The sequence below is a fragment of the Balaenoptera ricei genome, chromosome 17, assembly GCF_028023285.1.
Source record: "Balaenoptera ricei isolate mBalRic1 chromosome 17, mBalRic1.hap2, whole genome shotgun sequence".
Lineage (NCBI taxonomy): Eukaryota > Metazoa > Chordata > Mammalia > Artiodactyla > Balaenopteridae > Balaenoptera > Balaenoptera ricei.
The window spans coordinates 54256977-54318324 of NC_082655.1; the positions used below are offsets into that span (position 1 = coordinate 54256977).

Sequence of the window (61348 nt, forward strand, 5' to 3'; positions counted from 1 at the left end):
TGGAGAGAATGTGGAGACAGGGAAAACTTCGTGGACAGTTTCTGGGTATGTAAATTGGCACAGCTACAATAAAAAACAATATGGAGCTTCCTCAAAAAATTTAAAATAGAACTACCATATAATCCAGCCATTCCAATTCTGGGTATTTTTCCAAAGAAAACAAAAACAGTAATTCAAAAAGATATATGTACCCCAATGTTCATAGCAGGACTATTTACAACAGCCAAGATATAGAAGTAACCTAAGTATCCATCAATAGATGAATGGATAAAGAAGATGTGGCGCATACACACACACACACACAATGGAATATCACTCAGCCATAAAAAAAAGAATGAAATTTTGCCATTTGTGACAACATGGATGGACCTAGAGGGTATTATAGTACGTGAAATAAGTCAGACAGAGAAAGACAAACACCATATGATTTCACTTATATGTAGAATCTAAAAAATAAAACAAATGAACAAACATAACAAAACAGAAACAGAGTTGTAGAGAAAAAACAAGTGGTTGCCAGAGGGAAGTGGGGGGGGATGAGTAAAATAGGTGAGGGAGAATTAAGACATACAAATAAATGAGCCATGAGCATGATATGTACAGCATGAAGAATATAGTCAATAATAATGTAGTATCTTTGTATGGTGACAGATGGTAATTAGACTTATTGTGGTGATCATTTCTGTAATGTATAGAAATATGAAATCACTAAGTTGTGCACCAAGAAATAAATAGTGTTGTAGGTCAACTATACTTCAGTAAACAAACAAACTTATAGAAAAAGAGACCAGATGTGTGGTTACCAGAGACAAGGTGGGGGAAGGGGGAATTGGATGAATGTGATGAAAAGGTACGCACTTCCAGTTATAAAATAAACAAGTACTAGGGATGTCATGTACAACTCGATTAATATAATTAACACTGCTGTACATTACATGAGCATTCTTAAGGGAGTAAATCCTGAGTTCTCATCACGGAAAAAAACTTTTTTTTTTCATTTTCTTTTATTTTGTATACATTGAATACATGAGATGATGGATGTTCATTAAACTTATTGTGGTAATCATTTCATAATGTAAGTAAGATCACTTTGCTGTACCTCAAACTTATACAGCACTATAATGTCATATATCTGGATAAACTGGAAGAAAAAAAGGTATGATAACTAAATGTAACACTTTATCCTGAATAGGATCCTTTTACTATAAAAGACATTATAGGGATCATTGACAGTTTGAATGGTGACTGTGAAGTAGAAAGAATCAGTGTTCATGTCCTGATTTTTGATGGCTGTATTGTTATGTGGGAGAATATCCTTATTTGTAGGAAATACACACTAACGTATGTGGGGTAAAAGGTCCTCTTGTTAGTAACTTACTCTCAAATGGTTCAGAAAAAACCATTTGTGATTTGTCTGTAAGTTTGAAACTCTTCTAAAATAAAAAAAAATAAACCTTTCCTGGTTGTCAAGGCCCTTCATTAGCTCATCTTACCAGCCTCATCTTCAACAGCATCTCCACACCCCCACTCCTCCATCCATATTGGACCTCTCCCACTCCTACAAGCATAGCATGTCCATTTCTGGGTCTCTGGCTTGCTCGTGTCATGCTCTATTCCTATAAGGCTTTATAGCTCCACTTTTGCCTGTTAAAATTCTTGAGTGTAAGAAATATCATAACACATATTCTTGAATGCATACATAACAGAAATATCATAAAACTTAAATTTTTAAATCAAATTCAATCTGGCTCCAAATTTTCACTCTATAATTTGATGTAAAAATTTCTTCTCAGTCTCAAGTATACGGGAAGCGGGTGGCTTACCCCGCACACAGAAAAGAAAAACTTTCTCTAGTTTTCAGTTCATCACAATGGCTGCTGTAATGCTTAATATCAAAATCCACATTTCACTTGAAGGTGGAAAGCTCCATCCATTCTGTGACATTTGCTAGTGTAGGGATCTTATGTTACTACTCCCCAGGCCATGGTGGCATGTGCCACAGGGTCTTAAGTCTCAATCACTTGCAGAAAAACCCTCACCACCTTCTCCCCAACCACTTCCTTGGTCTCCAGAAGCTCATCTTTTCCCCAAGCATTAGGTTATTTCTTCTTTCCATTCCCTAAGGAAGACTCAGGTGGGAATGTCTTTATACCTGGAAACTTCCATTTTCAGCCTAGAAACATAAAAATCATCGATAACCATTAGAGGCAAGGAAACTCAAACTCATTTTGTAAAGGTTTAGCTACCTTAGAATACTGGGAGGAAAAGTGGTTTCATCCTTTTAAGCCTCCTATTGCTTTGAGTATAAAACACGAATACTTCGACCAATTATACCACCACGCTGCTCATCCTCTAAGATGAGTTGGTAAAGTTTTTTAAAGTTTTATTAAGTTGGTAAAGGGCCAGATAGTAAATATTTTAGGCTTTGTAGGCTATGTGGTCTCTGTCTCAACTACTCAACTCTGCTGTTGTAGCATGAAAGCAGCCATAAATAGTATGTAAATGTGTGGCTGTGTTCCAATGAAACTGTGCTTACTGACACTTAAATGTGAATTTAATAAAATGTTCATGTGTCGCAACACATTGTCCCTATTTTGATTTTTTTCCTCCATTTTAAAATGTAAAACCATTCGTAGCTCACAGGCTGTACAAAAATAAGCAGTGGGCTGAATCTGGCCTGTAGGCTGTAGTTTGCTGATTTCTTCTCTAAGACAATCAGATGAGAACTTTTAAGACGAATGTTTCCAGAATTCCGAATTATTTCCTTCCATAAATAGCTCATTTTTGTGCATTTATCATAGTCCTTACCACTTTCTGTCAAAAAGGATCATTTCATATGCATACGTCTATCTCAAATGACTGTCCTCTTTACAAGAAAGTACTTCCTTTGAGGTCTCACAGAGCCTAGGTGTTCAAACTATTTCAGTTGAATGAAACTGAGTAGTGGGGCAAATAAGGTTGATGAATGAAACAAGTCTATCATGGAGCATCATCAACATAATGCTGGCTTTGTTCTGGGAGAGGGTTGAGTTTTGTTGCAGATGATTTGTAATTATTTTTGTGGGCTCTCATTTTCTTCTCCCTAATTATATTTGTTAACTTGCTGAATTGCTTCCAAGACCGTTCTTTGAGGACTGAACCTGTATAAAGGACTCTGCATTGCTGAGTCTCAACAGGAAAGCTAAGGTTTCCAAAAAAACGTTTCTTTATTTATGATTTTATTCATCTTTAAGGTTTTTAGAAAAACTGGAAGTATGAGATTGGTATGAATTTTTAAAGATTAGAAATCTTGAAGCTATTTGGTTCATAGAAAATTAGAAAACTGTCTTTTAGAAAATTGCGTGCTTCTTTCTTTTCTCTTAGTAATACCTTATGCTTTCATGTTTTGTATTTCACTAACTCTGCACAATAATCCTGTGAAGTAGGCTGAACAGGAGTAGAGTTAAGACTCTTCAAGGTACAAGTCGTTTAAAAAAAATAACCCAACAGGGACTTCCCTGGCAGTCCAGTGGTTAGGACTTCGCCTTCCAATGAAGGGGGTATAGGTTTGATCTCTGGTCGGGGAGTTAAGATCCTACAGGCCTCGCAGCCAAAAAACCAAAACATAAAACAGAAGCAATATTGTAATAAATTCAATAAAGACTTTAAAAATGGTCCACACCAAAAAAAAAAAAAATTAAAAAAAGTAAATAACCCACCCAATAATTAAAAAAAAAGCAATGTTTTCGTTCAGATAATTGAGAAGACAAGGGATGGATCTTTCTTCCATCTATGGCTGAATCCAAGGACTCCAATGATATCACCAAGGTCCTGTGTTCTGTTGTTCAGCTCTGTGTTCTTTTGCATTGCTCTTATTCTTTCCCACTGCAGGCAGGCTTCCCTCAAGTTGCTGGAGGAGACGGCAACTAGCAGCCTCAATTTCACATCATCCCAGCAAAAGGATACTAAAAGCAAGAAGTGTCCCCACTAGCTCTGGCTGGAAAATCTTTAGAAGAGGACTGTAATTATTCATTCAACCAGGATCACTTAATGGGAGAAGAGTGGTTTCCCAGAAAGGGATGCTGAGCAGATAATGAATGTTCTCTGAAGTGCGTATTTACTGAGCGGCCATCTACATATGGGAAAGGGAGGCACAGAGAAATGAAGTAACTTTTCCACAGTCACGCTGTTGGTAGGTAACAGAAGTAAACAGAAATCATGCCTTCTCACTCATACCTCATACAATGCCTCTGCTCTTGCCTGTAAAATCATGTTATTTCCGTGGTGTAAGTATCTCTATCTCACCATTTCGAAATGAAAGCTAGGCCCGTTAAGTTTTCATAAAGACTATAATGTCATTCCATTGCATCTATTTCTTTGTCTTCTGCATCTACATCAATAACTTCACATTCAAGGAACCATAATTATACTCACCTTATTAGCTTCAGTACTCCTGGATAACTCTGGCCTTGTGAAAGAATCTAATGGTTTTCTGTCGCTTTGATGTTACTTTGGTCTTGCTGCCACACATTATGGGCATTTTATAATGCATTTTTTATTTATTTATTTATTTATTTTTGCTTTGTTGGGTCTTCGTTTCTGTGCGAGGGCTTTCTCTAGTTGCGGCGAGCGGGGGCCACTCTTCATCGCGGTGCGCGGGCCTCTCACTATCACGGCCTCTGTTGTTGCGGAGCACAGGCTCCAGACGCGCAGGCTCAGTAGTTGTGGCTCACGGGCCCAGTTGCTCCGCGGCATGTGGGATCTTCCCAGACCAGGGCTCGAACCCGTGTCCCCTGCATTAGCAGGCAGACTCTCAACCACTGCGCCACCAGGGAAGCCCTATAATGCATTTTAAGGTGCTTTTAAAAGTCACTCTTTAGAAAAAATACAGAGTTTTAATAAAATTACATTGACAAGTAATTATTCCTCATTCCTTAACATATTCCCTAATTCTTTGTGATAGACATAAACAATAAAATGATTTACTGTAAACGTGGTTCATATTTCTATAAGCAGGCAAGTGGCTGATTTGGCGGGAAGAGGACTTGACCGAGGGCCAGCCCACGTGGATTCTAGTTTGGCTTTGTCAATTACTAGTTGTGTGGATACCGAAAATGGCTTAGACTCTGAGCCTCAGCATTCTCACTTGCAAAAGGGGAATGGTACTTTGGCCTTATTTTGATACTTAGAGCAGAACTCATGTACCGTTACAAAAATGATATAAAAATGCCAGTACTTCTACATTTGTTTAAAAGCTGGCTTTCCCTAAGACCGTAATAAAATAAGGAGGGAACAAGTGAAAACTGTTACCTTAGTGGAAAGATCCTCTTGGAAGAAGTGATTCGATTTTCTAGAAAACTCAACCCAGAACACCTTAACTGGGAAATATACACACACAGACATAAAACTGGAAGGCAAAAATGTTTCTTCTAAGATTTTCTAAGTTCCCTGATTCTTGTTTTACAACTTACTGATATTTTCTTGTGCCTCTGCTGTGCTGTCAGAAATTCTCATTTTGAAGCAAGGAAACTTCAATGAGAAAAGCATTTCAACTTTTGGCTCACTACAAATTTTCCCTTGGGAGATTATAGTTCTAGATCTGTTCCAGACATTAGGTTCTTTGTTCCTCCAACCAAACCTGGGACGCCACTCAGAGGTGCGCAGCGCCACCTCCTGGGAGCGCGGACACAGCCAGCCAGCAGTAAGCGGCTGAGGGCCGACTACCTGTGTTACGGTCTGTGTGGCTCTGGTGACTCAGACACTTCGGGTGGTTTCTGTACACATACCCCCGCGAGGAACTCGAGACTTTGCCGCGTCTTCGACGCCTCAGTTGAGTAGAGGTTCTTAACCCAGTGAACGGCAAGGGAAGTTAACAGGGAGGGTCCTGTGTTTAGGGAAGGGTGCTCCGCGGCTGACATGGTTCTATGGACAGGACTACGTTAGGTGGGTGGGAACCAGACCGTGGGCGGAACGACGCTCGGTGGGCGGAACGACGCACGGTGGGCGGGGCTTATCTCCGTCAGGACCAAGCTCACGGGGCAGCACTCCGCCCTGTGGGCGGAGTTTCGCTCGGTGGGCGGAACTACGGCCTGAGAGAGGACCCTTGACTGGCTCCTTCAACCCGGAACTTCCTGGATCCTGCGCGTGCAGATGGCGTTACCTGGAGCTTAAACCCCTGCAAGAGGGTATCGGAGGACTGGTGAGAGGTTAATAGAAAAATTTTCCGGCGCGCTGGCGTGAAGTTTCCGAGGGTTGAGACAGGATTGGCCGTCCGCGGGCTGCTGCCGTCTGGCGGCTCCGTTCCGTCGTCGCTCGCTGCCTTAGGCAGTCCTACTCGGCCGCAGGCCTGCTGGCTCAGGCCTGAAACCCCCATGCCTGCTGGGCCTTCAGCCCACGGCAGGGTACCAGTTTTGGGTTGTTCTGTTGTCACCAGTTTCCACGTGGTTGTTAGAGAAAATCCCTATCCCCCTAACCCCCCCCCCCCAACTAGGCTATCAGCTTCTCCACGAACCTTCCTTAAGTCCCCAACTCTATTGGATCTTTCCCTTTTGTGACTCCACTCGTATGCTGTCAATTACAGCACCTATCTTTGTTTCTTGTGTTTGTGTATGTTTCATATGTATGTATATAGGTTCTGTACCACACTTGGTACATAGTAATTGATTAATGAATACTAGAGGAATGGTTGGATTTTGGTTACTTATTGGAAGGATTTTAGATTATTTAATTTGGGGGTGGTTTATGTGTATTTTCTGCTTTTATAATAGTCATGTATTTTCTACTGTGTTCATTGTTTTTTTTTTTTTTTTTTTTTTTTAGAAGGAGTTCTGTTGGGGTTCGGAAACATTGCTGTCTCTGTTGTTCCTGAGGCTAGACATTGAAGGAGGAGAGATACAATGTGAGCAAAGGGAAGAAAGGAAGAATGTGCAAGGTGTCTTCAGAGAGTAATTAGTAGACTAGAGTGGGTATAGAGAAATAGCAGGAGATACCTTTGACAGATTTATGCTAGAGTCAGGTTTCCAGCAATATGTCAGGACAAAGAATATTGCTCCTTGTGGGTTGGAGGAGCCACTGAAGGATTTTAACATTGGGACGGTTCATTTTATACCACTATGCAGAATAGACTTGAATGCATGTGGCTTAAGCCAGGGGTTGACAGTCTTTCTGTAAAGGGCCAAATAGTAAATATTTTAGGCTTTGCGAGCCACAGTTGTCGCAGGAAAGCAGCCACAGACAAAACATACATAATCGAATGGACATAGCTGCGTTCTAATAAAACGTCATTTACAAAGACAGGTGCCTGACCTGATTGGGTCCATGGGTATAGTTTGTCCCAACCCAGAGTCTAACCAAATAGTCCTAGGGACTAAAGCAGTAACCCAGTCCTGAAGTAGGCAGTACTAAATCATGTTTTTGTACTGCATTTTTATTTATATACGAGAGGCCACATCACATAATGAGAGCTCAGGATCTAGTCTGCTTGGCTTTGAATCTTGGCATTCTCTGACTACTAATAGTGCGACAATGGGCAGATTAACTTCTCTTTGCATCAGTTTATTTTTTTAATCTATAAAATGATAAAATAGTACCTCCTACAAAGTGTTGTAATGAGTAAATTAGTTAAAACACATAAAATGTTAGCATAGTGCTGTACATGTAGTAAAAGCTTAATAAATCTTAACTATTAATATTTTTTAAATTGTTCCTCATGTGCATTGTTAAAGACAGGTTTGAGAGATGTTTCTCAAGTAGAATTTATAGGCTTAGTGTGTTTAGCTATAAAACAAAGATAATACCTACAGTTTTTAGACAAGAGCCATTCACATAGAGGTGATGTGGAAGTCATGAAAGTAATTTAACGTGGGGGTTAGGAAGTGTAAGATTAAGTACTGGTTTTGAGGAGGTGCACACAGGAGTGAAAATGGGGCAAGTAAAAAGGAATGAAAGAAGGAAGGAGAAGGGAGTCAGTCCTAGAGTATGAAAGGAACCAGAATGGAATAGCAGTATGTAAACTAGCAGAAGGATGGATGGTGATGGTTAGCATTGTCAGATGCTGCAGAGAGCTGAAAAAAAACAATTGCTGTGTTGAGAATATTAATTAATGAATCTAACTGGCAGAAATTAATGCGGAGCCTCTTATGGGCCAGGTGCTGGAGATGCAGAAAAGAATTAGCTACACACTCTGCACTGAAACAGAAAAATCTAGTAGGACCAAAAGGACATAGAGATAATTTTAATACAAGCAGCAATTTTAAAAATAATCAGGAGTAAGGTGGAATTTCTTAGATTTAATTGGTACCTTTACTTCCAAAACTTAAATTGATGTAGTTTATAAACGTGGGCAACTTAATTGAGCTCCTTTTCTTTCTTTCCTAGACAATGGCCAAGAACAAACTAAGAGGACGGAAGTCCAGGAATGTATTCCACATAGCCAGCCAAAAAAGCTTTAAGGTTAAAAATAAAGCAAAACCAGTTACCACTAATCTGAAGAAGGTTAGTATCACTTAAGCACTCTGACTTTATTGTTTACAAGCAAAGCTACTGAAAAACTGAATGCTAATATTTAAAACAGGTTCTTAGCCTTTCCTACAAAAGCAAGATGATTTTAAACATTTGTTTTAAAAAAGAAAAAAAGATGAAGAGAAATAACCTCCCTTTCTTGAATCCAAATGTGCAAAAAGAAGAAAGCATTTTAACTGCAAATGTATGAGGCTCCAAGTAACAGTTTTAATAGCTTTCTCAGAGCATAGAAATCATAAAAAACCATGGTATGGAAAAGTTATCTCTAAACTAATATATATTCAAGAAGCTTTCAACAGAGCCAAGACATGGAATGTCAGTCAACACCCATTCTTTTTCTCCTCGGTAATTCTTATTTCTCTGAAGATATCTAGAACTCAGATAAAAGCCTAAAAATAGAAGATAAAATATTTTGTTTCTTAAAATACAAAATTTGAAAAGAAAGGAGTTGCTCTATCTTTATTTCAAAATATTTGGGGAATGGGAAATTTCTTCAAGATTAAGTAGGCTCCTTAAGAAGATTATTCAAGAAAATGTTTTCAAGCTTAAGTAGTAGGTGGAGTCACCTCTAGAGGACTTAGTAATTATCATAATGGTCCATAGAAATGTAACATTTTATCTTTCAGTCTTCATGAACTAGCTGAGTTAAACTTTTTGGTGGAGCAATTTCATGACTTTGGAAATGCTAAAAAGGAAATAAAGCTGGGTGATATGACTGGGGTTTGGGGGTGACAGTTTTAGATAGAATTGTCTTCAGGGTTGACATTGAAGCCAAGACCTGACTGATAGGAGCCAGTGATGCAAACTGCTGGGAAGTGTTGGGAGCAGCATGTTCTAGGCAGAAAGAATAGTGAGTGCAAAGACCCCCAGCTGGGTGAAGGCTTGGTGTATTTGAGGAAAATTATTTTGTTTGGATAGGAAGTCCTAGAAGCTTTATGGATGCTAATGGAAAAGATCTGTGGGTAGGCAGCCTGGTTGGAGAAAGTATCGAACACTTTTATGAGAAAGCAGCCTAACTTAGGGGGAGGTCGTACGATTGCCAGGCACTGTATAAATGGTAAATTGAAGTTGGTGGCCATGAACTTAAAGTGAAGCCAGTCAGCCAGTTATGCTTTTCTACAGCTTCAGTTTGGGGCTCAGAAAAGGCTGATACTTGAGTTTAGCTAGGTCGCCAGGCAAGTCTGATTGAGGGAGAGAAGAGAAGGAGAGTTAAGAGGGTGTGAAGGAGTGACTGATTAGTGGTCATGGAATCTGTGCAGGCTAAAGGAAAAAGTGGGGATATGAAAATGTGAACAATAGTGAACTTGGTAGGAAAAGATTTCAGTGAGATTTAAGAATTATTAATAAAATAAGTGAATAGAAGGATAGGAGGTGGTGCGGTAACAGGTAATGATGCAGCCTAAGGTGATGCATGGGAGTGATGGCAAGGTAGGTCATGGAAAAGACCCCTGGAGATGAGGACCTGAAGAGATTAAGAAGCCATAGGATAGGTTTTTGTTGTAGCGACTAAGCAGCGACGCCAGGCGTGAGAGGGGTCAGTGAGCCATGGTTTGAGATCTTTCACAAAGGAGCAAGTAATCATGGTGTTGGTAGGTGACAGTAATGAGGAGAGGGGTGTCAGAATGTCCTGATGCATAAAATGCAAAAGAGCCAAAAGTTTTGAAGGAGAAAGAGTTGGGGAGCAGCTGTGAAGAACAAGAGTACCACCCCCACCTTTAAGATTCAAGCGAGGAAAGCTACAGGGGCCGCTGTCCTCAGGAGACTGCCAGGCACTTCCATCAAGGAAGGATTCAGAGACGTACTGTTAGAAGGACCCTGGAAGCATGCCATCCAGGTTCCTCATTTTACAGATGAGAGACGATAGCACCGTAGCTTAGAAAGATCGTGGTCACATATTTTGGCCTGCTTATACCAGGAAAGTCAAGGTATGAGGTATATCCACACAATTCTTATTTTTAAGAAAACAGAACCTTTTGTCTAAAATGTCCCAATAAGACTGTAAGAATTTTAGTGTAAATTGTCTCCACAAATTGGTAGGATTGATAAGAGTTTATAGATTTGGGGGGTAACAAGATTAAATTAAGGTTGCCTGTATTTTTATCCTTAATGGTTGTGAGATCATGGATTAAGGCTCTCTTTTTTTTTAAAGATAAACATCATGAACGATGAAAAAGTTAACAGAGTGAATAAAGCTTTTGTAAATATACAAAAGGAACTTGCACACTTCTTAAAAGGCCTTTCCCTTGAACCTCTGCAGAAACAGCTGGTGAGTGGAAATCACTTCCTTTTGTTCTGGCTAATAAACTGAAGGCTAATAAATTAAACTCCAAATTTTCAAAGCCTGTATTGATTGTAATTTTTAGTATTTGGCTCTGTATTATGTATAGCTTATTCAGACTTTAAAACATTGAGTCTAAAATATGGGAATTTATTGTTCTATTTCCAAAAGTACAACTAGAAGAAATTATATTGAATAATAGATTATATGTCAGTAGATTATGTCATTTTTGTTTGCTATTGTTATCTGAATTTTTAAATGTAATTTTCTCTCCAGATTCCTCAGCAGTGTCCTGAAAACGAACCAGTTAATGTTGATGAAGCTACAAGATTAATGGCTCAGTTGTAATACACTGGTGATGCATCAAATTCCCCAAAAAGACCAATAAATTAAATGCTTTATACAATTTTATTTTTAAAAATCTTGTTAATGTACAGGCATTGGCACATTTTAAAAACAAACTACATAAACAGATCTTTCCTATAACCTAGGAAAGTGGAATGTCAGAAGTCAACAAAATGTGATAAACTTAAAGTGCTAAAACAGAAGGCACTTCACAAAATCTGTTCACTGAAACAGTTAATATATCCTAGTTTACACCCTTCACTTTATAAGTGGCAGTGAATGTCTGGATCAGAGGATACACAGAAATATGGACAGTCTCGTGGCAGTAAAAATGTAAGACAAACAAATGATGAGCCCTTGGCCAACTTTTTTGTTTTTGATGACCTTAAGTCTACTTTAACTTTCCTCTCATATAAGGAAAAAAACAGAAGGATTCAGAATGGGAGGAAAAGTTGAAATTCCAGAATGTAATTACTTGAGGGTAGGGAGTTGGTGGATATGAAATCACTTTTTCCCCTGAAGCAATCAGAATCCTTTGTTCTTATGGTTGAAGTTTTGTGAAGTAAAAAAGAAAGTATTAGGGAAGAACATTTCAGAATCAGTGAACTAAAAAGGTGTTACATTCATAATTTTAAATACTTAGGTTATTAAGACGTCTAAAATGTTACACAGTTAGAGGTAGATAACAGTCCCAAGTTTCCATGGAATCTAATAATTTAGTATCTGGACATCAAACAGATCACAAACTCCTTCATTATCATCTAAATTAAAGTTGTAGTCATCTGCCGGGGTTGGAGAAAGCCGTAAAAGCGGAAACACTGCAAGCAAAAAATAAATTCAGTGTTAGAGATGGTTTCTACATACAGGTAATGATGTCTAACATAAAATACTATCAAAAACATCAAGCCAAATTATGTTTCCCATGTTGTACAGCAATTTTTTAAAAATATATAATAGGAAATGTAATGATCAAATTAATGACTTGTATTTTGTGTATATTTTGAAAGATTCTTCTTTAAAGACACTTTATGCATTGATTATAAGTGTTAGCTTGAGAAACAGAAGTTAATTTTTATTGGTTGAACTTGTCACTAAAATTTATGATTCAGAAACACTGGTCAAAGTATTTTCTCTGATCTGCTAAATAAGCTACCACTTTGAAAACAGAGAAAGGAACTAGACATAAATTAATAAATACGCTGAAATTCTCTGCTTTTACAGAGGTGTTTGATAAATGTCTAAGTGGTTACTGTGCCATTGGCTAATTTAACAGCTGCCACTTCCTAGGTCTCGGCTATACATATTTGTTAGGAACCAGGACTCTGAATCCAAGAACTTTTAGAAAGGTGAGGCCCAGAGAGTAATTGTTAAAGTAACTACCGTATTATAGCTAGTTGATTTTTAAGAATTATTTTAGATTAGACGATGATGTGGCTAATCTTAGTAATACTGACTTCACATTGGCAGCTTGAAATTGGCCATGGTAGGAGTGTTTACAAAACTATGTTTTCAGATTTCCTGTTGACTCAGATACACTGTTTTACTCTTCTTGGCCAAATTCTTCAGGTGTAAAAAGGGCTAGTATGCCAACAATTTAGAAGTTTATTCAGTAAAGGTGATAAGTATCCCCTTATGAATTCTTTTTCTTCAAAATGCAGGCAAAAAATTCTGAAGGATGCCTATAACTTACTATAAATTTCATGAATCATCATAGTACATTAAGCAGTTAAAAAATATAGGTTCTTCATTTCTTTTAAATAATGTGCCACTCATAAATTCTAGAAAAGCATTATTGATGTATAAGGTTATATTAAATTTTTTAACTACTTACCATCAGAAGACATTAACTCATCAATGATATCTCCACTAATAGATCCCGCTGGAAAGAGAATTGTGATAAAGTTTTTTTACACTTCTCTTTATTAACAGCAAAAAGGCAGTTATATTTAAACAGCATATATTTAAACACAGTATATATTAAGCAGTTATATTTAACATCAGCATCTTGATTAAAAGTACGAAATTAAAGTACTAGAACTTTATGGAAACAGAATTTTCATGACACCTAATCTGTACTTGGCATTACTTTTAAACTTCGGAACTCAAGATTTAGCCCCAAAAACTCATCATTGTTTTCCCAAAACTGACTCCTCAGTTTTTAAAGTCAGTGTTACCATAATTCTCCCAATGACCCAACCTTAAAAGTGCAACATCACTTTACAGTCCTCCTGTTAACTTTATCTTCAGATCTCACACATCAAAGGTTACTTATTTTGCCTAAAGAGTATTTCTCAAATCTTCCTTATTTCTCTTTCCAATCCCATTGTCATCACCCCATTTTAGCCTCAGTGTTCTCTCACAGTTGCATAACTGCAAACATCTTATCTTCTGTCTTCATTGCCTCTAATATCTTCTTCCCAGGGCCAAAAGCCTCTTCTTTCCTAATCACGTTACTTCTGTGTTCACCAGTATACAGTTCTAAACGTGCCACTTCCCTGGTCACAAATCTTCAGTGGTTTATAGGTCCAAGTCCTAACTCAGTCTGATATTCAAGGCCCTCTCTAATCTGGCCCCAAATTGGTTTCTTTACTATTTCCAAATACAAAATCATGTACAGAAATGAAATGCTCAAAAGTTTCTTTAATGCTTTGTGAAAGCCAATGTACTAATTGTGTCTGAGCTAAACCATAAGCCTGCCTACTTTATTCTTCCCAATTAGATTATAAGCTTTTGAAAGATGACACTTTCTGTTGTGCATCCCTATGGCCTATGGTGTGGAAATACTTATAGGGGAAGGATATGGGCAACAAGAAGCTGAAAAATATTCTGTGTCCAGTTAGATCTTTTTAGTCTCACTCTTACCTATTGTGAACTCAAAGAGTAGACCACATCCCAAAAGGATAAAGGTAAAAATAAACAAATTGGAATATATACAATATAGTTTTTAAATTATCTGCAATACTACGTCTAGATTGCGTGGCAGTCATTCATTCAGCAACCATGGGTCCTTTATTTGGAACCACTAAGGAGTTGGCAAATACCTAGCCATGTAATAACCAAGGGAAAAGGACTGGATGCTGAGGAAATTTTATAAATTTAAGAAATGTGGCCCCTATTCCTGATGCCCAGTTTTTAGCTATTTATCATTTCACAGATCAAACAACTTAGGAAGGCAAAATTTCCTAAATAATTGGAGTTGAGATCACTTATCAACTCTATAAAACTAAGCTTTCCAAATAAAAAGTGTAACAATAGAGAATACAGAGAAACAGGAGACATAAGTCACTATAGTCATCCCTAGTATGATTTTTATTAAACGTAGAACAAATTTCAATTATATATACTAGAGTTACTAAGAGATAAAAGAACCTTACAAAATAAATCTCAGATAAAAAGCTGACATGTAAATAGTAAAAGGGGGGTGGGGGAACAAATTTGGTTTAATTCCAAAAATGGAATCCTAAGGAAAACTGCAAATACATATATTTACACAGTCTATGAAACAAGTAGTAGTAGTATAATTATAGACAGGATCTGTTTTTTAAATTTTCCTCATAATACATATTCCAGTGCTGGGCACACAGAAGACACAAAATTAATACTTGTTGATCAGGTTTACTATTTTGCCTCCTATACTAGATAATAGAATAACATCACAATTGAGAAATTCAGAAAAGCTCTCCAACTTGTTCAACACAGTATTCATATTTTCCCCTCTCTACTTTTTAAAACAAAGGCTCTGAACCCACCTGAAGATAACTCTGTGGCTGGAGTCTGCTGAAGATTCTGGCTTCTTTCGGAGACATGTTGCTCAGGCAGGTTCTGAGTTGCCATGTTGGATTTCTGTGGAGGCACTGGAGTTGAGGGCTGAGAGGAAGGCTGTGTGAGGTCATCAGGTGGGGGAACAGGAAAAACCACGGGCTTAGAGGAGCTGGACTCTTTATTTATAAGCAGCACGTGGATAGGTCCTGAATGACTCTTTAGATTGATCTGGTATTTCTTTTGTCCATTCTGACCCTTTGAAGTTATTGGGCATAAACAAATGAATAAAGGTCAACATTTCTAGGTAAGCTGAAACATTAAAAATAAGACAGGCAAAGCTATAGGGAATAACTAAATACGACAAAATTAAGTCGTTAAGTCAAAACAGAGAGACCAAGAGTAGAATGGGATATTGAGTGCTATAAACCACTTGCCCCTAAAAGTAAGCTTTTCTTAAATACTGGGCATCAAAAACTCCCAGTTGTAGAATTCTGGAAACCATCTATTTGTGTGTAATTATACATGTCAGTGTGCAGCAGCGCTCCAAGCATTCTCCACATGTATGGAACTCCATCCCCTGGCATTGGCCGCCATTGATGTGGTCATCTCAATGTGCGGTCTTAAATGGCAGCTATTTCACAGGTCGAAACTTTTTTTCATTCAGCAAAGCACAAAGACAACTGAGTTTTCCTATAGAGATATAAATGTAAAGTCCCTCCATTTCAAAAAGGTAATTTGTATCCCGAGGCTTCAGAAACCAGTAAACGCCTAAATACAAAGTTCTAGAATAGCTGGGAGAAGAGAGGGAGGTGATAACAGTAATTTTTTCTACCTCTTTTTTGATTGTTATAGTTTTCAAATCAGTTTGTTTCAGGAAATTTGAATCTGAAAACTAAAATCATGAAATTTATATTAGCATAGAGTCAATAAATATCTCTGACTCAATAAGCCAGAAAATGTTTTTTTAAAGACCTAATTTAAAGCAATATATTATTGTTGATATTTAAAGTGAACTTTTTCCTCAGGATTGTTATGTTGGTTATAGATATAGTCAAACTGATATTTTAAGATTATTGACTATATCATTACTCATTCCTTGATGTCTTCTAGCTCAAATAAAATCAAATTTTAAAAAAAGTAAAATGTTAAATGATTCATTCAGTCACTTCCATAATTTTACCAAAGTACTGAAGACATCTAAATTCAGATATCAGTACTTTCAAACAGACAACTTAAAAGCAGTAACTTGAAAGTGTTTGCAATTAGCTCATGTTCAGCTAAAGAAAATATATTTGTCCCTCTTGTAGATCCATTTTAACAAAAGTTATCCTACATACATACCATTTCTGGAATAGGTACCTCCAGCTGTGTACCAGAAGGTGCTTGAATGGCCAAAAGTGTATCACCTGGTCAAAAAAATTAAGAAATAAAGATTTTTACATTTTAGAAAATACTACTGATCCTGTAATACAGTGGCCAAGAGTGTGGGGTGGCCAAGAGTGTGGGCTGTGGAGTCAGAATGCTTGGATTTGAATCCCAAGCTAGGTAACCTTGGGCTTTTGTTCTTAATTCTGTAAAATGGAGGCAATATAACTTACTGCATAGGGTTTTTTTGGAGGATTAAATGAGGCAATATATGTGTTAGACCTTAGAACAGGTTAAATGTGTTAGCTCTATTCTCATAAACAAATTGCTTTCACCCAATCTCATGTCAAGTCTGAGATTCTCGAAAACTTTTAGCCTTAGTTAAGTAACACTGTTTAGTTGAAGTATTTATACTACTTAAATGACTGGAGATACTAGAGATTAGGTATGATATAGTGAAATCTTAAGCTTAAGTGAACTTACTTTTGAAGCCAAATTCTACAGCAGTCTCTGCTGAGTTGAAGATTAAAAATACTTCCCCAAACTTTCTTTGAAAACTTGGGAAATACGGTGGCAAAGTAGAGCAATAAGCCCACATATATTACCAGCGTAGTCTTAGATGAAAGTCAGATTCCACTTGGCAAGGTGTTCGGCAGATTATTTTTTGTATGTGCATGATACAAGACTGTCCTTTTTTAATAGGTCATGCACAATTAAATCTGTATGCAAAATTTCATTTTACTTATATATATTATGGAAATACAGCCCCCACCCCCCATTTTAGTTACTAATACATTGTCATCTTAAGGGGAAAACACGGAGGCTGGGGATGGAATAGGGTGAGGAATAATTTTCCTGATTATAAAATGGATAAACCTTACTCTGCCCTCATGCTTTCTTTGGGTTCCATTTGTGACCAGCACACTTGCTACATATATTTTCATAAACAGTGCCAATGAGAACCGTGTTCTAGTTCAAGTTTAGTCATTGACTCTGTGATTCTGTGACTTTGAGACTGTTGCTTAATCCCTCTCTGTCTTAGGTGCCTCTCCCACACATAGTTTATACCTACCGATGTGGGCAATGAAGTGAAAGCTGGGAAAAGCAGTTATTGGCATGGGAACAGAAATGAAAGCAGCCTATCAATACATGGCACTGTAGAGTGAGACCCAAAAATGTCCACAAGTCCTGAAAATAATGACTTAGGGTGAGTGCATGGAAAATTTTGAATCACGTTACACTAAATAGGTTGATCAAAGGAAGAATGTAAGAAAAAATTTACTAACAGTACTTACCATTAAAGCAATTACAGATGTCTTCATGAGTTACATAGGAAAATGTACTGTCATAGAGTTAAGGAAACAACATTTATATCAAGGTCTAGACATTTAAATTAAGATAATAAATCTGAAGGCCAAAATAAACAAAATGACCAAATGCATGAAGGGACTGTCACATATGGTCAGATGAAAAAGAACACAAGTCTTTAGTCTGAAAAGGCAAAGACAATCACATAAAGGTCCATAAGAGAAGTGTCCATCCTTTGCTCTAAGAAGAAGCCACTTTTGATTTCTCTGTCATTGAGAACTCTTGGGAGAGAGATGGAAAACACATTCCTCATGGAGACAGGAGCTTCAGGGGGAAGGATATTGATGGGAAAAAGGATGCTCTCAGTGGGAGTGAAGAGCAACTATACAAGCCTCTGCATCGAGAATCTTCTTGGGTCATGGTTTGGGGAATTGGGAGTGGCCACAGTCTTGGAAAGCAGTGCAGCAAAGTGCATGATCAACTAGTTCAATGCTTTTTGAATCTTGGGGTTCCACAAGGCACAGTTGAAGACCCCCATTATTATCAAACTGTTAAGGAGTTCTGATCATAGAAAGGAAATAACAAATGAGATCATGGACTTGTTCACCAAAGACAAGACAACACGAAAAATAAATTGTATACATTAGTCAAAAGTTCATAAGAGGTGGTACAAGATAAATGTAGTTAAAATGTTCCATATGACTACAGGTAAGTTCACAAATCAAGAGAGTCACGGATATCTAAGAGAACACAATGACTGTAAGAAACACATGGAGTATATCACTAATGATTTTTCCCCCCAATACAACAGATACACCAGCCTTGGAACCCCACCCTCCAGTAAATACTGTCTTTGGGTTAATATTAGGCGGAATGTATCCTGGACTGATTGCAGGCCTGTAATATTTCATTTTCAAACCAAAATTAATTTTTCAAAACTTTGAGAGTTGCTGAATTTTTACTACTTCAGAACACTGAATGATTTAAGTACAGAACAATGATTTAAGTATGTCTATGCACTTAACAATGACTTCCAAATTCGCAGACCCCCTAAGCACACTTTAGCTAGATGTTACATCCTATCAGTGGGTAGACTGAATGTAGGTGAATTTGTTTTTCTCAATGCAACACAGTAATGGTGCTAACTGATGCACTGTAAACTTAAAAAGGTAAAAATTTTTAAATATTAGTATAAATCGTTAGAAGGATTATAAAATTAAAATGTTATATTCACTTGCAAAACTGAACTCTAAAAACACTAGAATAAAGTAACTCATCTTCAGACTGAAAGAATATATAGATATTATGTATACGTATAGCTTATTTAAAAGGATATCTATTATTAATGGAGTCGTCCATCACATTTTTGATGCTTTGCTGTAGCCACAACTTCTGCTGATCAAGTTCTCTTTCCTTCAGTTCTAGATCTTCAATTTCGGCTTTAAGATATCTTAATCTATCTATGACTTCTTTAGTATTACAGCCAGCACCTACACCTCTTAAAAACATATGAGAATTAATATTCCCAGTATCAGACCCAGGTAAACATCACTTAATTTTTGTAGTAGTAAAACTCACTGAATATATTCAAGACAAAAATCTTTACACGCTTCTAAAAATCAAGCATTAAAATCCTTAGAAAATTTAAGCACCATATACCTCTGAACATGTTTGCTTAGACAATTTATTGCCAAGAACAACCAAAATACAAAAATTCTCAACATGTTCTAGTGTGCTTTTTGTCTTCTAGAAGGTCAGGCTGGTGACTGAGGCACCAGAGGATGTCAAAGTCAAATCGTCACACTGGAAGTCTCACTATACAGACTGAGATGCTGGTAAAACACATTACAACCTCTTAATATATTTTGGTGGGATTTTTGGCTAAGATAAACCAAAAGATTAAGGCTAAAGGGGACAAATTTGTGGAACAGAAAGTGTTTATCACACTCAAACATACAACAGTTAACAAATGACAACATGCATTTCAACTAACCATTATTTACAAAGTACATATTCCTGTGTATAAGACACAGTTCCTGTTTTCAAGGAGTTTATACTAGGTGGGCAGATAAATACTTAGGCAGAGAGGAATTAATAATACAAAGCAGTATGCAGTGTGTACCAAATGAGTAGCTTGAGGGAGAAAGTAAGATTTTAATTTTAAGAGTGTAAATTAAACAGTGGAGTGAGCAAGGGACATCCCAACATAGAATTGACACATACAGAAGCCCAAAGAGGTGTGTCCAGGGACACAGGTGGGCCTGGTGTGACTAGAGTAGATGGCTGAAATAGAGGCCTTCAGAGAGGCAAATGGTAGAAAGGTCAGATCTTACAGAGCACTGAGAAGAAAAACAAAGGTTTTAGAACAGAGCACTGGTTTGTAACTTACTTCCATTGTATACTATTTTTTGACTTTTTTTCAATTAGGTCAATTCCTTCCAAGACATTGGTGATATCATAAATTCTTCTCTTTTGCCTCACTGCCAAAGTATCTGCAGCCTGTTTAAAAAAAAAAAAAAAGGAAAGAACAATGAAATAAAGTACATTTTGTATTTTAAGGCCAAAAAGGCTTTGGTTATTAACGTCACAGCATGAGAGCCCAATCCTAAATCTGACCCAGTCAGTTGCTTGAGTATGTGCAAATCAACCCTCAAACACTGAAAATACCAAAGAAATTATTCCATTTAAAAGCCAGCAGATGTTGGAATGGAAAAAAAAATGAAGAGGTCATGACACGAAGCCCACAAAAATTAAAGAACACAATAAAAATACTTTATATCACCTTATGGGCTAATCCTGAAAAGGCACTGCTAATTGTCACTTCCTATCTTACTTCTCCGTTCATAAGCAGTCTTGTCTAAAGACAGCCTTAATTACTTTTTAAAACTTTGAAAAATTATACGTCAGCAGCTTTTAAATAATGAAGTCAAGATACTTGGGGGAAAATTCTGAATTATACACACATTGTAATACCTTGAAATACACAATCTGCATTTTTTAAACTCACAGTGAAAAGAGAGGAATGAATCATGCCATCCCAACACAAAGCATAAAATCTACAAGAAATCAAAATCTATAGCACAAGGTTGTGGTACTAGCAAACACAAAAGCTTGGTAGTTTCACTCACATTAGGTAAGACCAACGAAAATAATTAATGCTATCATGTCATGAATGAATTGAGGAATGCTGGACAGTTCCTCTAACTAGTTCTCACTCACATGTCTGACATTTGTTCCCCAATAGTACAAACAGAACCTCTAAGACGAGGTTACCTTATAGCTTCTTTTTTCAGAATGGATTAGACAACAGACTATCTTGAATGTGGAGTCACATTTTAAGATTCATGGTAGTAATGAAAAAACACATTTCTGTCCTTACTGACAATATTCAGTACATATGTACAAGATTTCGTTTCATATAGTTAGTTACCAACTACCCCAGGGCATCACTACCTTCTTGATTCTGTAAAAAAGCACCTCCTACAAAAACCCAGGACAGCATTTTGTTTCCTTCCACAGGGGGCATGTGCAACCACCAGCAACTGTTCACTTCACAGGCATGCGGAACCTGTAAGTGAAATGTCGGTTCTATCAATCTAGTTGTTGTGTTACCCAAAATACCAGGTTACTGTTGTCCAATCACACAGGTCTTCGGGAAGGGGATTCATGCCTCAAACAGTGGACCTGGAGGGTAAGTAGGAAGTGGAAGAGAGAAGGAAGAACCAGAGCGTGAGGCTGTTTGAATCCCCAAATCTGACTAGAGTTTGGCTCCATCTCTTCTAGAAAACGAGAAAATGAAAAAGAGGACTAGGCACTGTTTCATCGATATCCTCTTCCTTGTACTTAGCAATTTCCTCTCTGTTTCACCTACCATCGTAGAGTTTCTGTCCTTGAGTGTGAGGCTGTCTTTCTGAAGAGCAGTCATCTACTGCAAAGCTAACTGTAAAATCTTAAGTTGTGAATTCATGTCTCACTTCCCTCTTGAGAAGTAGCCCGCAGCACTCCAAGCCAGCTCTGTGTTATCCGTAGCTACGGACTCACACACAAAAGCCGTCACAACCACAGCAATAGCTCACCAGGTAGGGTATTAAAATATGTTTGTATGAACCAGATCGCAGAGCTATTCCAGGTCACTGGGCAAAGAGCCATGAGATCTCACTTTTAGCTCAAAATTTGTAAAAAAGTATCTCATTTATAATTTATTATTGCTTAACAATTATAAAATTAAATACTTTATTTCCAAAACTAAGCATTATTTCTTAAATATCTTCCTACTTAAATATATAAACATATACATGACCAACATTAAAAAGGATCTCCAGGAAGCTTTTATTTTAGCAGCTGCATAATCCTTCTGAAGTCAGGTTCTGGAGCTAGGCACACCACGATCCAACCTCAGCCCTGCCACTTCCTGTCTTCAGTTGGCTTCAAACTCATTAAACCTCACTTCCTTTTTGGAAAATGGGATGACAACACATGCTGAATTGTGGGGATTAAACTGGATCATCTTAGCACAGTGTCTACTGCATAATTTAAATATTGGTAAGTAACTGCCTCATCATCAAATACAGGTTGAAACAAGATTGTGGGTAAGTTAGAGTTTGCATGTATACAAACCTATCATATTTTATGTAGTGTTTTTAAAAGTTGCGTGTGAATTCTTAAAGTTTTATTAAGTAATCCAAGACCTTTGTACTTAATAAAATCATACAATGAATCACCACCACCTTCATTCATCCATTCAGCACCCACGGGGTGCCAGGCTCGTCTGGGTCTTAAGGATACAGTGGTGACAGAACGAAGTCCCTGACCTCAAAAGAGGGAGAGGAGTTAATAATGTACAAATAATTATGTTAGGAGGAATGCATGTAGGAAGGTGCTATATTTAATAGGATTTTCAGAGAAGAGCTCCCTGATAAGGTGACATTTGAACTGAATGAAGTGACCCCTGGGAATATCTGGCAGTAAGTGCAAAGGCTCTGAAGTGGGAGATGCTTAGGTCCTTCAAGGAAAGGCGGGCAGGCCAGTGTGGCCAGAAAAGTGATTGAGAGGGAGAATGGGAAGGGGGTGTGTAACGAGAGGAGGAAGAAAGGGGAGGGGGAAGAGAGAGACACAGAGACAGGGAGACAAAGATGATAACGTGGAAGAGGTAGCAAGGGGCCAGATCGCTGGGGTCTTGCAGGCCACTGTAAAGACTTCAGCTTTTACCCCCAGTAAAACAGAAAGTCACTGGAAGGCTCTGAGCACACAGTGATTTGGCTCCACATTTTAAAAGGTTCTCTCGGGCTGCTCTGGGTGAAAGAAAAGAAGCCATTGAGAAAGCAATGGCAATAATCCATTCAAGAGATGGCCGTGGCTTGGGTGAGGGGGTAGCTGTGGAGGTTGTGAGAAATGGTGAGATTCAGGATCTATTTTTTTTTATAGCTTTTTAAAACTGTTTTTATTTTTTTACAGCTTTATTGGATTATAATTGCTTTACAACGTTGTGTTAGTTTCTGCTGTACAACAAAGTGAATCAGCTATATGTAGACACATATCCCCCCACTCTTGAGCCTCCCTCCCACTCTCCCCATCCCACCCCTCTAGGTCGTCTCAAAGCACCGAGCTAATCTCCCTGTGCTATACAGCAGCTTCCCACTAGCTATCTGTTTTACACATGATAGTGTACATATGTCAATGCTACTCTCTCAATTCGTCCCAGCCTCCCCTTCCCCCACTGTGTCCACAAGTCGGTTCTCTACGTCAGTGTCTCTGTTCCTGCCCTGCCACTAGGTTCATCAGTACCATTTTTCTAGATTCCATATATATGCGTTAATATACGGTAATTAGGATCTATTTTGAAGGTACAGTAAGCAGGCGATCCTGAGAAAGGAATCAAGAGTAACTCTCCAGTTTTTGACGTGAGCAACTGGAGATGAGGTAGGTTGCAAGAGGAATAGGTTTGGGGCACTGAAAATCAGGAACTCGGCTTTGGACAAGTTGACTTCCAGGGGGGAGAGATCAAGAAGGCCACTGGACATTGGGAGTGTGTGGGTTAGGGGAGAAGTCCAAGCTAGAGATACAAATTCAGAAGCCATCAGTAAAGAAGACATTTTAGGACACCGGATAGAACCTACTGGATTCACCTAGGAGGTGAGCATAGAAGGAGAAGATGTCTAAGGGCCAACCCTGGGGTTCGCCAGTGTTTAAGATCCGAGAAATGAGGGGCAACCTGCCACTGAAGTAAGAGAAGTAGGAAGAGTGGGGTCTTGGAAGCCAAGGGAAGAGTGTAAGAAAGAGTGACCATGTTAAGTATCGCTGGCAGGGAGACCTGATTCACTGAGACCTGATCCATGGATTAGACTTGAAAGATCACGAGTGACCTTGGTCGGCGCCGTTTTGACAGAGTGGTGGAGTAGAAAGCCTTCATGGAGAGATTCCAGGACAGAGTGGAAGGAAAGCTGGAGTGGACAGCTCTTTTGAAGATTTCTGCTGCAAAGAGGAACAGAAATGGGGCAGTAGCTATAGGGAATTGTGGGGTTTCCCCAGGAAGTTTTTTTTTCCCTTCATTTCTCTTTTCTTTTAAAGATGGAGCAATTTCAACATGCGAGTATGCTGATAGGAATGAGCCAGTAAAGGGGGAAGAGGGATAATTCATGATGCAGGAGAGAGAAGGGGCAACCACTAAAGAAACAGCAGTAACTAGGCAAGGGGGGATGTGAATCAGACTAGCTGAGGATCAGCCTTACATAATAAGAGGGCATATTAATAACTGAAGCTCATCAGAGTGCCCAAGTGCAGCTGTGGGTACGATAGTAGATAAGGTAAGGGGAGAAGTTAGACACTTCCTTCTGGTTGCTTTTTTTTTCTCATCAGTGGAGGTGGGAGTGGAGGAGTGAAGGGGGAGGGGGTGGTTAGTGGTTGAGAGAGGAGAAGTGTGAAATCCTCATCTAGGAAAGCCAGAGAATAAGTCATGTAGAAGGAATGCTGGACCCCACTATGGTCCTGTTCAAGTTAGCGGCCCTGAATTTAAAGTGAGAGCCATCAGAATCACTGTGCATTTTCCTGAGGCCCTGCAGAAAGGCTGGGGTGTTGTCAAGGGACAGGCAGAGAACAAAATGGGTGCATCCTCATCCCATGCTGGCACTGTGTCTGTTGAATGCACATGAGTATGCATCAAATTTACTTTAAAAGTTTACATTTACTATTCTAGGACCTGACCTATATAGCCATAGGGAAGCATCTATTAGATGCTCATTTTTTCAGGAAAAACAAACATAACCCTCTGAAAGACATAGATCTCCCCTCCAAATATTAAATTCTTTTCTAAAAATATGTCACCAGTGGTGAACAAACTGATATCCACAGGTGGAACAAAATTAAAGCTTGTGATGATTTTAAGAGGTGGACAAGTCAAATAAAACCTAAGAGCTCAGAGAGATCACATATAAGTGCTAAAAAGGGCTTTAAGAATTTTCTGGCCCCACCCCTTCACTTGAACAAATGAGTCCACTAAGACCAGTGTTAATTCTGGGAGGGAGAGAGATTATGCGGTAGCTTTATTTGGGTTAGGATTAGTTGCGGCTCATTTGCTCAAGGATGTTCTTCCGATGCAGCCCGATGCTTCATTTAAAAGGGCTGACATAAACACAGTAACTCTGGAAACATCCTGTCTTTCAGGTTCTCCATCTGTAAAGCAGGTACTTTACTCTCTTCCAGGACAACAACTGTTGACACACGTGCGCTCAATGTCTTAGCTACTGTGCTACAGAGACTAACATTACAGCGAGGAGGGCCACTTCCAAAAATCAAAACTGTGCAATACAAACACTACAAGGGACTTTCCTGGTGGTCCAGTGGTTAACACTCTGCGCTTCCACTGCAGGGGGCACAGGTTTGATCCCTGGTCGGGGAACTAAGATCCCGCATGCTGCACGGCACGGTCAAAAAAAAAAATAACCACTACAAAACATCAGTTATATACACATGCATACAGACGTGCCCAAGTGATGGGATCCTGAATATAAGGTGGAAGGGCCCCAGGTAATACACCAAGATTGCCTATGAAATATTTTAATGAGAATTTTAAAAAAACTGTGCTCGATGGTATGTTGCTTTATCTCATGGTAAGATTACTAGCTAATTTCAAACACTGTTAAAGATAATTGAGATGTAGAATGTTTGATTTCAACCCACAGTTAAGAAGAACCATTTATAAGCCAGTAATTGGGTAATTGTGTAATAGGATCTTTCACAGATGTTATCTAACTTAATGCTCACAACTGCTTTGTAAAGTAGGTATCATTCTCCCTGTTTTATAGGAAACAGACTCAGAAGGCTAATGAATAATCAGGTGGAATCTGGCATTAATTATATATTCATGAAATAAATTTGTGGCAAAACATTTTCAAATGGGCTTCTATTATTTTAAAAGACTGGTGGACAGTCATAAGTTCCCAAGCTATACAAATGCACTGAGTAGCAATTCGAGTACCACTAGTCTGCAGGTGGTTCCATCTAGAGTGTATAAAATGGTCTGAAAAGGCAGAAAGATCTTCATTTCCACTTATTTATTTATTCAAAAATAATAACCAGTAACAAAAAAACTGTAAACATATCTAAGTCTTTGGGACCATGGCTAACACCTGGCAGAATGAGGATGAAAAAATGAAACAGTCCTGTAAAGTAGAGACAAAGTGTTATAAGAGACTGAAAAAAGAGATTACTGCAGGTGGCGGCAAAAAAGGAAAGAGTTCCTGGAGGAGGCTGCTGTGTGCTTTCAATGTATCTGTAGAGGATGTTACATCAGTAAGGAAATTAAATACCCAAAAAATAAATAACTTACTTTAAGGCTACAAAGGGCTTCCTCCAGAAGCAGCGCTAAGCACGCAAGTGTTTTAATGAGCAAACCTCCCCCGAAGAAATCTCTCCTAAAAAAATCTGCAGTGCTTTCACTACCTCTAACTACTACTCTGTATGGTATTTTTAAGTGCATAAGCTTTAAATTTGTTCTAATTCTTAAATTTTTTTAATAAACTCTGCATAAGCTTTTGAAAACAAACTTCATTTGTACTGCCTTACTCAAGTCACCAAAGATCTCTCAAAAGAAAAAAGAAGATACTTGATAAAATATCTATTTAAGTAGGAAAAGCCTGATGAAACTCAGCTCTAGAGACTGCTTGCCTAAGTCCCCAACTGCATGCTTTGTAATTCTCATATGTGTTAAGTTTCTAAAACAGGAGCAAAATTAAGCATGCATCTGCTATTCTACCACTGGGATTTGTATCTGCACATTTTCTATCATCCTGATGGTTAGAAGTTAGGAACAAAAGAAGTGGCATAGAAGTTAGGAACACGGGCTAGCCTGTAAGATAACAGTTAAGATATTGTTGTTGTGAAGATTAAATGAGTATATTTGAAACACTTAGGAGAGTGACTCATACATCACGAGTATTACATTCGTGTTAGCCATTATCACTATTATAGATCCAATTTCTCACCTATAGTAAGAAAACATTGTCCTTTGAAAAGTGTATCATGGAATGTAACAGACCACATTTACTTACTTATCTGGTGTAACTCTCTAACTGTAACACTTCAGAACACAGTCAAGCACAATGAAGTAGGAAAAAGGGCTTCTGCAGAAGCAAAAATAGATATAAAAAGGTATGTTTTATTACGCAAATAGTTCACCCCATTTGGATCCTATTTACTCCTTCTTTTCTATGATTCCTAACAGTGGGGCTATTTAATTTCAACGTCCACAAGAGAACTGGAAGTACCATCTGGGACACTGGCAAGGTACCTAAGCAGCAATCAAGAGATGTGGCAGAAATTATAGAAAGGATAAAAAACTCACTAAGCAGACAAAGCTGAGGTCACTGGACATGGCAGTAATCCAACATACTTAGAAAAGCTTTGAGGTTATCACCTCCAAAGGATACAAAAAATAATATTCATCATGACTATCCCAAGTTACCAAAAAAGTAAAATCAAGCACAAAGACATGTGTAATGCAATTTGGAAATTTTTCAAACCAAAATGGTTAAATGTTCTTTTATAAGAAATAATGTTATTAATAGACATAAACCCTTAGGTAATCAGAAAACTCAGCTATGGACAAAATCTCATTATCTAAAGGATAAACAATGGTTTCAGAATACCTGGACTTGTCATTATCAAGAAGAATATACTAGTCAGATGTGGATTTTAAAATAAATCCAAAAATCTCAAAGGGATTACAGTGAATGTGACCAATGACTGAGTTAAACTCAATTTTCATGTCAGCTTCCTTCATAACTGTGACCAGCAGCCTATTCTGAAAACTGATTAACCCCCCCCCAAATAACTGGGGCATCTCTGTCTCAAACACACATACACACACCCACACAGACACGCATATGTATATACATCAAAATGTCACAAATTTCCTTCGCCAAGAACTTCTAAACGTCAAATCTATAGAAGAAATAAAAATGAAAAGATAAAGATTTGACTATCTCAATAATTAAAACTCACATAAAAGAAAGCATGAAGACCACGAATTAAAACATGGACAAAAGATACATTTCATACCAAAAATTTGTTAATATTCTTGAAAAAGTTTTCAAACTTTTAATGAGTTAGCAAAAGAATAATAAAGAAATGCAAACTGAAACAGTGAGAATATACGTCTACACAGAGAATTGTACCTGAATATTCATAAAAGCCCAAAATTGGGAGCAGCATGTGAATGGATAAGCAAAGTGTGCTATATCCACAAAACGAAATACCAGTCAGGGACAGAAAGGAATGAACTATTGGTACAGGTAACAATGGGCGTGAATCTCCAAAACATCATGCTGAGTGAAAGAAGCTAAACCCAGAGCACATACTGTATGAGTGCATCACCATGAAGCTCTAGCAAAGGTCGTTTTAATCCATGTAAAAGAAAACAGAACAATGGTTGCTTGGCAGGGTGGGGAGGTTGGAGTTTGGCTGGGAGAAGGCAAAAGGGAGCTAGCTGTTTTGGGTGATGGAAATGTTACACATCTGGTTGTGGTGGTGGTTACAGGTACAAGCATTTGTCAACACTCACTGAACTGTACACTTAAAATGGGAGCATTTAATGGGTGGAAATTATACCTTTACAAAGTTGACTTAAAAAACAGAGATACTATTATTCATCATCTTTCAAATTTGTAGAATATGAAAACATCAGAATACCCAATATTGATTCATTCTATCTATCCATCACTTGTCTAACAAACACCTGGAAACAGCACTTACAATGTGCCGAGCACTGTTTAAGTGTTTTAAAAGTAAAAACTCACTTTAGCCATTCCTATAATGATAATCACATGAGACAGATACTATTATTGTCACCATTTTTGCAAAAGAGGAAAGTGAAGCTCAGTAACTTGCCCAAGGCCACTGAAATGGTATGGTAAAGTCAGGAAGTGAACCCAGGGTGTATACTTTTAGCCATTGCAAAATGCTATTTCTGATGTGGTGAGGTGGCTGGTCATGATTATATGCTGCTAGTGGAGTATAAGTACTATCTTTTTGTAAAGCAATTTGGCAACATCCATCAAAGGTTTTACATTTTTATTATCCTTTGATGTAGTAATTCTTTAGAATAGATTATCAGAAGCAGAAATAATTCAAAAATGTCTAAATGCCAAAAATGTTTCCTGGACCTCTGGTGCTAAATCCAGTGGGCACTACAAAGTCTTGTATCCTCTGCAGCACTTGACTCTGGTTCTCTCCTTCCTAAAGCACTGTTCCCTGGCCTTGCTGTCACCACAACCCATAGGTTTTTCCTCCTCAGTCTCGGGCTGTTTCTTCTCAAGTCTCGTTTTTCTGTTGCTCCTTAACTACGAGTGTTTGCCCAAGTTCCATTCTTAGTCCTCTTTCCACTCTAAACCTTCTCCCTTACATACCTCATAAACCAATCATTTCCAGATCAAACTGGTAGCCCTGGTCTTCTTCTTGGGCTCCAGATTCATAATTCCCACAGGTTGCCAAATATCTACTCAAGGATGACCTATAGGCATTTCATACATGCCCAGAACTGGACTTCCCTTTCCTCCAAATTCCTTTCCTCTTTTCATAATTTCTAAGTGAAAACCACCACCATCCATTCAGCTGACCACGCCATGACCTGGCAGTCATCCATGATTCCTTTTCCTATAGACTCAGCATCCAAGTTCTGTCACTTCTACAATGAAACATCTCATCTCCCCACTTCTTTATATTTCCACTGCTCTACCTTAGTTCAAGCCTGTAATCTTGCCTAAATTACAACCATATTCTCTAAATTCAACAGTCATCTGATTTATAGCTTTGCAAATGTACCATTTCTTTCTCTGGCCTCGTGGCTCTGGCACTTGCTGTCTTGCTGGGAATGCCTTTTCACCTAATTCAAATCTGATCACATCCATTCTATTTGTTGAAAGCTTACAACAGACTGGCTGGATCAGTACTGGTAACACACAAGACACAGCCCCTCGCCTCACAGAGCACTTGGTCTAGAAGGGAACACAGGCAAATAAATAAATGAAGAAACAATCCCATCTTGTGATGAGGGGTATTAAGGAAAAGAACAGGTAACGGAGTAACAGAATAAATGGGAATCAACTTCAGCCACTTTAGATTAAGGGGAAGAGTCAGGAGATGCACCTGCATCAGTTTCCTATGGCTGCTGTCAAAATTACCACAAATTTAGTGACCTAAAACAACACAAATTTAGTATCTTATAGTTCGGTAAATCAGAAGTCCAAAACAAGTCTCACTGAGCTTGGATCAAGGTAAGGCTGTGTTCCTTCTGGATGCTCCAGCTTCTAGAGTCTGCAGCATTCCTTGGCTAGTGGCTCCTTTCCTCCAGCAATGGTTGAGCCAAGTCCTTCCATACTGCCATCTCTCTGGCTCTCTCTCTTCTGCTTCCCTCTTCCACTTTTAAAGACCCTTATAATTACCAATGGGCTCGGATTCATAATTCAGAAAAATCTCCCCATCTTAACATCAGCTGATTAGCAACTTTAACCTTAATTCCCCTTAACTGAACAGATTTATAGGTCCCCGGAATTAGGCCATGGGTATCTTTCGGGAGTCATATTCTACCTACCAAGCATCTAAGACAAGGAAACATTTAAACTGAGACCAGAGGGTTTAGAGAAATGGCCAGTCAAATAAGGGAGTGTGTGTGTGTGTGTGTGTGTGTGTGTAAATGTGCTCCAGGCAGAAGGCCTGTGCAGCAGCCATAAGGTGGAGAGCAGAGGGTGTGTGAAGCATTAGAAGAACTGGAGCCATGGAAGGGGCGAGTGTGCTAGAAGAAGGGAAGGACTCCCAGAAGAGACAGGGGTCCTGTAGGCACTGGATGTTGTTCTAAGTAGAGGAGCAACATGAACTTAAATTTTACATATATCAATGTCACCTGACTTTTTGAGTCCCTTAGTCCCAGCTCCACTCTCACTGCTCCCTGGAGCCGTCAATGGCTCCCACATCACCAGTCCCCAGGGCTCAGCAGGGGCTTCCATACCCCCTTACGGTGTTAAAGTGTCCAACTCCCATTTCCCTCACTTTTCCCCATAACCATAAGCTGTAAGCTACTAAAGGAAGGGGCTAGGGCACACATTGGTTAACTTATATTTATTGAATGAGATAGAACAAAACCTAAAAACAACTAATATATTACCAACCTAAAAGAATGGTGAATTCTGGATAATATGATAGATCTAGGTTGAGGCCCTCACAATTTATGTTTATAATTTGGGAAAATAAAAGTTTGACCTCAGCTATGAAAAGGTGTAACAAATTGGGGAAATACTGAAAATTGAAAATAGTGGCTCTCTTGGGGTGGTGGCATACTGGGTAATTTTTATTCTGGACTATATTAATTTTTTCCAAGTTTTCTATTTGTATGCTATTTCAACAGATATATTTTAAGTTTAAAAAGGTAAATCAGAAAAAATACCCTCCCTTGTACAAACATATTAAGTTTAAGATATAAAGGGAGACCCATGGACTAATAATTGGGGAAAGTTAGCCTTAAATGGCAAAATCTAAAAGAAATGTATTTATAAGAAATATTTACCATGCCAATACTTACCATACTAAAGAAATGGCATAACATAATACACACATCCAGACAAATGTATGTGTGATTCACACTGAGAGGCACTATTTAAACACTGACTTTTATGATTCATCCTTAGATTATGATCTCATTCTTAAAAATATCACTGATATTTATATATCAGTGATTTATATCACTGATAATAAAAATATCAGTTTATACCATTGAGTGCACTTGATATTAAGGTAGACATTCTCTGGAAATTAGTACTTTCACTCCTGATTTCTTTCTCTTCCCCTTTGCCTGGATACCTCAATTGAAAATTTTTGAGTCCTTTTCTTTCTTGGTGCTTTCCTTGTACAGAATGGATGCCTGAATTTTTTTCATCTAAACAACTTTATTAAAAAGAAAAAGGAATTGGATACATTCACATACTGGAGAAACTAGCAGGTTTCAATTATTACTCATTTGATGTTTCCTGTATATTACGCTTTAATGCTTTTACCTTTTCATCCTTTTTTACGGATTTGTTAAGCTTTCTGTGTTATGTTTTCCCTTTGTAAGATAGCAATTCAAAGTGTATTTCTAGTCTATTAATATACCTTTAAAATTTTAATAACATATTTATAAAAAGAAAATGATGCATAAAATCAGCCAAAGCTCAACTAAAATACTTGGGCACTCTGCTAATGAAATCTCTCAGTTACCTGAGGGTCTCAACTAGACACTCCTTACTCTTATCCTTGTGACAATCTTCCTAAAATGTCTACAGTCCTGCCTACACATACTCTCCATTCAAGGAAAGACTCTTTCCCAGTGATGGAGGCCCTCGCATCATTTGAGCATCATCTCATTCACTGCTCAGTCCCCTGGAACACAAATGATGAAGATTAGCTACAGCTGCACTGATCTTGCTCTTTTTTAAAAATTAAATCCAAAATTTAAAAATTTTATAATTTTCCTATTCCCCTGTAAGTAAAACAGAATTTTACTGTAAAAGTGGATTTTAATTTATTCCATTATAGAAATGACTCTCAAAGCTTACTCATTTCCACTAGAAATTAGGTCCCTTAATTAGTAATGTAAGATTTGAATGCCGTAATATGCTGCCATTCAGACAGGAGCAGAGACTATTCCAGAGCAATTAAATGGGGCATTTTTTCCATCCCTAGCCTCCAACATTTTCCCAAGAGTAGCTCTCATCAATCTTAGTGAACTCCTAAAGGGTCAACTGTTTGACATTAATTCCTTCTACTACCAGAACAGTTCTTTTTGATTCGTGAATAATATGATTGAAAAAGATGAAGCAGTAGAGCTCATTCCATGGTTCTCAGATGTCAGTAGGTATCAAAACCACCTGGGGTATGTATTTAAAATGCAGATTCTTAGGCTCCTCCCCTGGCCCTACAGAGCCTGATTTCCCAGGTCTGACATTAGAATCTTTTTTTTTTTTTTTTAAAGATCCAGAAGATGCTGACATATTTGACCATTGGTCTACACATTGAGAAAGCTGGTGGAATCCCTTTCAGGCCACCACCTTTCTTTAAGTGTGAGGGTAGAGAGACTGTACAGCTTAGCACAAAAATAAAATCTGCCTGGGACTTCTCGGTTCACAACTACTGCCACCACTTACGGTGGCTCATCCCTTCTTCTTCCTTCCACTTTAATGATAAGATATACAGGATGTGGAACATGCCCAAGACACACTGCTGATAAGTGGCAGAATCAAGACCAAGAACTCACTAGTACTGTCCATTTATCCCATTTATCCTGTCCAGAACTGGAAAATGAGATGGCTGGCTTTTTTTTTTTTACTTTCTTGTTCTCTAGAAAAGTTGTTCTTCACATTAGACCAAAACTTCAGAGGTAGGTACACTTTGCTTAGCATGGCATCAATTCTGACATCAGACTATCTGGGCTCTTATCTCCTTTACCGTGGATATTGGCTGTAACCAGATAACCTCATTAAGCCCCAATTTCCTAATCAGCAAAATGGAGATATAATATCTCCCTTATAGTTTTGTTACAAGGATTAAATGCGCTAATACAAGTAAAGCATCTGGCATAATGCCAGTCACTTAGTATTAGCTACTAGTAATCATTTTTATTAGTGTTGTAGAGCTTTAGTCTCCTAAGAATTTTCTTTTGCCATTTGGTCATGCATCTTGTATTTAACAGATGTTTAATAATTAGACCCTGGAATAGATGTATCCAGAGAAGCTTTACATATGCATCTTTAATATATTTTATTTTTTAGAGTAGCTTGAGGTTCACAGCAAAACTGAGTAAAAAATAGAGATTTTTCCATAAATCTCCTGCCCCCACACATGCACAGCCTCCCCCACTATCAACATCCCTCACCAGAGTGATACATTCATTACAACTGATGAACCTACACTGACACATCATAATCACCCAAAGTCCATAGCTTACATTAGGGTTCACTGTTAGTGTTGTACGTTCTGTGGATTTTAATAAATGTATAATGACATGTATCCACCATTGTAGTATTGTACAGAGTAGTTTCACTGCCCTAAAAATCCTGTGTTCCACTTGTTCATCTTACTCCCCTAACCCCTGATCTTTTCCTGTCTCCATTGTTTTGTGATTTCCAGAATGTTATATAGTAGGAGTTATATAGGATGTAGCCTTTTCAGACTGGCTTCTCTCACTTAGTAATATGCATTTAAGGTTCCTCCATGTCTTTTCATGGTAATGACTCATTTATTTCAGCACTGAGTACTATTCCATTGTCTGGATGTACCATAGTTTATTCATTCGTTCACGTACGGAGGGACATCTTGGTTGCTTCCAAGTTTTGGCAATTATGAATCAAGCTGCTATAAATATCCATGTGCAGGTTTTTGTCTGAACATAAGTTTTCAACTCCTTTGGGTAAATACCAAGTAGTGTGACAGCTGGATCATACGGTAAAAGCATGTTCAGTTTTTTAAGAAACTTCTGTAACATTTTGCATTCCCACCAATAGTGAACGACAGTTCCTGTTGCTCCACATTCTTGCCAACATTTGGTGTTGTTAGTGTTTTGGATTTTTGCCATTCTATTAGGTATGTAGTGGTACTGCAGTATTGTTTTACCTATTTTTTTAAATTGCAGTAAAATACACATAATATAAAATTGGCATCGTAACCATTTTTTAAGTGTACAATTCAGTAGTTTTAAGTACCTTCACATTGTTGTGCAACCAATCTCCAGAACTCTTCTACTCTTGCAAAACTGAAACTATACACACAGTATTAGTTTGCTAGGGCTGCATAATAAAAATACCACAGACTGGGTGGTTCAAACAACAGAAATTTATTCTGTCACAGTTTTGGAGGCCTGAAGTCCAAGATCAAGGTGTTGGCGAGTTTGATTTCTTCTGAAGCCTCTCTCCTTGGCTTGCAGATGGTCTCCCTCGCTGTGTCCTCACATGGGCTCCCCTCTGTGCACAGGAATCCCTGGTGTCTGTGGGTCCAAATTTCCTCTTCTTACAAGGACACCAGTCAGATTGGCTTAGTGCTTACCCTAGTGGCCTCATTTTAACTTAATCATCTCTTTGAAGGCCCTATCTCCAAATACAATCACACTCTGACTACTGGGGGTTACGACTTCAACATATGGATTTTGAGGGAACGCAATTCAGCCCCAAACACCCAAGAAGCAACAACTTCCCATTCCCTCCTCCCCCAGCAACCACTCCTCTACCTTCTGTCTCTATGAACTTGACTACTCCAGTTACTTCATAAAGTGGAATCATACAGCATTGTCTTTTTGTGACTAGCTTAATGTATTCAAGGTTCATCTATGTATGTATCAGAAATTCCTTCTTGGGGCTTCCTTGGTGGCGCAGTGGTTGAGAATCTGCCTGCCAATGCAGGGGACACGGGTTCGAGCCCTGGTCTGGGAGGACCCCACATGCCGTGGAGCAGCTAAGCCCATGAGCCACAACTACTGAGCCTGCGCGTCTGGAGCCTGTGCCCCGCAACAAGAGAGGCCGCGACAGTAAAAGGCCCGCGCACCGTGATGAAGAGTGGCCCCCGCTTGCCGCAACTAGAGAAAGCCCTCGCACAGAAACGAAGACCCAACACAACCAAAAATAAATAAATAAATAAATAATTTTTTTAAAAAAAGAAATTCCTTCTTTTTTCAGGCTGCATAATCTTCCATTATATGTATATACCACATTTTGCTTATCTACTCATTTGTTGATGGACCCTTGGGTTGTGTCCACATTTTAGCTATTGTGAATAATGCTGCTATGAACATAGGTATACAAATATCTGTTCAAAACCCTGTTTTCAATTCTTTGGAGTATATACTCAGAAGTGAAATTGTGCTGAGAATTTTTAAGCATGCACTAAAGTTCTGGCTCTCCTACCCATATCTCTCTCCTTAGGATAATCCTTGCTTTATTCTGTGACATCACAAACTAAGACCTTAGATTATTTATTTCTTCCACGGTGTGTATTAATCAGCTAATCATAAATGAGTATGAGTCAGGGACCTGTGAGATAAGAAACACCATAAGTATTTTATCATATTAATCCAGGTATCGTTCAGGCAATTGATAACTTGAACAATTATAATAAATGAGATAAGCAATCTTGAGCATACTTTAAAAAGTTGAAGATGGCATGAAAATGGCAAATACAGAAACTCAGTTATAAATTAATAGGACTTTTCAAAACAACATATATAGACAGTCATGACTATCTTAACTTACTTAAATTTTTAGTTCTATAAAAATAGAACCCTAGTTTAATTTGTGAAGTAATATGAATTTGTCATCAATATCCTCATTTTCAATGCAGAAGCTCAATACCTTCTCTTCTATCATGAGTAGAGGTATAAAAATAATCATGCATTTTTCTTTACAAGAAGGATTCCATGCCCTTACACAGATGAAAAATTTAAGAAATTAATTTTTTTTTAGGAATACTGAAAGTCGGTATAGCACAGAGAATAAGAAAATATTGTTTAGTTTCAAGTCATAGCTGTGACTTTCTACTGTGTGACATTGGCGAAGTTACTTAACCTATCAGTTTTCTCATCTGTGAAATGGGGATGATAAGTCCAAATTTCAACTGTTAGGATGATAAAATTAGTTAATATATGTTAAATGCCTGGCACATACTAAGCTCTCAATAAATGTCAGCTACTAACAGCATAAATTGGCAAACCACATAACTGGAAAGGACCATGACATAACTTGTCATCTCACTAGAATAAAGAGAGAGTAACTACCCCACTCCCACTATTGTAAATGAGGTTATATCGTGGTGGTATAAGAGAAAGATATTGAATAAAAATTTCTCAAACCAGCTCCAAGGTGTTTCCATTCCCTCCTAACTGTTAAATTATACTAGAACAGCTTTATTAGAATTTGTTTGTTTTGTTAAGCTATGTCCTCAATTAGTTAAATTACTAAGAAGAAGTGCATCACTAAGATACAGCATTATGTTCTTATTCTTCAGTAGTATATGCTACAAGTTAGAAAAGAAATAGCATCTAAGTGGTTTGGATATTTTATGGATATCTAAGATATTTGGATGTGATGGTTGATATTTTTTATATTCATGATATTCACAAAAATGATGTTTCATTAATTGCTTCTTAAAAAATATCAAGTATATAATGCAAAAGTGCCAATAACTTATCTTGAAATACACCACCCCCAAGTAAGAATATAAGAAAAATATGTGATTTTATAATTTCAAATTAGAGAAACTTTATAATTGTCAGTGTTAATTCATCTTCAACATGTCAGAAAAAGTCTTTATGATCTTTTACTATGGTGTACAATAAGAAACATCATTGGAAAGATTTCAGTGTAAGATTTTTATAATATAAGATTTTACACATATATACAAGTAAACATATGTAAATAAATGAAATATATATATCCATATATATGTGAAAAAGAATGATACTCAAACTGTTCTCTACAACTAAAAAGTCGTTAATATAATGAGACCTAATGTCACCGCAGAAACCCTTGAACTTTTAAGAAAGTTCCAGGATGGATGAAACAATGTTGTTATGACATATTAAACTCCATTTCCTACTCATTGCCTCTGTGACTTCTGGACAGCAAAATGTGGCCACAGATGAAGCAGGAAGAAGCCAAAGAATTCAGGGGAAAGCAAGGGCAAAGTTCCACCATATTCCAAGGCAAGTTGCAGAAGCCCTCACAGTCAGACCTCAGAGTTCAGTTTCATCCGGAAAATCCCAAACTTTCCTGATTCCTTACTGAAGTCACAGGCTACAACTGAACTTCTATATTTTGAATAGTAGTTTGCAAGCTATGCTTTGTAACATCCCTGACTTTCACTGATGACCTCATGACTTCCTGTGAAATTCTTTAAACAGAATCCAATTTAGTTCACAACAATTTAAATACTATATATGCCATAAAGCACTTTCAGGGAGGGAGGTATGGAGGAAAGAGCTGGTGGGGAAAAAAAGAGAACAAGAATTTCCAAGGGTGTGGGAAAATTCTAGGAGTAACACTTCAAAAAGAAGAGAGTAGAAACTACTTCCGAAAATGCAAAATATGTGCATCGTGCCTCATTTGTATAAACTAGAACAATTCAGATAATTCAACAATCACATACTGAATACGTACTACACCCAGGGAAAGGAGACGGCATTCAAAGACATACCTCACCTCCTGCACTACACTGAGAGGAGGGCCCCTAGCAGAGGCCATCAAGTTGGCCTTTGTGAGTTCAGGTCAGGAAGAACTAGAAGATGCTCTCCTGCTCAGATGCTGCTTCTGTTACTCTAGGCACAGCCCTGATGATTGCAGTCACACTCTCAAGCTAGGAAAGGTGGCCCTCCCCTAGGTGCTGGGACCAATCTTCTGCAGTGATTACTGACTCGTTAGTAATTTTTGTTTGTTTTTAATGCTTTACTTCTTACTTAAACTGCCTGTGCTGGCTGAATTTTAATTCAAATGTGATCACAGCGCTGTTCCTCAGCGCTGTGGAATCCTTCCAAGTCCTGCCTGGAACGGTTAAGTCATTTTGTTTAACAGAACAGCTTTTGATGCATGTTGCTGTTTGAAAATTCAAAACTGTAGTAAAAGACAAGCACACGGTCTCGTGAAATAGGAAAGAGTTTACTGAGCGCTTCCATCTTTTGGGGTGAAAATTATAAAACACCCCCTTTTCGTGTGATGGCAAATCTCGCTTTTAGAAATTTATATCAGATACCAAATTAAGTCACAAGTCAAATATCCCTCTTAATCATCAGAATGATGAAAAGAAGTGCACAAGGAACAGGTTTCTTAAATTACTATCATTGTTTTAACGGGGAGGGCTGAGGAGTTCACCTTTTTGTGTGTGTGTCATCCAGAAGAGGTGGCAAAATCGGGTTTTGCTTGCTTGCTCGTTTTAAACAACCGAAACACGGACTCAGCAAGAATTGCCTATTAAAACCATCAATTCCCGACAGCAAAATCAATCCCAAGGGTGCCTCGCGGCAAAGCGCCCGGGTACCCCCTGCGCCTCTGCCACAGGTGGACGCGGAGCAACAAGGACACTCGGTCGCCCTCGGGTCCCTACGCCCAGAGCCTGAAGCCACGCGGGCGCGCCCGAGCTCCTGGGCTCTTTGTCGAGAGCCCGGCACAGCGCCGGGCCCCATTGGTTAACGCGGTCGGTCCGGGCCATCCTGGTCCCGCGTCCCTCCCCCATCCCGGCGTCCAAGGCCTGGGCGCCGGCCACGTGGCCCCTGCTCGCGGGTTTCCCGGTCCCCGGGAGGCGCGTCCACGCCGCGCCGCCCAACCCACGCGACAAGGGGGTGGTCTTCTCCCTGGACCGCGGGCTCGGAAGTCCGTCCCCTCCCCGCCTCCCGCACTCACCGCTTTGAGATCCAGGACGCCGTCCTTGGCCTCCTGAAGTAGCGACACGAACTTGGTGGTGAGCAGTCCCAGGCTCTTCTCGTGCCTGCTGCTGCCGCCCCCGCCGCCCCCGAGAGGCGGCGGCGGCGGCGGCGGCGGGGGCTGCGCCTGGGACTGCGGCGGCTGCGGCCGCTGGCCCTGCCCCTGGCCCTGCGGCGCCGGCTGCCCGGAGCCCGCGGGCTCGGCCGCCGCCATCGCGTCCCCGCGCCGCGGTGGTGCGGCCCCCGCGCTCGGCCACCTGCCGGGTCGGCTCCGCGGCGGCCGCTGCCGTCTCCGCCCGCCGAGGGCGGGACGAAGGGTCGCGGGCTCCTGCAAACAACAGGTGCGCGGCGCCCACCCGCCTGGGGGCCGCTCTGCGCGCCGGGCCTCCGCCCCCTCCCCGGGCCTGGCGACGCGAGAAGGAAGCCCACGATCGAGGGGAGGGGGAGTGGAAGCGAGAAGAAGGGGCGGCTAGGGGTGGGGACCCGAGTTTAAATGGCAGGAAGTGACGCCGCGGCCCGCCGTTGCTTGGAAACGCATTTTTCTGTAGGAAGGAGGGGCGAGCGGGGAGGAGGGCAGCGTCGGTGACTGGGTTTCACACTTGCCTCCCTGCTGTTGGCGAGCCGCCGCCGGGAGCGGCGACCTCCCGCAGCAACGCCGGGAGGAAAAAAGGGCTTCAGGGCAGGAAAAAACCCTGCCGGGTGGCCATCAATTTCTGAGCCGCTGGGTCCGTGGAGCCACACGAGATTAGCCTTCCTTCACTTACCTTCATTGGGCGGTTTCTGCTGTCTGCTCTTTTCGAGCTTTAGGAAAGCTCGAAAAACATTTGCAAATATTTCAGTGACTCGGACCAAGTGCAGGGTTATATTCCATAGATTATCTTTTTGGATTCGAAATACAGGAAAAACACAATCATGGAGTCATAGGTAGAGATACTGGGGTGTGGAGGGAGAGGTCCTTAATTGCTCAGACTCGCCGCTGGACTCCAGATCTCCTGCATTTAGAACAGTGTTCTTAATACCTTACTGGAACCAAATTATATTGTGTTATTTAGAATATTAGGCACCCACACGTTCTTGTGTTTCGTGATACCCCAAACTATTGATGGGAAATGAGATAACACACAGATCTGAGTAAAAGTTTTTCCTCATTTGATTACAAACTCTCGAGAGTCAGAACTAAATTTTAAATGAGTTGGTGTCACACACAACACTTTGAATATAGTAGATGCTCAATAAATATTAGGTGAATGAAAATTCCATATGATGGTAATTAATCAAGAAAGTTTCATGCAAGAAATATTTTAAATTTAAAATAACAAACTAGCGAAAAAGGGTCACTGGAATGAAGTGAAATACTCAGCAGCATTAGCTAGTAAAACTGGACACACCATTTATAACAAAATATTTATGCTTCCAATTCATAGGTACAGAACTTCATTAATAACCAGATAACCTTTATTTTAATCAAAGAACTATATAAGCAAAACTTGGAATTAAAAATCTTTAGTAAAACATGAAAAATTCAATTAATAAAACCACTCAATTTAAGTTATCTCAAAATGGGTTCTGCTATGTGATTGGCATTAACAAAATCATTATTATACAAATTAAATTAATTTGCAAATTAGTTTTAACTTATTAATAAATCAATAGAATTAATAAATACAATAGTGTTTCTTGAGGTTTTAGTTTTAATTTGAAGTGGTAACATTCTGCTATAGATGCAGGGACAGGAATTGATAAAAATATAGTTGTTATTTTTAAAAACTTTTTATATGTGTCTTAGCTTGGTCTGCCATAACAAAAATACCATAGACAAGATGACTTAAACAACAGAAATTTATTTTCTCACAGTTCTGGAGTCTGGAAGTTTGGGTGCCCCCATGGTCAGGTTCTGGTGAGGACTGTCTTCCTGGCTTGCAGACAGCTACCTTCTCTCTGTGTCCTCACATAGCAGAGAGAGAGAGAGCAAACAAGTTCTCTGATGTCTTTTCTTATAAGGGCACTAATCCCATCATGAGGGCCCCACTCTGTGACCTCGTCTAAACCTATACCTCTCGAAGGCTCCCTCTCCAAATGTGGTTAGGCTTTAACATATGAATTTGGGGAGACACAATTCATTCCATAGCATGTAGTATTAAATCATAATAACTATTTTGGTAATTTTTTAATTGTTCTTTTTAATTTCAGTTTTTAAAGTTTTTCTACAAAGCAGTTATATTATTAATGATGCTAATAGGTCATTTGAAATTTATTTTGCAATATTTTTGTGTTTTTCACAATGAATTTTTCATTTGTTTAAACTCACTAGGATTCAACTAAAACACATTCGCAAGTTAGCAGCTATTTCAATTAGCCTTCAAAATCCTATGTCTGTCAGAGAAACTACAAATTACTTACACCAGTGGCTTCCAAACTTTAAGGAAAAAAGTCATCTATGGTGTTTGTTAAAAATGAGATTCTTTTTTCCAAATTACAGAGATTAAATCAGCATTTGATATGAGAATTTGACCTGGGAATCTGCATTTCTTCACAGATAGTTTCAGGTAATTCTCATGCACACAGTCACCCCTTTCAGAAACCCTGAATAACACAATGAAAAATAATAAAATATATCATTTTTCCTAAAACTGCTAAAAATCAGAGCCTGATAATGCAAAATTCTTTTTAATATTTTGAAAGTTTTTGGAATTTCTGCTAATGAATTATTTAAAAGACGTGATTTTTAAAAATCAGAATATCAATAATCTTTAAGAAACTGATATTGGTCACTGTTTGAAGTATATTACTCTGAATTTGATTTCTGTATCCTTTTGGCTATAAAGGAGACAACTCTAAATGGCTATCAATTGCTACACTAGTTCTTTGCACCAATTCTGACAAAAGCCTAATAATTCTTTCCATCAAAAGTTAGGAGCCATAGCATATTATCAAGAAGTAGGTAACAAACAGGTCCTACCGTGGCCGCTGCTGAGGCTGGCGGGCAGGGCGCCGGCTGCCACTGACCGGAGAGAGAAGCTGCCTGCCGAGACGTCAGCCTGGGTCGCAGCCGCCGCCTTAATTAAAAAAAAAAAAAAAAAAAAAAAAAGAAGTAGGTAAGATTTTTGTGCACTAGAATAATCCAGTTAAACTAAACCGTATTGCATTGACCTATGTAGTACTAAATGCATGACAGTAATCCTTTGTTAAATTCAGACTAATTACACCAGATTAACTGGGCAGATATTATGATCTATTATAATATTGTTTATATGCTCCTGATTATATTCTCATTATTTTTATGCATTTTGGAAGTGCAGCTGCTTAACCAATTCAGGAGTAGGAGGGAGGACTTCAGTGTTTTGAATTCGACAGAATAACTTATTAGCCCATAGCTCACTGGACTAAGAGTGTCACATTTGTGGAATTTCACATATGTTATTTTCATAGAAGTCCAGCATCAGTTTAGAATATATGCAGTTGTGTCATAATATAGTAGTTAAATATTCAAGAAAATTCAACCAAATTTTATTTTGTTCACTGATGGTGGCGTACTGATTTTCAAATGCCTGAGCCTATCAGTTGGAAGTGATCGGTTGGAACTTCCAACTCTCAGGTCTCCTTTGAGCTAAGAAACTTCCATCAAAAGGCTGCTTACATCAGCTTTATTACTCCCTTGTTTAATCTGTTCTAAGTTAATGAAGATAAAATTTGGCTTTCTGTTTTTCCTTCCAAATCTTATAACACACAAACATCTATCTTATTATGCATTTTCAAGATTAAAAAAAAATTAGGTAAACATATATGTTTCAAGGATTATTAATCCTCACATTATGACAAACAACATTATTCTTTACCTACCTATAACCTGCATGGTATAGTAATATGATAGATAACCCAAAGACCTTGACTTCAGAAGTGTGTACCGTGTAAGTAGAAATGGGAAATGCAGATTACATTCAAACACCTATAGAAATATAATTCACACACATTAAAGAGATTTTAAATTTTATTTAGTAACTTATACTCTACCTTATTGCCCTATCAAGGCAGCTTACAGAAAGAGGGAAGCTTACATTCAAAAGGCAGCTTACTTTCAAAAATATGGCATGATATTAAAAGAAACAAAGAAATAGTTGCTTCTAAATCTTCTTGAAGAGTCATATTGAAAATTCGAATTCTCATCTTCATTAAGTTAAAACTTACGATGTGATATTGGGGATTGAACTTCAACCACACATATTCAAATGTAAGAACAAGAGATCCAAGTTTGTTTTAACAAAAATAAACTCAACTAATATACACCAGAAGCTTCTATTTACTAACACCTGAACAGTCCTCTGACTGCTCTTGTAGATAAAAAAGGAAGGTAAATATGGTCAAACATTTACAGAAACTGTATGTCACTTAGACTTTCCTGAAAAATAAGTTGCTCAGCAACTCTTCCACTGGCTACACTGTTGATAACACTATTTTTTTGACATTTCAGTAAGGTAAAAGTGTTTATCACTAAACTACCAGAGCATAAGATGACTGCCCGTGCAAATAAGAAGCCATCACATAAAGACCTCCTGTTCACAATACATTGCCCCAATTAAGACACAAACTTAAAAATCATACACTCTGATACAAACCCTTTGGTAACTAAGACCCTGTGTCAATCTAGTGTTGAAAATTTTTGAATTTATCACCGAGAGAGTAATTCTAAGTCAAAAGTGGTTTTATCAAAAGAATTTCTCACCAGTGAATGGTCCCCACATCATTCAATTCCTTGTGCAGTGTCACATCTATTCCCTAGAATGAAAAAATACAGCACTCTAAATAAATAAATCCCTCAAGATAATGATTATAGGTACCCTAGAATTATCTAATGTTAACAAATGTACCATCCTATCTTGCTCTACTGTAACTGACTATTTTATTTATAAAAATACCTATTTATTTAATTATATGTGTGCCATTTATAAAAGTTAAGGAATTTATTCAGCAAAAATTAAATTCAGACTCTCAGTGGATATCTCCCAACTAAGTCATGTCAGCCATACACATTACAAAATGAAATAATACACGCTTTTAGAATCTCTGAAAAAAAATGCTTTGTAAACTGGAAAAAAAATTACCTTTGGGATCTTTCCTCAGTCAGTAGATCATCCAACAATTTATCTCTCTTTTGTAATTGTGTGATATACATATTACTAGTGTTAACAGAATGACTGTAGCTGATACATGGTAAATCGTTTGTTATTTTAATACTTTCATGATTAATTTAATGTGGATTAGGCAAAAATTAAGAATAAACATGACCAGAACATTAAACTAGTGATTTCATTTATGTTAGTTAAGTTGTGGCTAAAAGAGATATTTAATTTTTAAAAGTAAGTCCATTTTTGGAAAACTGATAAGAAACTAACAGTTTGGGTAGTGTGAACCCAAAAATCATGAAGGTGAAGTTAACGATGTTATGCCAATTTTTATATGGTCAGTTTATTCAATGATCATAATCAGTTGAACTTTGGTAAACACTTACTTATCTTTTAACTGACAGGAAGAAAACCATTTAGAAAACTAAAACTACTCTTGTAGTTTTTAGCCAATTATGCATCGCAAAGAATTTCCTCTCAAAGTTCAGAATTGTTATGCGGGTTTTATCAGTAAAGAGACCAAGTACACAGATTTCATAAGATCAATAATGTTTACAAAATAGTAGGTGATACCTGCCAGCATTGTTAACACTAAGAGTAGGAAGGGCATTCCAGGATTTGAAAGTACAAACTAGTGTTCTCTTCACCACTGTCCAGAAGAAAATATCTACCAGTCAAGAAGCCCCTCCCCACAAAGGTTTAAGGATAATGGAAAGAAGTGGTATAGACCGATCTTCAAAGTCTCCCACTGTGTCCTTACTCTCAGTGGACCACATCCTAAGAAAACAGACTCTAAAATCAAGACAGGTACATTACCAACAAATATAGCAGTATGTATATGGAAGTGAAAAACTGGCTAACAAAAATAAGATAATCCATTGAAAGTTGTGGCAGCTATGAGAACAGCCTACAGCAAGGTGGGAGGTGGTTGGGAAGCATATAACCATGAAGTGGGTCAAGAGTAATTATCTACTGTGGGCAGTACTGCCAGACAGTAGTCAAAATCCTAGAAAGATATTGAAAATTCTTATGATATTGAACTAGACCCCAAATTCTCAAGATTATAAGAACAACCATTTCCTTAGGTTTAAGTAAAAGGTGTTCCAAGAATTTGATAAAATGGAAAATAAAAATCCAACCTCAATTATAAATCACATGCTTACTTAGATCCATGTGTATATAAGCAGACTACAGCTTATATACTTCTTGAAGGAAGTATAAGGAAAAATTCAATTTACTTACAGATGTAACAACTATACTTCTAAATTCCCTTCCAAAACCTGGTAGGAGTCACGGTGGAAAACTGTACAGCAGCCCCTGGAAATTAGTGTTTTGATTTGGTGAGACTCAGGTTAAGACCCACAGACTGATCACCCTATATAATTCCCTCTAAGTATGTATATCAAACCAAAGAGAGTGGCCACATGAGAAGGATGCTTACCCTTTCTTTAAAGCCTGAACATATCCTCAACTAGATCCTGAGGTAGCATTGAGGGTGGGGATTGGTTCTAGCTTTTATTTCATAAGTTCTAATAAATAGATGTGTGTTTCTTTTGCTTTGTAGGTGGCTATCTGTAGGCCTGATTCAATAGACCTTTCAAAAAGTGATAATGGGGTAAGAGATTTGGTAGGGAGCTCTAGAAAAGACAAGGTTTGAGCTATCTGATGGGAAGCAATTGGGACAGACTGTTGACTTAGACCCAAGCTGTGCCACTAATGTTGGGAATAAGAGCATGACTGAGCTGTAACGAAAGAACTCAATCAGAATCTAGGCACCCTACAACAGCTGTCTTAAATTTATGTACTCCAGAGGAGACACTTGGACAAAAGCAGTGGTTACATTCACTTAATATAATTGAGTCAATTATATTAATAAAATGTGTTTAGCTGGTCATATCTCCCTTGATCACTGTGATTCAAGCCATGTGTATTAGGTGTGAGCAGCAATACCATCTCTCCAGAGGAAGTAAAAAAATAGATGAGATAACTGGGGACCACCTTTGGTATTTCCACTCTATCTCCTTTCAATCCTCCAGTATGGCCAGCTGATAAATCATAAATCAGATGGAATATCAAGATTTCTTGATAAAAGTCTACCAATTGAATTAAGCAATCACAACTTTGGCAACGTTGCTCTCCCACCCCTATAAAATCTGGATTCACCTACTATTTGTCACAGATTTATTTACTGGGACTTGCAATGATGAGATCAACTTAAGGACATTACTATCATCAACCACATTGATGATATTTAAATGTTAGTAGGATTTAATGAAGCAAGATATCAACTTCTTATTCACTAATATCTCAACAAAAAAGGAGAAGGGATAAATTGTTATCCCTCCAAAAAACTTAGGGTCTTGCCATGTAAGTGAACATACTGGGATTCCAATGGATGAGAGAAGGTAGAATATCTTTTCTAGTTATCCTCCAGAATATTAAACTGAAACCTCTATACCTAACATCCCAACCTTGACGGAGTCAGCAGTCTTGAGATAGCATATCTTGGCTTTGGAAATTTGATGTGCTGTATGTACTAGTTAAGCTGGAAGTCTAGTAAATTTCAGTTGAGGTACTTTTAAATCAAGATTTTGGATCCAGGGATAAGCTTCAGCTGTAATCAACCCTTCTTAGGTCCCATGACCCAGAAAGTCAAATAATTTTTTAAACCTCTAACATCTTTTCAATCATCTTTATGCAAAAGGCACACACACACACACACACACACACACACACACACACACACACACACATACAGAGCATGGGTCAATACAGAGCCCATTTCTGTATCACACAACGGCCTGAACTACCTGTTATGAATTGAGGGCTCTCAGCTCTTCCTTCTCACAGATAAGTAAGCCTAGTACTCCAGCAGCTAGTAGAAATGGTAAAATCAAGATTAGATAAATGATAATAACTAGACAAGCTTGATGGAGCATGTGCTACCTTAGTGCACACTAAGGATTCCAGAATCTTCCTGAAGTGTCCCTTTATATTATATCGTCTATTTTAACAAATTGGGATCAACCACATGCTGAGCTCATCATCAGGCAAAAACCTTGATGATTTATGAATGGGGCTGACTGGTATTTAGCTGAACAATATCTATGGATCACAGTTGACTTGTATCCTCACTTTTACCTATCCACACAATATTAAGGAACTACTCTTTCCTCCAGGAGGTTGAAGTAGACAAAAGTTTCCTTGATAATTAGCTTGACAATGACTACTGTGGGCAGGGGACTTTTAAAGGGAAAGAAGTGCACATGGCCATCTACCACCAACAGTATGGTCAGAGGTGAAATATCAAGTATCTAATGGTTCAGAGAAGAAATCCAGGCTGGTGTGGCCATCAAAGCCATTCTTTAACATTGACACACACATCATAGGGGGTACAGATTAGTAGAGACTTACTATAAGTGAGTTAATAAATATTATTTATAATTAATGGCCACCAGAAATTATCAACTTATTGCTCGCCATATTGAATGAGTTGAGAACTATTCCTTCCTTCTCTCTTTTCTGAAAGAGTATGGCTATGGACTGATTTTATTTCTTTTTAAAATATTTTATAGAATTCACTGGCAAAGCTGTCTGAACCTGAGCTTTTCTTTGTAGGAATTCAGTTTACTTATTATAGGTTTATTCAGATAGTCTATTTTTTCTTGAGTCAGTTTTGGTAATTTGTATCTTTTCAAAAATGTGTTCAACTAAGTCATCTAATTTGTCAGCATAAAGTTGTTAATCATATTTCTTATAATCCTTTGTAGCATCTAATGAATCAGTAATGCTGCCCCTTCTTCATTCTTGATTTTAGAAATTTTTATTCTCTCTTCTTTATTGCCCAGAGTTGTTAAAAGTGCATCATTTTTTGAAAATATTTTCAAAGAACCAACTTTCATTTTGATTGCTAGTTTCTCTATTACTTTTTTTGTTTCTTTTCTATTTCATTGATTTCTGCTCTGAGATTTAATATTTTTATCCTTGGGGTTAAGTGGATCTTCTTTTTCTGGTTTCTTTTCTTTCTTTTTTCTTTTTGGCTGCATTGGGTCTTTGTTGCTGCATACAGGCTTTCTCTAGCTGTGGCGAGCGGGGGCTACTCTTCGTTGCAGTGCGTGGGCTTCTCATTGTGATGGCTTGTTGCAGAGCATGTGCTCTAGGCACAGGGGTTTCAGTAGCTGTGGTGTGCGGGCTCTAGGGCATGCAGGCTTCAGTAGCTGTGGCACGCGGGCTTAGTAGTTGTGGCGCACGGGCTTATTTGCTCCTCAGCATGTGGGAATTGTCCCGGACCAGGGATCAAACCCATGTCCCCTGCACTGGCAGGTGGATTCTTAACCACTGTGCCACAAGGGAAGTCCCTTTCTGATTTCTTAAAAAGGAAACTTAAATTACTGATCTGAAACCTTTCCTTCTTTCTAACATAAGCATTTCAATCTATAAATTTCTCTCTAAACATTGTTTTGCTGCATCCCATAATTTTTTCCATGTTCTATATTCATTTTCATTCAATTCAAAATATTTTCTACATTTTGTGATATTTTTATTGAGATATACTTGATTTACAATATTATATAAGTTTCAGGTGTACAACATAGTAATTAACAATTTTTAAAAAGGTATTATATTCCATTTATAGTTATTATAAAATATTGGCTATATTCCCTATGTTGTATAATATATTCTTATAGTTTATTTTATATATAGTAGTTTGTATCTCTAATCCTCTACTCTATCTTACCTATCCCTCTTTCCTCTCCCCACTGGTTACCACTAGTTTATTTTCTATAACTGTGAGTCTGTTTCTATTATGTTATATTCCCTAGTTTGTTTTATTTTTAGATCCCACATATAAGTGATACCATAGCAATATTTGGCTTCCTCTGTCTAACTTATTTCACTAAGCCTAATACCCGCCAGCTCCGTTCATGTTATTAAAAATGGCAAAATTTCATTCTCTTTTATGGCTGAGTAGTATTCCATAGTAAATATATTCCACATTGTCTTTATCCATTCATCTAGTGATGGACATTTAAGTTGCTCCCCTATTTTGGCTACTGTAAATAATGCTGCTATCAACATTGGAGTGCCTGTATCTTTTAAATTAGTGTTTTCATTTTCTTTGGATATTTACCCAGTAGTGGAATTGCTGGATCATATGGTAGTTTTATTTTTAGTTTTTTTTAAATATGTATTTATTTTTTATTTATTTATTTTGGCCACGCTAGGTCTTAGTTGTGGCACGTGAGCTCTTAGTTGTGGCATGTGGACTTCTTAGTTGCAGCATGTGGACTCTTAGTTGCAGGATGCATGTGGGATCTAGTTCCCCAACCAGGGACTGAACTTGGGCCCCCTGCATCGAGAGCGCAGAGTCTTACTCACTGGCCAACCAGGGAAGTCCCTATCTTTAGTTTTTTGAGAAACCTCCATACTGATTTCCACAGTGGCTGCACCAATTTACATTCCCATCAACAGTGTACGTGGGTTCCCTTTTCTCTACATCCTTGCCAACATTTATTATTTGTGATCTTTTTGATGATAGCTATTCTGACAGGTGTGAGGTGATATCTCATTGTAGTTTTGATTTGCATTTCTCTGATGATTATTGATATTGAGCATCTTTTCATGTACCTGTTGGCCATCTGTATGTCTTCTTTGGAAAAATGTCTATTCAAATCCTCTGCCCATTTTCTAATCAATGGTTTGGTTGTTTGTTTGTTTGATATCCAGTTGTAGGAGCTGTTTATATATCTTGGATATTAACCCCTTATTGGTCATATCACCTACAAATATTTTCTCCCATTCAGTAGATTGTTTTTTCATTTTGTCGATGGTTTCCTTTGCTGTGCAAAACCTTTTACATTTAGCTAGGCTCTATTCATTAAATTTTGCTTTTGTTTACTTTACCTTAGGAAACAGATCAAAACAAAAATATTGCTATGATATATGTCAGAGAGTGTTCTGCCTATGTTTTCCTCTAGGAGTTTTATGGTATCTGGTCTTACATTTAGGTCTTTAATCCATTTTGAGTTCATTTTTGTATGAGAAAATGTTCTAATTTCATTCTTTTACATGTAGCTGTCAAGTTTTCCCAGCACCACTGACTGAAGATATTGTCTTTTCTCCATTGTATGTTCTTGACTCCTTTGTTGTAGATTAATCGACCATAAGCGTGTGAGTTTATTTCTGGGTTCTCTAATCTGTTCCATTGATCTATGTGTCTATTTTTTGGGCCAGTACCATACTGTTTTGATTATTGTAGCTTTGTAGTATAGTCTGAAGTCAGGGAGCATGATTCCTCCAGCTCTGTTCTTATTTCTTAAGATTGTTTTGTCTATTCAGGGTCTTTCGTGTTTTCATACAAAATTTTAGATTATTTGTTCTAGTTCTGTGAAAAATGCCCTTGGTGTTTTGATCGGCATTGCATTGAATCAGTAGATTGCCTTGGGAAGTATGGTCATTTTAACAATATTAATTCTTCCAATCCTTGAACATGGTATATCTTTCCATCTGTTTTTGTTTTTTTCAGTTTCTTTCATTAGTGTCTTATAATTTTCTGAGTACAGTTCTTTTTACCTTTTTAGGTAAGTTATTTGTATTTTATTCTTTTTGAAGCAATGGTAAATATTGCTTCCTTAATTTATCTTACTGATAGCTTGCGGTTAGTGTATAGAAATGGAACCAGGGGCTTCCCTGGTGGCGCAGTGGTTGGGAGTCTGCCTGCCAATGCAGGGGACACGGGTTCGAGCCCTGGTCTGGGAAGATCCCACATGCCGCGGAGCAACTGGGCCCGTGAGCCACAACTACTGAGCCTGCGCGTCTGGAGCCTGTGCTCCGCAACAAGAGAGGCCGCGATGGTGAGAGGCCCGCGCACCGCGATGAAGAGTGGCCCCCGCTTGCCGCAACTGGAGAAAGCCCTCGCACAGAAACGAAGATCCAACACAGCCATAAATAAATAAATAAATAAATTTAAAAAAAAAAAAAAAAAAATAATAATTTTCTGAGTACAGTTCTTTTTACCTTTTTAGGTAAGTTATTTGTATTTTATTCTTTTTGAAGCAATGGTAAATATTGCTTCCTTAATTTATCTTACTGATAGCTTGCGGTTAGTGTATAGAAATGGAACCAGGGGCTTCCCTGGTGGCGCAGTGGTTATGAGTCTGCCTGCCAATGCAGGGGACACCGGTTCGAGCCCTGGTCTGGGAGGATCCCACATGCCACAGAGCAACTGGGCCCGTGAGCCACAATTACTGACCCTGCACGTCTGGAGCCTGTGCTGCACAACAAGAGAGGCCATGATAGTGAGAGGCCCGCGTACTGCAATGAAGAGTGGCCCCCGCTTGCCACAACTAGAGAAAGCCCCCGCACAGAGGCGAAGACCCAACACAGCCATAAATAAAAATAAATAAATAAATTTAAATAGCACTTGGCAAACAAAGAGAGGGAAGAAAAATATAGTTTTAAAAAAAAGAAGAAATGGAACCAATTTCTGTGTATTAATTTTGTGTCCTGCAACTTTAACAAATTCATTGCTGAGCTCTAGTAGTTTTTTGGAGGCATCTTAAGGAATTCTATAGCATCATGTCTGCAAAAAGTGACAGTTTTATTTCTTCCTTTCCAATTTGGATTCCCTTTATTTCTTTTTCTTGTCTGACTTCTGTGGCTAGGACTTCAATACTATGTTGAATAAAAGTGGTGAAAGTGGGCATCCTTGTCTTGTTCCTGACCTTAGAGGAAATGCTTTCAGTTTTTCACTGTTGAGTATGATGTTAGCTGTGAGCTTATCATATATAGCCTTGATTAATTATATTATGTTCCTTCTATGCCCAGTTTCTGGAGAGTTTTTATTATAAACAATGTTGAATTTTATCAAAAGCTTTTTCTGCATCTTTTAAATCATCATATGGTTTTTATTCTGCAGTTTGTTATTGTGGTTTATCCCATTGATTGATTTTTGGATATTGATCATCCTTGCATCCCTGGGATAAATCCCACTTGATCATGGTGTATGATCCTTTCAAAATATTGTTGGGTTTACTTTGCTAATATTTTCTTGAGTATTTTTGCATCTATGTTCATCAGGGATATTGGGCTGTAATTTTCTTCTTTGTGATATCTTTGTCTGGTTTTGGTATCAGGGTGGCACTGGTCTCATAGAATGAGTTTGGAAGCATTTGTCCCTCTGTAATTTTTTGGAATAGTTTGAGAAGGATAGGTGTTAGCTCTTCTCTAAATGTTTGGTAGAAGTCACCTGTGAAGCCATCTGGTCTTGGACTTCTGTTTGTTGGGAGTTTTAAAATTCCTGATTCAATTTCATTATTGGTAATTGGTCTGTTCCTATTTTCTAATTCTTCTTGGTTCAGTCTTGGGAGATTGTACACTTCTAAGAATTTGTCCATTTCCTCTAGTTGTCCATTTTGTTGGCATATTGTTGTTAATTATAGTCTCTTATGATCCTTTGTATTTCTGTGGTGTTGGTTGTAACTTCTCCTTTTTCATTTCTGATTTTATTGATTTGGGCCCTCTCTCTTTCTTTCTTGATGGCTAAAAGTTTATCAATTTTGTTTATCTTTTCAAAGAACCAGCTTTTAGTTTCATTAATCTTCTCTATTTTTTTTTAGTCTCTGTTTCATTTAGTTCTGTTCTAATCTTTATGCATTCTTTCCTTCTACTAACTTTGGATTTTGTTTGTTCTTCTATTTCTAGATCCTTTAAGTGTAAGGTTAGGTTGTTTATTTGAGATTTTTCTTGTTTCCTTGGGTAAGCTTGTATAACTATAAACTTCTCTCTTAGATCTCCTCTTACAGCAACCCATAGATTTTGGATCATTGTGTTTTCATTTTCATCTGTCTTCAGACATTTTTTTGATTTCCTCTTTGATGCCTTCAGTGATCTATTGGTTGTTTGATAGCATAGTGTTTAGCCTCCACATGTTTGTGTTTTTTGCAGTTTTTTTTTTTTCTTGTAGTTAATTCCTAGTCTCATAGCATTTTGGTTGGAAAATGTGCTTGATATGGTTTCAATTTTCTTAAATTTACCAAGGCTTGTTTTGTGGTCTAGCATGTGGTCCATCCTGGAGAATGTTCTATGTGCCTTTGAAAAGAATGTGTATTCTGCTGCTTTTAGATGGAATGTTCCATTATATCTATTAAGTTCATCTGATCTAATGTGTCCTCTATCCCAGTGTTTCCTTATTGATTTTCTCTCTGGGTGATCTGTCCATTGATGTAAGCAGAGTTTTAAGTCCCCTACTATTATTGTGTTACTATCAATTTCTCCCTTTATGTTAGTTAATATTTGCCTTATGTATTTAGGTTCTCCTATGTTGGGTGCATATGTATTTACAGTTGTTATATCTTCTTCTTGGATTGATCCCTTCATCATTAAGTAATGTTCTTCTTTGTTTCTTATAACAGTCTGTTTTAAAGTCCATTTTCTCTGATATTTGTATTGCTACTCCAGCTTTCTTTTGATTCCCATTTGTGTGGAATAATTTCTTCCATGCCCTCACTTTCAGCCTGTGTGTCTTTAGATCTGAAGTGAGTCTCTGGTAAGCAACATATATATGGGTCTCGTTTTTGTATTCATTCAACCACTCTATGTCTTTTGATTGGAGCATTTAGTCCATTTACTTTTAAAGTGATTATTTATGTGTATGTTCTTATTGCCATTTTGTGAATTGTTGTGGGATTATTTTCGTGGGGTTTTTGTTGTTGTTCCTTTCGTCTTCTTTTGTTCTATTCTCTTGTGATTTGGTGTCTATCTTGAGTGTTATACTTGGGTTTCTTTCTTTTTTGTGTGTCTGTGTATCTATTATAGATTTTTTTGTTTGTGGTTACCATGAGGTTTACATATAGCAATCTATATATACATGATTAATTTAAGTTGCTGATCTCTTAATTTCAAATGTATTTTGACAACCCTGCAATTGTACGTTCCTCCCCTCATGATTACTATTTTTGATATCATATATTGCATCTAACTGTTTTGTGTATCCATTAACTGCTTATTGTGAATATGGATGATTTTACTAGTATGTCTTTCAACCTTCCTACTAGCTTTGTATGTGGATGATTCCCTACCTTTACTGTATATTTGTCTTCTGATGAGCTTTTTCCTTGTATAATTTTATGTTTCTAGTTGTGGCCTTTTCTTTTTCACTTAGAGACGTCCTTTATCATTTCTTGTAAAGCTGGTTTTGTGGTGCTGAACTCTTTGAGTTTTTGCTTGTCTTTAAAACATTTGATCTCTCCATCAAATCTGTACCAGAGCCTTGCTGAGCAGGGTATTCTTGGTTGTAGATTTTTCCCTTTCATCACTTTAAATATATCGTGCTACTCCTATGTGGCCTGCAGAGTTTCTGCTGAAAAGTCAGCTGATTGCCTTATGGGAGTTCCCTTGTATGTAACTTGCTGCTTTTCCCTTGCTGCTTTTAATATTCTCTCTTTATCTTTAATTTTTCCATTTTAATTACAATGTGTTGTGGTGTTGTTCCTCTTTGGGTTAATATTGTTTGGGACTCTCCATGCTTCCTGGACTTTGATGTCTATTTCCTTTCCTAGGTTAGGACATTTTTTAGCTATTATGTCTTCAATATGTTCTCAGTCCCTTTCTCTCTCTCTTCTGCTTCTGGAACTCCAATAATGCAAATGTTAGTAGACTTGATGTTGTCCCAAATGTCTCTTAAACTGTCTTCATTTCTTCTCATTTTTTCTGTTTGGTGTCAGTGATTTCCATTACCTTGTCTTCCAGCTTGCTGATCCTTTCCTCTGTATAATTTAGTCTACTGTTGATTTCTTCTAGTGTATTTTTCATTTCAGTTATTGTAGTCTTCGTCTTTGTTTGGTTGTTATTTGTATTTTCTAACACTTTGTTGTTAAATACTTCTAACTTCTCAATCTGTGCATCCACTCTTCTACTGAGTTCTTTGATCATCTTTACAATTGTTACCCTGAACTCTTTCCCAAGTAGATTGCCTATCTTTATTTCACTTATTTCTTTTTCTGGGGTTTTATCTTGTTCCTTCTTTTGGAACGTGTTCCTCTGTCACTTTATTTTGCCTAACTTGCTGTTTTTATTTCTATTTATTTGGTAGGTTGGTTACATTTTCCAGCCTTGCAACAGTAGCCTTTTGTAGGAGATGTAGCTATGCGTCCCAGCAGTGCACTCCCCCCTTGTCACAAGAGCTATATGCTCTAGGGGTTCCCCCTATGTGGGCTGCTTGGGTCCTTCTGTTGTCGTGGGCTGACTACTGTGGGAAGTCTGGTAGACTTGGTTGGTCCCTGGTCCAGTTGGTTGCCAGGCTCTGCCTTGTTTGGAGGCTGCTGACCATTCGTTGTTGAGGCTATGTCATGAGGTAGCTGGTGGTGGAACCCCAGACAGCTAGTACTCGCTCACTGGTGGGCTGTCAGGTTACAGGAGATCCCAGGGTTGGTTCCTGCCCAGTGGTGGGTGAAGCCATGTCCTGGAGCTAGTGATGACCTACCCATAGGCAGAGCGATGTCCTGAGTTCTGCCTTCAGGGCCCAGGATGTCCCAGAGCTGTTATTGGATGGGACTGGTTCCTGACACCCCTGGCTGTGGGGTCTGGGATGTTCTGAAGCTTGTGTTGGCCTGCTGGTGGACAGGGCCAGGGCCCAGCCAGTCCCAGGGCTGGGGCTGGACTGTTGGTGGGTGGGCTGGGTCCACAGGCTGTGGGGCTGCAGTTGTCCTGGGGCTGGTGTCTGCCCTCTGGTCTGTGAGACTGATCCCAAGGCTAGAGCAGGCTCATTGGTGGGCGAGGCCAGGGATTCTGAGGTTGGTGTCTGCCCACTGGTACGTGGATCTGGGTACTAGAGTCTCTGGTTGCAGGGCCCTGGGGTCCCAGGTCTAGGCCTGCACACTGGTGTGTGGGGACAAGTTCCTTGGCCCTCTGGTGGCAGGGTCATGTCCAGGGGAGGCTGTGGGCTCATTGAGTCTTAAGGCAGCTTCTATGCTGGTGTGTGTGTGTGCAGGGGGCTTTGTCCCTGCCTACTGTGTTGTCCCAGTGTTGGTGACTATAGGCTGGTGCATGGGGGCAGGCCTGGGTCCTGAGGCTTATGAGCTAGAGGGAAGATTCTAAGTGGCGCTTGCCAGCACCAGTGTCCACATGGTAGAATGAGCTCCCTCAAATGGCTGTCCCAGTGTCTATGTCTCTAGGGTGAGCTCAGTTGCCTCCTGCCTTTCCAGTAAACTCTCTAAGATCAGCAGGTTAGGTGTCACCCAGGCTCCTTTCAAACCACTGCTTCTACACTGGGTCCCAGAGTGTGTGAGATTTTGTGCATGCCCTTTAAGAGTGCAGTCTTTTTATGTTTCTCAACCTTGGAGAAGTGGCCCTCTGTAGGAGATGTCCTATGCATCCCAGCAGTGTACTCCCCTCTCGTCACCCAATGGCTAGGGACCAGCTGGTCCCAGGATAATGTCTGGCCTGCATTTGTGGACTCTGTCTGCAGCCTGCAGGACTTTAGTTTTCTTGCTTCTGGTGCCTGCCCCCTGGTGGTTGAGGCTGGTCTAGAGACTTGTGCTGGAGTTGGTCTTGGTCCTCTGGTGGGCAGGGCCATGTCTAGGGGCGTGTCTAGAGGTGTCTGTGGGCTCAGGAAGTCTTTAGGAGCCTGTCTGCTGATGGGTGGGGCTGTGTCCCCACTCAGTTTGTTGTTTGGCCTGAGGCATTCCAGCACTAGAGCCTACAGGTTGTTGGGTGGGGCCAGGTCTTGGTGCTAAGGACCCAAGCAAGATGTCTTCCTCCAGTGAGAGTTCATATAGATGAACGCACCCCCATATCTCTGTCATCAGTGTCTATGTCCCCATGGTGGGCCACAGCTGCCACCCACCTCTCCAGGAGATGCTTCAAGACCAGCAGGTAGGTCTGGCCCAGGCACCTATCAAATTACTTCTTTTGCCCTTGGTCCTGGTATGCATGAGATTTTGTGTGTGCCCTTTAGGAGTGAAGTCTCTATTTCCCCCAATCCAGTGGAGCTCCTGCAATTAAGCCCCACTGGCCTTCAAAACTGAATGCTCTGGGGACTCCTCTTCACAGTGTTGGAACCCCAGGCTGGGGCTCAGAACTCTCACTCCTGTGGGAGAACCTCTGTAATATAATTATTCTCCAGTTTGTGGATCACCCACCCTGGCGGGATGAGATTTGATTATATCATGAGTCTGCCCCTCCTACCAGTCTCATTGTGGTTCCTTCTTTATGTCTTTAGCTGTAGAGGATATTTTCTGGTAGGTTTCAGTCTTTTTAAATGATGGTTGTTCTGCAGATTTTTGTTATTTTTGTGTGCTCCTGAGAGGAGGTGAGCTTAGGGTCCTTTTACTCTGCCACCTTGGCTGCTGTCCCTCTATACCTTTCTAGTAAGCTTTTAAATGAGGAAGTGTGAGTTTTCCAACTTTTTCAAGATTGTTTTGATAGTCTAGGTCCCTTGAATTTCTGTATGAATTTTAGAGACCATGTTGTTAATTTATGCAGATAAACTAGCTGAGATTTTGGTAGGGATTGCATTTAATCTGTAGATGAATTTGGGGAGAATTACCACCTTAAGTCTTCCAATCCATGAATATTGTCTTCTTTTTTTCCTTTCAACCATGTTTTGTAGTTTTCAGCGTATGAGATTTGCACTTTTGTTAAATTTATACCTAAGAATTTTATTCTTTTTGATTCTAGTGCCTGTGGAGTTCTTTTTATTTTAAACCATTGTATTAAGGTATGATTGACATGTAAAAGCTGTACATAATCTGTACAATTTGATGAGGGGGGATAAGTATAAACTCATGAAACTATCACCATCATTAAGGTCATAAACATATTCAACAACTTCCAAAGTTTCCTCCCACCCTTATTATTATTATTTTCTTGTGCTCATTCCTGATTTTAGTAATTTGAGCCCTTTTTTCCTTAATTAATTTAGCTCAAGCTTTGTCAATTTTGTTGATTTTTCAAAGTCAAAATTTTAGGTGCATTGATTGTATTGTTTTTCTATTTTCATTAATTTCTGCTCTAATTTTTATTTCCTTCAATCTGTCTGCTTTGGCTTTAGTTTGCTCCACTTTTCCCAGTATTTATAGGTGGAAGGTTAGGATATTAATTTCAGGTTTTTCTTCTTTTTTAATGTAGTTGCTTGCAGATAAAAATTTCCTTCTGACAACTACTTTAGTTACATCTCATAAATTTTGTTACATTCTTTTCATTTCCATTCACCTCAAAGGATTTTTCTAATTTCCCTTGTGATTTATTCTTCGATCCAGTACTTATTTAGGAGTGTGTTGTTTAATTTCCACATAATTGTAAATTTCCAAAATTTGTTATTCCTTCCTAATTTCAGTTCGCTGTGGTCACAGATCATACTTTGTGTGATTTCAATACTTCTAAACCCATTGAGGCTTGCTTTTTGACCTTCCACCTAATCTATACTGCAGAATGTTCCATGTGCACTTCAGAAGAATGTAAAGATTCTGCTGTTGTTGAAAGTGTCCTGCAGATGTCTGTTAGGCCTAGTTGGTTTAGTGTTGTTGAAGTCTTCTGTTCTCTTGTTGATCTTATGCCTCATTGTTCTATCCATTATTGAAAGTGAAGTAATGAATTTTCTGTTACTGTTGAATTACCTTTTTTTCCCTTCAAGCCTGTCAATTTTGCTTCATGAATTTTGGGAATATGTCGGTAGGTACATCCATGTTAATAATTATTATATATTCCTGATAAATTGACATTTTATCATCTTTCCTACTAGTACATTTTTTGTTTTAAAGTCTATTTTGTCTGATATTAGTATAGCCACTCCACCTTTCTTATGGTTGCTATTTACATATCTTTTTCTGTCCTTTTACTTTCAACCTATTCGCATATTTGAATTGAAAGTGTCTTGTAGGCAACATATAGTTGGATCTTGTTTTCTTGTCTATTTTTGTCTTTTGATTGGATTATTTAATCCAGTCCCACTTAACATAATTATTGTAGTTGAATTATACGAGTTGAACTTATTTCTGCCATTTTACTTTTTGTTTTCTAAATATCTTGTCTTTTTTATTGCGTTTAATAATTGCTTTATACTTTTTTATTGCTCTACTTCTGCTTCTTTTGTATTACACAAATATTTCCTAGTATAACATTTTAATTCCCTTTAACTATATTTTAGTTACCTATTTTGAGTTACTTCCTTAATGGCTTCACAAGGGCTTATATATACCTTATCAGAATATACAACAGATTTATACTAACCCAGTTTCAATGAAGTATAGAATCTTTCTCCTATATAGCTCTATTCTCTTCCTCTTTTTGTGCTTTTTGTTATATATGTTACATCTATTTTATAATTACAACTATGTTTTTATAGTTGTTTTATATAACTTAAAGTCTAAGGAGAGCAAATATATATTTATAGTTTATAAATTTATAAATTTTCATATTTATTTTCATTTATTATTGTCACTTGTTCCTATGATTTCAAGTTATTGTCTCCTGTTATTTCCTTGCTTCCATACAGCTTTGCTTTCACCCACCTTTGTGCTGATATTGAGAAATATTACATTTTATGTTTTACTCCCAATAATACAATTATACACATTGTTTTATATATTTGCTTTTTTAATCAGCTAAGGGATGGAAGGAAAAGAAATATGTATTTATATTCTTTTATAATTACATAATTACCTTTACCAGTGTTTTTGTTTTTCTTCTCATGTGTATTCAAATTACTCTCTAGGGTCACCTTCTGAAAGGATCTGAAGCCTTAAGAAGTTCCTTCAGCCTTTGTTGTAAGGTGGGTCTGGTAGGAACACATTTTCTGTTACCTGGGAATGACTTGATTTTGGTTTCATGTTTAAAAGATAGTTTTGCAGGATATAAGATTCTTAGCTAATTTTTTTTTCTTTGAGTACTCTGTCAGCCCACTGCTTCTAGTCTCCTTTGTTTTGCATTTATTCTGAGGGATAATTTTGTTGGATGTAGAATTCTTGATTTACTGTTCCTTTTCTTCCTGTACCTAAAATATGTCTTTCACTGCCTTCTGGTCTCCATTATTTCTGATGAGGAGTCAACTGTTAGTTATATTGTTCCTTTATATGAAATAAATCATACTTTCTTACTGCTTTCAAGATTTTCCCAACAGTTTGACTGTAAAGTGTCTAGGTGTGGTTCTCTTTGTGCTTATCCTGGGTTTTACTGAAGTTCTTGAATCTGTAGGTTAATCTTTTTCATCAAATTTAGGAAGTTTTCAGCCATTATTTTCCCCAATATTTCTTATGTCCTCCCCTCCCCCACAGACTCCCATTACATATACTGACATGCTTGATGTCCCACGGATTTCAGTATAAATCTTGCCTATAACAAAATGGGGCCCTCTCTTTACATTTACATTTTTTCTGATTCCATTTAATTTTAAAAACTTAGTTCACTGGCTATTAGTTAAGAATTTGGTATTATATTCTTTCAGAAATAGTAAGGAGAATAGCATTTAGATCTTTGTTCTGCATACAGAGGAACATAAGAGATGACAAAAGTAAAATAGTAATAAGTGAACTGATATGAAATGGAAGAAAACTGTTTTGTTACAAAATAAGAATTCTCTTCATAAATAGTAACTAAAAAGGGAAAATGAAAGAATGACAGTTGAACAGTAGTGTTCCTCTTGAGACAATGTTTATAAAACCTTAAATGTAATCTTTAATGAAAAAGTCATGTGCATTATATAAAAAGGGGTCATTATGAGTGATGTGGAGATGCATACATATGCATTCTTAAATA

At 38.2% G+C, this 61348-nt stretch overlaps 2 protein-coding genes across 6 annotated transcripts; one reads left to right on the plus strand and one right to left on the minus strand.

The window, feature by feature from the left end:
- Nucleotides 1-6069: 6069 nt before the first annotated feature.
- On the plus strand, nucleotides 6070-11183 carry RBIS (ribosomal biogenesis factor). 5 transcript variants are annotated; one of them, XM_059901919.1, is made up of 5 exons: nucleotides 6070-6178; nucleotides 6799-6910; nucleotides 8356-8472; nucleotides 10649-10765; nucleotides 11054-11183. In XM_059901919.1, exons 2-5 carry the CDS (start codon nucleotides 6902-6904, stop codon nucleotides 11123-11125), a joined length of 315 nt encoding a protein of 104 aa, XP_059757902.1. In that variant the 5' UTR covers nucleotides 6070-6178; nucleotides 6799-6901; the 3' UTR covers nucleotides 11126-11183. The 5 variants fall into 5 exon arrangements, with proteins under 5 accessions (XP_059757902.1, XP_059757904.1, XP_059757903.1 ...); XM_059901921.1 differs by having other exon boundaries at nucleotides 6799-6877; XM_059901920.1 differs by having other exon boundaries at nucleotides 6081-6185.
- E2F5 (E2F transcription factor 5) lies at nucleotides 11183-39929 on the minus strand. The gene is made up of 8 exons (XM_059901918.1): nucleotides 39457-39929; nucleotides 19947-20056; nucleotides 18892-19055; nucleotides 17545-17586; nucleotides 16226-16290; nucleotides 14872-15139; nucleotides 12954-13001; nucleotides 11183-11940 (listed from the first exon to the last, which is right to left on the minus strand). The coding sequence occupies exons 1-8, from the start codon at nucleotides 39688-39690 to the stop codon at nucleotides 11831-11833; spliced, it is 1041 nt and encodes a 346-aa protein (XP_059757901.1). The 5' UTR covers nucleotides 39691-39929; the 3' UTR covers nucleotides 11183-11830.
- Between the last annotated feature and the right edge of the window lie 21419 nt (nucleotides 39930-61348).

Bases quoted from the DNA above. Each gene is read 5' to 3' on its own strand.
- RBIS (XM_059901919.1), top strand. The intron at 8,473-10,648 runs GTTAGTATCACT...TTTTTTTTAAAG, and splicing joins TTACCACTAATCTGAAGAAG to ATAAACATCATGAACGATGA. The intron at 10,766-11,053 runs GTGAGTGGAAAT...TTTTCTCTCCAG, and splicing joins AACCTCTGCAGAAACAGCTG to ATTCCTCAGCAGTGTCCTGA.
- E2F5 (XM_059901918.1), bottom strand. From the start codon at position 39,690: ATGGCGGCGGCCGAGCCCGCGGGCTCCGGGCAGCCGGCGCCGCAGGGC. The intron at 19,056-19,946 runs GTAAGTTACAAA...TATGTTTTTAAG, and splicing joins AAAAATAGTATACAATGGAA to AGGTGTAGGTGCTGGCTGTA. The intron at 11,941-12,953 runs GTAAGTAGTTAA...TTTTGCTTGCAG, and splicing joins TGAGTTAATGTCTTCTGATG to TGTTTCCGCTTTTACGGCTT.